Source organism: Embiotoca jacksoni, unplaced genomic scaffold (assembly GCF_022577435.1).
Source record: "Embiotoca jacksoni isolate LCO1_2020_lvr unplaced genomic scaffold, fEmbJac1.0.p SCAF_14, whole genome shotgun sequence".
NCBI lineage: Eukaryota > Metazoa > Chordata > Actinopteri > Embiotocidae > Embiotoca > Embiotoca jacksoni.
Window position 1 is genome coordinate 14,336,675 of NW_027185274.1, and position 72,089 is coordinate 14,408,763.

Below are 72,089 nucleotides of genomic sequence, written 5' to 3' on the forward strand. Positions count from 1 at the left end.
TACTGGATTACAGTATGCTAATTATCAGAGTAACAACAACAAAAAAACAACTGATGTTATGGTGGTCTGGAGAAAAGGTGTTTAAGAGCAGTGGTTTCTCAATGTAGTTTTGAGGTGATTATTATAGGAGGAATGCAAAAAACCACACATCTGCTGCACAATGTGACTTCTTTTTCCAGACTTAACCTCAATCATCACATTTTGTGGCCTCAGAAAGCATTTGAATAAATCACTCCTTGTTTGAGCAGATGACTAATGTAGACATGTTGTGCATCATGATTTTATCCCCTTGAGCCCTGAGTGAGTGTGTTTTATTAGTTTTTCAAGCCTTCCTTTAGTATGAATGCTGTGTGCCTCTCTATTTCTCCCTGAAGTTAACAGCCTTCCATGCGAGAGGAGCAGCACACCTGGACTTCATTTTGCTAAGAGCACACCTGTGGAGGATCCTCATCAGTATTTATTTAAGCTGAGCACTGCAGGCAGAACATCATAGCTCTTTCACGATATATACTGTATTCTTAGCTGCCGACCACAGGTCCTATGCCTGTACCTTCTGTCTATCAGTTGTTCTAGTTTCTGCAGCTTCTGCTTTACATTCATAGTAAGCAGTTTCTCTGTATTTGATGCAGTGAAACATTCTTGCATCTCGGTACTTCCTCTTACGTTGTGCTACAATTCATAGCAAGGTCACAAAGCTTTGTCTTGGGGTGATGAAAAACAGAAATATGGGGAGCCTTACTTGTATGGCCTGATACAGTCGGAGATCTGGGTGGGGATCAAGTATGTAGAACTGCTAAAAAAAAAGGCATACTCACGTTAAAAATTACTTAACCACGAGCTTGAAGATCATTTTACTTCTGTTTACTTCTATTTGAGTATCATAACAAATGGCTGCAAAACAAAAGAGGTTTTTCCAAATCCAAATATTCACAGGCAAAGCATCGAGAGCTGGTGGATGTGAGGAGATTTCAAAGAGAAAAGAGGGACGACAAAAATGTGCAGGAGAAGGCAAATGTGTGCAGTCACATGCAAAGTGAGACAGGCTGGCAATTAGCAAGAGATGTGGAATTGAGTCAAAACAGCAGATGTAAGATGAGGAAGAAGGAATCTTTGAAGGTTTTGGCATGGTTGGTAATGTGTGCACAACATATATTAGAACAACTATACAAACATATTTCTAATTTAATTCAGGAGTCTGCAATGCACAGTGCAATTTACATCCCCCCCCCTCGCTCAGCCACAATGACAATGGAGAGTTGTGTTTCTCAAGCAAAGGGGTGATTAGGTTACATTGCAAAGTGCACACAATAACAGATAGAGGGTGTGGTGCACCCAAGCAAACATCACACACACCTTTATTCTTACGCACAAATTAGTTTTATTTCCTGCATTTTTAAAATGATCTGACTGAGGATGAGCTGAGTTTAATTGCCTTTAACAGGGACCTTAAGAAGTTTTTAAATCGTGTGTTCAATCATGTTTTCAGTTCCAGTCTCTTATCCTTCCTGCCTCGAACACACTGTATGTGCCGCTCCTGACCCCATTTTAGAAGTTGGCAAGTTGAGGATAGAACTTGGTGAAACACCGCCACCTAGTGCTGACATTACTGTAAAATCCCTTGTTCCTCCTGTATATTATGCTTATGGTGGTAATTTTTATGGTTCGCAGTGTATTTGGTGTCCACAACTTAACTAACTTGCCTTTTACACATGGCACTAGGTTTAGGATATCAGTGCGGACTGGAGGCTCGTGGCCAACAGTGGTGGCAAATGTTTTTAATGTTAAGAACAGTAGATAAGTATAGTTTTGATGCACTCAAAACTGTGCATTAAAAATATACTTTTTTTTTTAGTCAGTTAAAATTTGTATGGAGTTGCAATAAAACTCATGTTAACATGAAAACATGTTCAAATTTTAACCAAATTTAAACCAACCAATTAGCAATACCTTGATTGACAGCGGTAAAATGCTACTTACAGTACACATTCCACTACTGGCGGCCAAGCTAATCTAAAAATCCTGAATATCGTAACACGATATTATAATACTCGATTCCAATACTTCAAATACAGGACTTTGGTATTGTTGACTGTCACTGCAGGAGCTACACCCATGAGCCTCTGCAGCCCGCCATTACACAACCACATTAGGATAATCACACCTGCCCGTGATGCTGCAGTTCTTTTAGTCCTGCCGAGTGTGCTCCGGTTTCCTAATTAATGGATCTTATCTACTTAACCGCACGATTAGCATGTGCACACATATCCAATCACATCTACCTGGTCCAGATAAAACCTCGTCCCATTGGCTCTTGATCTCGCCAGTCTGGAGGAGAGGCAGCGCTCCGTGTGTGCATGTGGAGTGTGTGAGCCAGGGGTCGTGACCCTTGCTGACCTGGATTACCACAGGCTCCTGTAGCAATCTCATGAGCCGCTAAATATAGCCTGTGCCTGGGATAGTTTCTCCAGCAAAGGGCTAGGGTGACCTGCCTTGACCCAATCTGAGGGTGTCTGGATGAGATTAGTTCTCCTTTTCTAGCACAGGGACACTGACCGGGACACTGATATAGTGCAAAATCAAAGTGGAGTGTATAAATAGGTTTCTTTTTTTAGTTTGGCTTGAAACAAATGGAAACAACAGGAAGAGTTCCCATTTTAGCGGACCCTCATTATAGATGAAACAGGTCAAGGAAATGCAGGTGAAGTAAAGCTCAGTCAATTTATTGATTTCTGGAAAATATATCACATCTTTACATATTTTTAGATGCCTTCAGAAGTTAGCAGTCCATAAACCGTTTACTTCCAATCATCGGACTCAAAGGTAACCAATTAAAACGCCTCAAACAGAGCAGTATTTTAAGTCTCACACTGACGAAATCAAAAGATACCCCTGCTAACCTGCTTCTTAAATTTAGCCAATTGTTCAAAAACCTAACACTGAAACCAATCGCACATCTAAAGCTGAATTCCCACTTCTTCCCCATCTGAAAATCCTGCTCTAATAGCCCAAATGAAACACCCCCCCCCCCCACCACCACGAGTAGTATTTGTGAATATACAGTATATGTACTGTGTTCAGTAAAACAGCAAGCAGACTGAAGTTTGAATCACCGGACTACAAATTGAAGATCAGACACCAACAAGGACGAGATATGAGTGAAACGTATGAGTTGTTATAGCAGCAGCAACAGTGACATTTGGTTTCTTTTTCTTCTTTTAGAACAAAACGTTTTTTTTTTTTTTCTTTAAACATCCATGTGGTTTATACCAAAATGCAAATATGTTCAACTGCATGTATTTTTATATGTTATTATATTAAGTAGATTTTATTATATTCTAATGAACTACGAGTTGCAAGAAGGTTGAGGCGTTTTTAAGAGTATTATGGCACATTTCAAAACCAAAGAGAAAACATGTCACAGGTCATTTACTACAACAATAGGCAATGCAAACTTTACGATACACTAATATATATGGATATATTTTGTGACCAAAGTTTGTCATCAATACATTAATATTTGAGAACACATTAATAAAGCGTTACATCAATATTGTGTCATCAGGATATCTGTTTGCAGAACAAGTGTATTAACTGCAGTCCTCCAGTGTGTTTTCACCATCATCATCCTGAAGCAACTCAACACACTACCGTCTTCAATCAGTGCTGCAGGCAATGGAAAGCCCACGACTCAAAACAAGACATAACCGCATCCCAGAGGGGAGAAAACCTCCAGCACTTCTCAGTCTCTCGCTCTTGTCCGAACTCTTCAAGGTATACGAATGCTCAACTCCAGCCGAGCACCAACGAACACCCTACATCGCATCTATTTGCTCTTGCAATATTCAATAGTGACACAAATTTTACAGATATATAGCTATATATTTATGTATATACCTCCAGTGTGTACACAATCTGCCCACTACCTCTGATGAGATCAGAGCCTCCTTGTTGTCACAAGAGACGGCCACAGAAAGGGTGCATGCAAGAAGAGTACTCAATGCAGTATTTAGAGAATCACCACTGGTGCAAGAGAGTCAATTTTCTTTGTGAAGACTATCTGGAAAGAATTAAACAGCCAACTTCTCTATACCAACTGTAGCATGATTTCCTATGCCACCTCCTGTTCACTGTTGCTCTTTCCTCTAAATTAATCAGGAACTGGGTGACTCGGCAGAATCTTGGTCTGAAGTACAGGGGCTTCGGCCCTCTTAAAGCTTGGTCCGTTAACTTCTCTAGGGATTATTCTGTCGGTGTTTGCTAAACAGATACCTCAGAAGTAGTTGGATGTATTGAAGCACTAATTGCAAAATTCTACAGATACTTGATTTTTTTTTTTGGGGGGGGGTTACCATTTGATAATTGTTCCTTTTTTTTTTTGGTTCTTATAGACAGTGATCTTAGGAGGACAAGCAATGTTGAGAGAAATGTCAGCGTTCTCTTCACTTGGCAGTCATCATCTGGACAAACTCTGTAACAACAAAAAGAAGAGAAAACAACCCTGAAACGGGTTCTGACTGGCTTCGAATGAACAATATGGACAATCAAAAGCACTCAAGCAAAGGGAAATGTACACAGTAATTCGGTAGCTGCAGTTTTTTTTTTTTTCCATCGGCAAACTAACGAGCAGCAGTGTGAGGTCGGTTGCGAGCGTACAAACAGACATCTCACCCTCGTAGTTGACCTGACCATCGCCGTCGATGTCAGCCTCGCGGATCATCTCGTCCACCTCCTCATCAGTGAGCTTCTCGCCTAAGTTGGTCATGACGTGCCGTAGCTCAGCCGCACTGATGTAGCCGTTACCATCCTGCACGTGGCAAAAGAGCAACTACTGTTATTGCATTCAGTTACCGTTTCACTGTGGAATATCACTGAAGTCAGTTTCAGCGTCTCTCCTCCGCAACAGGCGGGGATTGATGACATGAATGGGTTTGAACGGGTTTTCTCGTGCCATCACACGGATACATTCGGTATACGATGTGATCTGTGGCAAATAATAGTTTCGTTAAAAAGGTGGTAGTTCATTAAAAAAAAAAAAAAAAAAATCTCCTCAGTCCTTTTGTACCTTGTCAAAGACTCTGAAGGCTTCTCTGATCTCCTCCTCGCTGTCTGTGTCTTTCATCTTCCTGGCCATCATGGTCAAGAACTCAGGAAAGTCAATTGTACCATTACCTACACAGTCACACAAACGGAGATCATCAGGTAACTGCAGAGAATTTAAGAGCCTCAGTCCAAGATGATTGGTGGCGGGGATATAAAAAGAAATACTGCATATTTTTATTGATTACCAAAACAGGTGTGTCTACAAGTGCAGATTGTATTCAATATAAACAGATGGGTCTGCACCAATGACACAACAGGTATGGTTTATCACAGGTGTTGCTACCTGCAAATGTATCAGCCTGTACGTTTTTGACCGTCAGGAGAATTTGACATGACGATCAGTCGTGAGATTGTACTTATTTTACGTTTTTTTTTTTTTTTTTTACTGCATTTGAGCTTTTTCTCCTCACCATCAGCATCCACCTCATTGATCATGTCCTGCAGCTCAGCCTCGGTGGGGTTCTGTCCCAGAGAGCGCATCACAGTCCCCAGCTCCTTGGTAGTAATCGTACCATCGCCGTCCTTGTCGAACAGCGAGAACGCCTCCTTGAACTCTGTACATTCACAGAAATAATGCTGTTAGTATAATAAAGCATTAACTGTGCGTGATTAATCTAAAACTGGACAGACGACCTCTGATCAATACAACGGCACACCCTGCATAAACACACTGATGCAAACTGTTATATAATGTCCAAAATGAATGAGCATATGAGTTTTCATGGTTATTTCTGGGACTTCAGACTCAAAACCCTGCCGAGCTATATTTCCGATTCACTTTCTGATTACACCTAAGGAAGGACTATGAATACAATGAACTAGTTGGTAGCATAAGACCATAATCGGGACCAGAACTGAACCAACAGCGTACAATCCCAAAGACATCTTGTTCATTTCTAAAGTTAAGGCAAACCAAAAAAGGTTAAAGTAAGCACTCACCAGCAATCTGCTCCTCAGTCAGCTGATCAGCCTGTTAACAAGACAAGAATCAACAGAGAAACCACCATGAAAGGAACTTCTTTTGCAGACCTGCTGGTGATAATTAATAATTGTTTAATTGTGGAATATTGTTGATGATCGAGCAGACAAAACGGTACATTGTCCAAAGACAACAACAACAACAAAAATCCATTTATTGCGGTCGATGGTGTTCATGAAGTGAAGGCGGTGAAGTCCACGTGAACAGGGAATATTATGACGTTCAGAAATAATGAACATCATGTTACAAACAATAAAATCAGACAAAGTGTAAAGAGACACAGTAACTGTTTTTCTAACATTTGTTGAAGAGCAATGAGCAGCCGGCGACCTGCGAATGATTCATTTTGGGTGCATCGATGTGACTTCGGCCCAATAATGAAAGCCATCAGACTTCCAGCAGGCTTAATGAGGAACACCTGCAGCCGGCTGCACGGTGAGCACGACCTCAACAGTCTGCCCATGCAAATCTACTCCAGACAAACTGATGCAAAACATCAGATATTTTGACCAAGGTAGAGACTATGTTAATAGATAGCAAAGGATAAAGAAAAAAAAAAAAAAAACCACTATAATCTTATTTAACCTCGCTGCACTTCATTGGTTGGGTGTTTAATAAAGAACAAATGAAGTGCTTGACCTGATATTTTATTAAATATGGCATCTTTTTTTTTTTTTTTTTTTTCTTTTTACAAAAAATATTCTATATAATGTAAAACTTGTTGCATTATTGGAGTCGAGATCCATTCGCACTGCTTGCAGACGGGTGGACCGACATATCTATTCAGTTTACGTTGTTTCTTTTTAATGAAGAAAAGCACACCACTCTTTTACACAACCCTGCTATGCTAACATCTGTGTGCAAATGTTATCCATACCTGCTGGTCTTAGACAGGTTTTTACCACTTTTACTTGTAAGAAAAAAAAAAAGGGGGGGGGGATTTAAAAAAATTATGAATTGACGCTCATTTTTCACCTTCATCTGGGACATCAATCTGCCCTCCATGTGAGGTCTTACCAGGCCTGTCTAAGTCAGTCAACATGCCCACTTCAGGCTGAGAAAGTGTGATGAGGGACGGGTATAAATACTCCTCAGCCCGAAATACACACGCCTGCTATAATTAGTGAGACACGAACAGGGTCGCCAATGTAGCACACCGAGTATCGCCGCAACTAACCACCTCTTTGTATCTTTTTTTTTTTTTTCCTGAACAGATGTGAGGCTCAGTTCAAACTTCACAGACCAACCTGTGACAAACTGTTGCTTGGCAGCGCTCGCTGCTTCGTTTCACGTTGTCAGGATGACTGTCGGATAAGTGGGAAATAACCGCTGCGTAAAGTACACCTTAACAGTCTGCAACAATTCTGATACGAGTTGTGATGAGGTTAAGCTGGTAAAGCTATTTTGCCAGACGGCCTAAGGATTTATTCATTCAAGTTCAATCAGAGGCAGAATTTAAACTGGTGTAGCTACAGAGCCGATGCCTCAAATAAACAACAATCTGGTCCCCCATCATGTCCATGTGCTCTTGCACCACAGATAAAGGATAGGCCAGTTTCTAACAATCCTTTTGCTTTTCGAAACCAGAGAGATAAAAGAGAACATTTCTGTAGCTCGAGGTGGTGGTAATGCCATGTGTTCTTCGAGTCAATTTCAATGAGTCACCGTGTTGGTGGTGGGGGTGGAGGGGAAGAAGAAGGGAGCAAGACAGACTGCAGAGTATCCGCTCTGTCCACCGCCAACCAATTCAGTGGTGCTGAAGCAAGCAGTGTCAGGATCAGTGCAGTGTTGGAGGATTTATGCACCTGCTGTGTAAAAAAAAAAAAAAACCTCAGCAGAGCAGCATTGTTGCCTTTTGGCTCCTCCACATTAACCAATCAAATATTCTCATATTCACAATAGAAAACTACAGTGGCAGCAGGTGATTCTCTTTAATCACAAATTATGTTGCAGCAGCATGTGACTGATATTGCAGCCCCGGTCCAAGTTGCCTTACTTGGCAAACAGGCCATGTGCTTGTTCTTTTACAATACAGACAAAGAACAGCTCAGGATGAGACACGCAGAGGCTCATTTGTAGTGCAACAATAGGGTGTTGTTGTTTTTTTTTTTTTTTTTTTTTTTTTTTACTAGTTCCCATTTAGAGGATGTACTGCGGGTCCTGACAGCCTACTGCACCAAGCATGGTTTGGTTCAATGCGGGGGGGGGGGAGTTGAAGGGGGGGGGGGGGTTGCGAAAGGAGGGGTGGGAAAGAGGATCATTCAGCAGAATGCGGTTCAACGTTGTGGCGCAATACGTAACGGAGAAGATGGTGTCATGGTGGTTACTGGCGAACACAGTCCGAAATGATGCAGCTCCCTCGTTCAACTTCCCTGCAACAAGACGAAGCCATCGTCGCTCACGGCGAGCAGCAGATTATACTACCCGTGAGCTACAGCCGTGTAAATCGGCGGCGTCCACCACCACCACCTCACCACCACCTCCCCCCCCCCCCCAAAACCCCGCGCTTGTTGCGCACGCCAAACTACATCGAAACGCGTGCTGACGCGCCTGCAGGAGGTGTTGCAGCAGCTCTGCGAGATGACAAAATGGTAGTTAGCGGGAGTTCTTTCTTGTAGGATTAACGACATGGGTTTCACGTTCACGCCGGACGGTCTATTTTTACACGATATCCCCCTTCTTCTCCTCCTCCTCCTCCTCCTCCACCACCTCCTCCTGCACCTCCTCCTGCACCACCACCACGCCCACTCTCGAGTTAAAGCTATCGACATATAAAAAAAAAAATTAAAAAAATAAAAAAGCTGCAGATCTTTATCCGAGCACGGAGGTCGGTTGAAACCACGTTATTCACAAAACACCCGAGCAAATCAGCCAAATGAGCGAAATTGAGACGACAGCAGACGCCGGAGCCGTTTCCTCTCAATACGGCGCTCACGCTGCGCAGTTCACGGACACTGAACAAAAGAAAATGGGGCTCTTCGATCAGCCGCCGAGTACATAAAACATAAAACAAGACCAAAAATTGCGATCAAACTTGAGTGCGAAATGCCCGAAAAGGTTAACGCGGGCGCACGCGTCCGGCGCAGGGTTGTCTTGCAGATTTCTTACATTAGAAAAGCCACGTTAAGCTCGTACGGAGTTTTACGTCGGCCGATTAAATTTCTAGCGAAGAAAAGTGATCGATTATTGATGTTAAACGTGGCCAGCTGACGCCAGCCGGGCGCGCTACTACCCCCCACGTTAGCCAGTTTATACTTACCATTGCCCCGTTGTCTTCTCAAAGCTCCGCGAAGATGACAAGGCAGCCCGATTTAAGGTGTCGTATTCGACCTACTTAGGACACAGTTAAACCACTAAATCAATTCAATGATACCGGACTTTGCTGGCATATACGTTTCGAGGAAATCTGTGCAGACAGTATCCCGGTGTAGCAGCAGAGATGCCCGACAAAACCTCAATCCAATCCAGCGGAGCCGACGTGCGGTCGGTTTAACCACTGTATCCCTCCGCCGGCGCTGTAGTCCCACTCAAAGCGTTACCAAAATACTGAACACTACGCAGTATGAAGGCGTTTCAATCGCAACAGACATTCAGTGTTTATCGACATTTTTTTTTAATTTTTTTTTTTATTTGGCACTTAACAAAGAGCAAACGCGTAATTATCGCAGCTCTATATAAACGAAGCGCGCAAAGATACCGTCCAAGACCGCCCCTTCTCCAGAACAGCAAGTTATGGAAGATTAACAATGTACAAATGATTATAATGCTAATAATAAAATCCATTCAATTCAGAAACCTTGAAAATAATAATAATAATGATGATAAAGTGCAAAGTAAACCTCGATAACAATGTTAATAGCTCAGCACTATCTACTGGGTTATCAGGTCATGATGGTTCTAATGAGTATTAGTTTACATGGGCTTTATTAAAAAAAAAAAAAAAAAAAAAAAAATTAAAGCAAACACTACAAGGATACTTGTACCGTACACATTTATTTGTAAACAGTATTTTTTTGTGAGTTTCCAGATCAATTTTCCCTATCAGCCCACTGGGTGCAGCGGATGTGGATGTTTGCTAACACTGTGCAGACCTTTAATCTTAGTTAGGCAATAAATGCGTAATATAGATATTATATGAAGTTAATAAAAGAGTACTATGGAAGCATGAAACCACAAAATTGAATTTTCAGTGAATTAAGATACATTTTGTGTTCAGGTGCTGAATAACAGCTTAGCCTAAATTTAACGCCATTAAGGGGGCTGCATAGACTTGGAGTGCAAACATTTTACTATTAAGGCCTACAACAATGTAACATTTAAAAAAAAAAAACCATTTGTGGTCCTCTGTCCAGCAACACCTGCCACCTGCTCTTCTTCTGGGCAGATGGCAAACCTGCTTTAAAGGTGCACACTGACCCCTATTGTGTTGGAGTGTGCAAAATCATTGCATCAGATTATCTCACTGAAAGAAAACAAAATCTCACACTATTCCATATTGCTGCCTGTGTTTTTAAGTCTCTTATTTCCCTGAACTCCCGTCCTGTGCTCACTATTGACCTGACATCTGAGTCAGATGTAAATGACCCAAAGCACAAAGGTGACACCTGCTGGACCAATTGGTGTCCTACACACAACTTAACGTCTTCACTGTGAAAGTGGCTCCGACACATCGGCCCATAATTACAATGACCATATCAGACATAGCAACTAAATAAAGTACGAATAAAGGAGCCATCATGAAATGATACACTGACGATTAAATTTTTGCCAGATAGTCAACATGTTCCACATACAGGAATGACCTGCTATGAACTGCAGACCTGTTTCAGCTACATTTCAGGCTGACTGTGGAGAGCAGTTGGACACGTGGTTGCAGAGAGGAGGCCGCACAACATCCGGGTGGACATCACCAACCATAGAAAGCCATTTCAGTAAGTGAGTATTTGTCTTCGGTAAGTTTGTTTATGTTGACTTAAAAAATATTCACAGGTCCTTTTTGATTATAATTGCTGTTGTATCGTTACTGTGTCAAATGACACGTGCATGCACCCACAAACAAGGCCAGTTGTTTCATTTATCCTCCAAGATACTGCTGCCAGAGCAGTTTCGTACTGGAGCAGTTACTGCTCATGGTTTAGTTTAGTACATCTATGTATAAAATTGTGATGCTGTTTGACTTTTATTTGCAAATTAAAATAAGTAATAGAACTATTGTCAATACTGTTGAAACAAAGTATAAATATACTGACCAAAAGCTAAGAATAACAGATAGGAAATGTGACACCAGTAAAAATTGAAAGTGTTTATTGCACTCTGAAATATTACAAAATAAAAAAAAGGTAAAGAAAAACCCAGTAGTTTGCGTACCATAGCATTATTGTTGTGCCCAGAATCACAATCGCATCCCCAAACTGGAGCTCACAGATTAGCTGCTTTATGTGGCACTGTGATGGCCATCTCATCGTTTGGAGAAGTCTTTTTCAGACACAATCCAAACTGCTCCTCCTCGTCTGTGTCCTCACTTTGGGCGAGAGGGTCGTCTCCCCTCATGCAGGGGGTTGCTGGGGTGTTGCGTGGGCTCTGGTGTAGCTGGGGAGGAGACTGCGGGGTCCTTGAAGGACCAGCTATGAGCATGGGGGGCACTCATATTTATATTTGATACATATTTTATTTATATTTTGACACAAAAGTATTTACATATCAAAATGTGTTAGTGGAAGATCTTTAAAAGTACGTGAGATTTAACCTCTTTTACAATGACTTTTATTCATTAAGCTAGAATACATTTAAAGACTGAAGTACTTTTTAGAAATGTATTTATAGACTTGCCTGTTTAGTTGCAGATGTCCTGGGTAGTCCTCAGATCCAGATATTCTGCCGGTAAAAAAAAATTATACACACTTTTGTTCTATTTTAGAATATTACAGTAATGATGAGGTAATTGGAAAAATATTGTATTATTATCCTTATTCAGTATGTTTTAGAAAAAAGCAACGGCAGAGCATTGTGCAGGTCCTATTTAAAATTTCACTATACAGAAATATGCTGTACAGTATATGTGTAGTAGACGTCAGTGGCTAATTTTTTTTAATTGTTTTTTTTGTTACAAACACTCCAGCAGAGGGAAATGTTACTCCAGTTTTAGCTGTCAAAGCTGTCCCACCAGAGTGGTGCCGGTGACCCAGTATTCAGTGCTGCATTGAAATTAGAATGAAAACGTCAAGTGATAAGAACAAATGGATGAAGGCAGAAAATAATTCAGTAATGTTAGGCCTACACCACCAACACACTCAGTCAGCGTTTTCATTTTCAGTCCAGATGTGAACCACGGACGCGCTCACCCAAGATATCACAGAGCTAGAAACACTTTGTAATTGTATTTATGGACTTAATCGAGGCTTACTTCTTGAACTGCTGCCTGACTTGGTATTGTAGTGAGCCGGGATTTGGTTTAGTCCTTTATTCTGGGTCCTCCCTGAGAGGACGACCTGCATCCTTCTGGAAAAGACACCGGTGCCTTTATCTCTAAATATGTATAGATGTTAAAGTCAGGTTTGACATTTGAGAGGCTCAGCAGGTCGCAGGTGCTTAGAGAGCCAGTTGAGTTTATAGGTTGTGTAGATTTGTAGTCCTCTCGGTAATAAGTCAAATTGGGGAAATCCTCAGAGTCAATATCATTGCTTCAAGTCAACAACACAAATTTAATTTTGTTACCATTTAATGAAGCTCCCCCACCTGAGTACAAATGTTCATGTTGTTCAGGCTACTAAACAAGATGGTGGTGTTACCTTAATTAAACATTCAAATTTTAAAATTAATTTTGTACTAGACCAATGAAGGGATTTTAAGATCGGTGAAACGTGTTCACGCCTGCGTGTACCAGTTAAAAGTCTCGCAGCAGAGTTCTGCACCAACTGAAAGTGTGATAAAAGATTTTTGCCGATTCCAGCTTACAAAGAATTACAATAGTCCAACCTAGAGGAGATAAAAGCATGAATAACTTTCTCCAGGTCTTTCGGGGAGAGAAAGGATTTGACTTTAGCTGAAGTTCTTACCTGAAAGAACCCGACTTTGATAACGGACTTAACTTGGAGATCCAATGTAAAAGATGAGTCCAAAATCACACCCAGATTCTTGACATGGAAGTTACAGTGGGTTGCCATGAGGCCGAGACACAACGAGGCACTGTCCGGTATAGCAGCTGAAAGGCGAGAGGGATTGATTGGCAGGATCTCTGTTTTACCTTCGTTGAGGTATAGGAAATTTAGCGAGAGCCAGCTTTTGACATCAGCCAGGCAGTTCATTAATGAATTTATAGAGGCAGTTCCAGATTTGAGGGGAAGGTATATTTGAAAGTCTTTGGCATAGAGGTGATAAGAAATGCTTTGTTTTTGGAGAAGGGATGCAACTAATTTGAGCCTCTCGTAATGAAACCACCACCCACAGCTTTGAATTAATTTGTTCTAAGCTGCAGACTCCATCCTAGGTAGGTAGGTAGGTAGGTAGGTAGGTAGGTAGGTAGGTAGGTAGGTAGGTAGGTAGGTAGTTACTTTATTAATCCCCGAGGGGAATTTTTTTTGCTACAGCAGCATATAGAAGAAATAAGATAATAATAGAAAAGCAATAAAATAGCAGTAAAATAGCAGTACAAAATATTAAATATAAATAGAAAATATAAAATGCACAGTATATACAGTAGATACAATACAGTATATATCTATATATATATTATATACAAACAACCAAGAAACACAGTCAACAGTGTTATTGTTATGTGATGGATTTTGCCAGAGGTGAGTTATTGTACAGTCTTATTGCGGTCGGCAGGAATGATCTCCTGTATCTGTCCTTGTGACAGCGGAGCTGCAGGAATCTTTTGGAGAAAGTGCTCCGCTGTCCCTGCAGCAGGTGGTGGAGAGGGTGGTCAGGCTTATCCAAAATGGATAATAGTTTGTTCAGCGTCCTCCTCTCCACCACCTTTCCCAGACTATCCAGATTGTGGCCGATGATGGAGCCGGCCTTCTTAACCAGTTTGTTAAGTCTGTTGGTGTCACCGGCTCCAATGCTGCTCCCCCAGCAGACCCCAGCGAAGTACAATGCACTGGCCACAACAGACTGATAGAACATCTCCAACATCTTGCTGCACACATTGAAGGATCGAAGTTTCCTCAAGAAAAAGAGTCGACTCATCCCCTTCTTGTAGACAGCGTTGATGTTGGTCTTCCAGTTCAGTCTGTTGTCGATGGACACACCCAGGTACTTGTACTCCTCAACCATGTCCACATCCTCTCGCAGAACTCTCAGCGGTTGTGGAGCCGTCGTCTTCCTCCTGAAGTCGACCACCATCTCTCTGGTCTTGGCCACGTTCAGAAGCAGGTGATTTCTTCCTGCCCACTCCACAAAGTCCTCCACTACTGCCCTGTACTCATCCTCCCGTCCATCCCTTATACATCCTACCACTGCAGAGTCATCAGAGAACTTCTGCAGATGGCAGGACTCTGAGTTGTACTGGAAGTCAGTGGTGTATAAGGTGAACAGGAAGGGGGACAGAACAGTTCCCTGAGGAGCTCCAATACCACTGACCACCGTATCAGACAGCACACTGCCCAGACGGACAAACTGTGGTCTGCCTGTCAGGTAGTCAGTGATCCAGGAGACGGTGGACGTGTCCCCCCCCCCCATTACCCGCAGCTTCTCACTCAGTAGCAGTGGTTGGATGGTGTTGAATGCACTGGAGAAATCAAAGAAAGTGATTCTCACAGAGTCACCGGTTCCATCCAGGTGAGACTGAACTCATTGCAGCAGGTAGATGAGGGCATCGTCCACTCCCACATGAGGCTGGTACGCAAATTGCAGAGGGTCCAGAGAAGATTTCACCAGCGGCCTGAGGTGTGCCAAGACCAGCCTCTCCAGCACCTTCTGATTAAGAAGCACCTTCAGGTCACTGGTGATCTATGGCTTATTGTTGGGGAAGCAGCGTACAGTCCGGGATGGTACGGTGGTGTGTTCACAGAATTTAATGTATTCTGTGATACAGTCCGTCATGCTGTTGATGTCGTCCCCATGTTGTCCACACAGCACATTCCAGTCCGTGGACTCAAAGCAGTCCTGCAGGGCGTCTTTAGCCTCCTGTGTCCACCTCCTCACAGTCCTGGTGGTTACAGGCTGCCTCTGCACCAGGGGAACATACCTGGGAGTCAGCAGGACCAGGTTGTGGTCTGATCTACCAAGGGGGGGAAGGGCAGTAGCACTGTATGCATCCATGGCATTAGCATACAGTAAGTCCAGAGTTTTATTGTTCCGGGTGGGGCAGTTAACATACTGGTGCAAAGTTGGCAGTACTTTATCCAGACTGGTGTGGTTAAAGTCCCCAGTAACTGCCAAAAATGCACCGGGATGCTGAGTCTGCAGTTTAGCCACAGTGGAGTAGATGGTGTCCACTGCTGCCTCTGCATCAGCTGATGGAGGAACGTACACAGCGATAACAATGGCGGACGTGAACTCCCTCGGTAAATAATAAGGGCGCATCCCCACGGCTAGCAGTTCAATGTCCGGGCTACAGAAGCGTTCCTTCACACACACGTGGTCGGGATTGCACCACCTCTCGTTCACATAGACTGCAATCCCTCCACCCTTCTTCTTGCCGCTCCGAACAACATCTCTGTCCGCCCGAACAGTCCTGAAGCCGGGTACGGCCGCGCTGTGGTCCGGGAAATGTGAGTGCAGCCATGTCTCGGTGAAACACATGATGCTGCACTCCCGGTATTCCCGCTGGGTCTTTACAGACCTTTACACTTTACAGACCATCTGGCTTTTATTCCCATTTCTTTGAATAAATTAGAGAATTTATCTCAAACCCTGTTACTCATTCTGATGGAATTACAATTATTGCTGACTTTGATCTTTATTCATTTGTGTTTTCATAAAGTAGCAACTATTCTTTCTAGGGTCCACACAAATGAATATTATATCATAATGGAAAACATCATAACCCAACAATGTGCCCCAATCCATGGCAGAAGGAAAAGAATGAGGCTTGTCATCCCCTAAGGATGAGCTTTCTGGAACTTGAATACATTTTCAAATTCTTTCCACTCATCTTTTGCCGCTAGTGGCAGGGTGGAGAAGTCTGGCTGTTGGCATGTTTCTCTGGTTTTTCTCTGGCACTTGTTAGGTATGCGGCATATAATTTGTCTTCCAGGGAACTCCTGCGTCCTTGTACTGCTGTTCATTATAAATGTTGTTTATGGCTAAATAGTTTTTTAGGCATGTACAGCTTGTCCCATAAAACTGATACCTCTAACCTGTAAATATCACAATCTGAAATGTTATTCCTCAGACAGCTCCTCATGATTTTGAGTTTCTTCTATTAGTTCAGTTTTTTTTTCTGACTTCTCCCTGCTTCAGTGCTCAGTTTGATCAAACGTGTGCACTCTGGTGGTGCTTGCTGCTCTTGTAACACTGCGTTTATCCAGTGGAAATTTTACAAAGATTAAATGACTGCTGCAAATAGCTTTGATGGAGAGGAATTCATTAATAACAGCCTACTAAACTGACAAGTAGGTGGAGGAGGGCTTTAATCTGATAACAATCATACTGGATTCTTCATATTTTATTCAAAATTTAAGCTGTGGAAGAAAGCACAAAACAAAGTATATCACATCTTTCAGCTTTGACATCTCAAATAGACAACATTAACAACCTTTTAACCTTTTGATAACTAGAGAAGACTACAGATGCTGTTTCACATTCTCGAGAACATTGCAGAAATATTTAAATTTATCCATGTAGGCAGTGGTCTGGCATCGACTTTATTCCCATCATCAGAACATTTAGCCTGTTGTTGGTGTGTGGAAATGCCATTGTCTGCGATTCTGCGGCACACAGTTTCCACTTTGGCTTCATCACGAAGGCATTTACCGAGAGCACTGGGAGCACAGGACCACCTGCTGCTGTCTATGCAGAATTACTATATTCCCATTATCAGAACATTTAGCCTGTTGTTGGTGTGTGGAAACTCCCTTGTCTGTGATTCTGCAGCACATAGTTTCCACTTTGGCGTCATCACGAAGGCATTTATCGAGAGCACTGGGATCACATGACCACACAAGGAAGGCCGTGAGATTTACAAATGGCTTGCTGCTATCTATGCAGAATGTCATTGATAGGAACAAATAAGTTGTTGCTCAAGGATGTTTCTATTGTCTCATTTACGACATCTGTGTCTTTATCTTGTGACCTACAACCGATCTCAGTATTATCTACAAAATCAGATATACAGAGGGAATGGGGGTGACTGTTAACTGTTTTGTCACACTGTATAAAAGCTGCCCTACGGAGGAGTGACGTTCAGCAATGCTGGACATCCTTCTTTGAGTGTACATGTATTTGCTCCTTCTTGCAAGAATAAATGTCCGATATGTTTGATTTTGAATCCAGCCTCTGAATAATTTTTCTAACAGTCGTCTTCACAGTAACTTATTGGTGGTCTGAATTGCAGCTTAAAGTGCCGGATACTGTTATACGTCCAGTCAAGTGTCCTCAGGATCCAGTTCAGTCCCTGTTTGATGATCACAGAGATGGTGTTAAAAAGAGATTAAGTGCAGCACACTCCCAAGATCATCAGGAGACAGTTGGCAACCTGGTAAGCCCACGTGTCCTTATGGTGCTCCCTCTGACCACTTACAAAGTCCCCAAAGCCCACTGTGCTGAACGCTACAAAGCAGAAATAGAGGGACTCCAAGTAGGTCCACCCCTCCATGGCTGAATAGAGCGACGCAGCGGCACATGCAACCAGCAGAACAGCCATTAAAAGCATGAATGTGACTTGACAAACCGATGGTTTCCATTCTTTATTTCTGTTGTCTTCACTGGTTCTGTCCTCCAATCCACTTTGTCTGCTTCTCCTCGTGTGGCACCAGAATATCAGCAGGCTGAGTAACGTTATGACTTTCTCCAGGAAGAGATTGAAGAAGAGGATTGCTGCCGAGCAGCCCAGCAACCCATAGAAAACAAGCAGGACTTTCCCGATCGTGGTGGATGGTGCCATAACGCCGAATCCTATGAGAAACAGATTGAGACGCAACATTTGTGACTGCAGACGGGGTCACAACATTATTGTCACTGCAGAGGATTTTATTCCATCCATATGTTATCTTTAGCCGCTTTATCCTATCCAGGCTCACGGGTGGGCCAGAGCCTATCCCAGCTGAGTATGGGTCAAGGTGGGGTACACCTTGAGCAGAAAGACGGACAACCGTTCACTTTCATAATCACACGCCCAATTTAGAATCACCGGTTCACCGAACGTCGATGAACCAGGAGGCAGCCAGAGCTCCCGAAGAAACCCCACCCAGGCACAAGGAGAGCATGTTGACCTCCACATAGGAAGGCCACCAGGATTTTATTCCTATTGTTAAATTTCTTTCAATGTGAACATCTTTTTTTTTTTTTAAGCTTTTGCTTGCTCTCGACAGCACTGCGCCCCTGCTTTGTGCTGTTTCATGTCAGCGTCACGCTGTTGTTTTAATGGAGAAAACTCCTTTCTCCTCGGGGATTAATAAAGTATATACCTACCTACCTACCTAGCTTGAGCCGTTTTAACTGTGCGTGTACTCCGACAAGGAATTTTACGGGTCCTTTTGTTGTGTTCTATATTAATACTGGCTGGACTTCACTCATTTCTGAGAAATATGGACAATTGTTGACAATACCCAGTCTGTTTTAACCATGTATAACTGCTTCCTCCAAGTTTCCCTGAACTATTACTTGACCTTCTTTGTGTCGGCAGACTGGTCCGGTAGCGGAGGTACTACATTTTAAAGTCCAATCCGGTCATTAAGTTAAGAACAGTTTGACAAGCGCTCGCTTGGGAAACATAAATCTATTAATGTTGGTGGTTCACTGTACTCATCACATAAGTGTTCAGATTGTGTATTCATATTTAACAAAAGTTCTCTATTAATATCATGAATTAGTTTATATGAAGAAAACTGCAGCTCTGAGTGATAGAATGGAGCATGGAGCTCTGGAAGCCTTCATCTGCCAGTTTTTCGGGTGGTCGACCACGAGTTCAGAATAAACTATCTCAACTACAATTGAGTGGATTACAGTTGCATTTTGCAGATAGAATCTTGGTGGCCAGAGGAAGTATTCTACTGTCTTTGGACATCTTTTAACTTATTTTAGTGCCACAAAGAGGGCAACAGTTTTGGTTGTTATCCGAACAGCCGACATATCCAAACAACTCGTGGATCAATCGGTTGCCATATTATTAGGTACAGACATCCACTGTGCCTACAGTAGTAAGTAATGACGTCCAGAAATACACGTCGTGACACATGTACGAGTGTGTAGTGTAAGTAAAATGCAAGTCATTATATGGTCTGTGTTGACAGCTGGAATGATTGAAATTGATAGAATATCTGTTCACTTGTGAGATGGATAACTGAAGACTGTATTCGTCTTGTTTTGACGCAGCCTTGGTCACTTCAAAATGTTTTGTTCTCAGGGAAGTCAGACTAAGAATACAATTGAGTGAAACATCAGCCATATGTAATTAAGTATTACAGTTTTTTTATACTAGTACAAATAGCAAATTAACAATAAAAGAAGTGTTTGGTCATTTGTTGTGGTAAATCATAATCAGTTACATTTAAATGCTTATGTAACTTTTCTTTAATAATGTAAGTATATTATATTGTCATATGAAGACACTTTTCTTAAGGGTTTGCCAAAAGTGTATCTTAATGCTTAATTAAAAGTGAACATCACTAAACAAGGATATCACATGCTTTGCTTGACACACTTTAAAGAAAGGGAGGAAGGAAATGGAGCAGAGTTATGATTTAATATAAATGTGGGAGGCTTTATGAGTCATGAAATATCAATGTTCATTCTTTGGGAAACAACAAGGTGTGTCTAAGAAGTGTGATTACCTCATGAAATGATTGCCATCAGTAAATATGGATGTTGTTGCAAAAATGAAATTGTTCAGGCCTTAGAGCTGCCTGTCTTTCAGTTTCCACCGTGACGGGCTTTCTAAAGATAGTGGCGAGAATAGGAAGGCTGTAAAGTGATTCTCAGAAATGAAGCTGGTTTAATTTTTATCTTTAAAACATATTTGTCTTCTATAGGTTCAGGTAAAATATCGACTCCCCTCCGAACCTCACCAAATCAATGTGGCTTCATATATTTAAGTAGCTACATATCATTGGTTAATGGTAATGATTACTTGTCAGTGAATCCTCTCTAGCTGTACTTGCTGAACATATGTCTTCTTATTTCATCTGTTTGTATCAGTCTTTTTGTGTGGCAAAAACATCAGCTGTAGCAGTCGGAAAGATACAGCATGGGTACTCGGTATGTACATAGTTTGTGAAACCCGCTGGACTTCTAAAGTTCGTGTCGACCTCTAAAATCTTCCACATCATGTTTAATTGTAAAGTAAGGACAAACTTATGAGTCAAGTTTAATCTGAAGAAAATGGCAGTCAAAGGATTGAAAGTTTTTACATTTTAGGTTTCTCAGCTGCATATTTGTGGTTTGTAGAATTATTAAAATAAATCATAGTATACCTTTACTCTTGACTTACCAATGGTAGAGACTACAGTTCCCACGAAGTAGAAGGCACCCGGGATGTCCCACAGGGCTCTGGCTCTTTCTGTCCGGATGCCTGCATTCCTGGCCTCCTCGTAATGGCGCAGCAGAGATTTCAGGTCTTTACAATTGATGTTATGCTCTTGGCTAAAGTTCTTGAGCCTTCTTTCCCAGAGCTGGTGGGCCTGCAGCTCTCCAAGGAAGAAAATACACCAGCACCAGCCAGCATCTAAAGAGCAATGAGCACACAGAGCAGGTAGAAACAAGCCGTTTCCCTGCTGGGAATCGGAGACGGGCGGTAGCACCAGAAATCTTTCTTCATAGTCATTCGTAAATGATGGAGACAGATTTTCTTCTTTGAGTGCTGTCAATCAATTTAAGGCAGAAGAAGTCAGAGAAATGCTATTTGCACAGTTGTTTGATATACCATCAGTACACAAAAGATGCAGGAGAGACCGTTGTTAGTCCATGTAGCGCTTCTCGCCGTCGTTATCTAGTTCATCATGCAAGTCTATCTTTTTAAATGCAAGTCTTGACTTAACACAACTGTTTCCTCGGCTGAAAGTGTCTTAGAAACCTTTGCTTCTGAGTCTGCAGGTGGCTTTAATGATCTGTGCATGGTCGCTGCTTATCACCGGATCAATAATCTATCTTTACTCACTTTTATGAGCCACAAAACATATGCACCCTTGTTCTCTGGCAATCTTTTGGTCAACATAAGCACACCAACATAAAACAGACATTATGCATGTGTCTACTTTCCATCCTTCCACATACACCTTTTTTTTTTTTTTTTAAATCCTGTTTCTCTGTTTGCAAGTGTGGACAAGCAAAAATATTCCAACTGAAACAATAACACAGCAATAACCTATGCTACATGTAAATGTGTGTCCAATGAGGATGCCCATGGGGAATGTGTGACTGTCCCTATCTTTTGATCATTGTGAACTATCACTGCTTTACAGTTCCACATTAATAGAATACTCTTGACACATTTTCACAATACAACGACAGTGTGTCACTGCAAGAAGATAAGACAGACATTTTTTTATTATTACCTTTTGTTTTTACTAAAAACAATCTTTGTCTTTTGACTTCTGATCTGCATGGTTATAAATATGGAGTTCTTATTGTTATTAATATTTAGTATATTGTTACAGATTTTTTGATGGGGAATCAAAACAGTAGGCCAACTCTGGGAAGAAGGGGGTGCATTTACTATAACAGAAATGCAATTTCTGAAAAAGCTTTTGCAAAAAATACACGTAAACAACTTTGTAAAGCTACACAGAATATTAGTTACACACGTGTTACCCCCTCATAAGGGATACAGGAAAGAAGAACTGCTGCTGAGCCCCTTCCTCTCATATTATATATATATATATATATTTGGGCAGCACGGTGGTGCAGTGGTTAGCACTGTCACCTCACAGCAAAAAGGTTCTGGGTTTGAATCCGGTCCTGGGCCTTTCTGTGTGGAGTTTGCATGTTCTCCCTGTGCTTGCGTGGGTTCTCTCCGGGTTCTCCGGCTTCCTCCCATCATCCAAAAACATGCACCTCAGGTCAGGTTACCTGGCGCCGCGCTAGTGGCAGCCTGCTGCAGCATCTCCCCCCTGAGAGCCCCCCTGCTGTAGTGAAGAAATTTCCCCTCGGGGATTAATAAAGTGTATAAAATCAAAAAAATTTAAAAAATATTCCTTCCATTGATTGCCCTACAAAACATTCAAGTTAATTCCCTTGACGGTCCTTACCGAATAAGTGTTCCTGGAATGTAGTTGTATGATGTGCCAAATGAGTTTCCATTTCAGGAGTGCTGTCCATGTCCGATTCCTTCAGCATGGACAGTAAATCCAACCACAAAGCCACAGCTAAATAAGATGAAACACTGCAGGTTTGATTATAAATGCTTTTTATTAATTCAAAACTATTGTTAAAAAAAAAAACAAAGGCACCCACAGTAGGTCTTCTTATATATGAAAGTAAACATGTTATTCCACCAATGTCATCACACATTGCCAACATGCAGTGTCATGAGTTTCTGCTTCTTAGATTTAGGTCATTTACATATAGTGACGAAATGCACCGTATAATAAATGCAAAGCTGATCCCATTTTCTGTATTCCTACAGAAATTATATGCACATAAAATTCAACTGCAGAAAAATATTGTTAGATATGTAAAAACATAAATTCAAGACATTAAAATGGAACCTTTGAGTGATTGGGGTTTTGGGTCCTCATAGCATATTTGTATTTCTGATGTTGACTCGAGACTCATCATGTGCTAGCTTTATCAATCAAGAAATGACAAATCAAAGCATTTACTTGTAAACATTCAATCACATGAATAAAGGACATGTGCAAACAGTTGCAATTTATTATGCGGTTCAGTGCAGGAATCAAAGTAGCACGAAAATAATTAAAGACAAAATTAGTATTCAAAATAACAAACTGTATTAGCTGGTAGCAGTGTAGCTTATGTGAACATCAAGCTACGTACTAATATTCTTCATGGTTCCTGTTTCCTGCTACCATGATAGGTACAGAGTCAGCTAATTTTTAATCCTGACTAATGCTAGTTTGGAAAGACTGTTTTGCAGAGAGCACAGCTTTTATATCTGTAGCTTTGGTTGGACTTTGGGAAGTTGGGTTTCTGCATGGTGTATGTTTGGATTGGAAAAAAAGTATAGAGATGAAAAGTCACCATAGACCTTGTGGGCTATGTTACAGTAGTGACTGATGTCTTAAATAACTAGTTCATACCAAAAATATGGGAGTTTTTTGTTTTGGCTATGGCACAGGGTTTCAGCTCTGTATATCTCTATGCTCACATATACTGTATTTTATTACAACCAAATTCCCCAAAAAGTTGTTTTCAGTTACATATTTTTCTGTTTCTGTTGTCAGACAGCAGGACGACTGTGACTAAAACATTAAGAGTATGTTGACCAGCAGTCACTTTGCAGCCATTTGCACACAGCGTTTGAATCGGTTTGTGGGTTGCAATTACATTTAGGTTAAAATTATATGTATATGTTATATGCATATTGTGTTTAATAGGCAATCTAGAAACTTGGGCATAGTCAGACAAACATTATGGATCCGTATATGATGTTGATAATTCAGTTTGAGGGCCATAGGGTGACCTAAAGAAAACACTTGGAGATAATGAAGTGGATTGACTGGAGAACAAGGTCATGGTTGAAATCAGTGTAGACCTTTACTTGGTCAAAGAAGTAGGCCTTCCCACGGATCAGTTTAGGGAAGTTGCAGCGCTCAGGTGTTTGCAGGATGTAGTGCAAAGGCAGAGGTTTGACTGTTCCATTTTGTCCGTGGATTATCAGCACGTTGCTGAAAACAATGCTGTACAGAGACACGCTCTCCACAGTCCCAATGTGCACTAAATAAAGACATAAACAAACACATTAAAATTATTACAAATCCACATATCTTCACAAACATCATGCATGTCCAAGTGCTTAAAACAAATCTAATTACAAACAGATTTCTTACTTTTTTTGCAAAGGTCGGTTTCTTTCAGATTGTTCACTGACACAAGTCTGGATTCTGCAAAAGAAAATGTTATACATATTATTCCTAATATGCAGGAACTAGACTGCACAATTGGGTTAAAATGATAAAAACTGTAGTGCTATTTCTTGAGGTGACATCCAATCGGACACAGCTGACCTTCATCCCTCGTGCTCGGATGCTGTCCTAGTTGGTGCACTGGACTCAGCCTCCATGCACAGCACGACCACAGAGAGCTGTTGTAGTAGAGGTGGCCACAGCATCTGAATCCTGTCTTGGCAGGGTAAACCACCTCCTGGTCCTCACTCGAGCAGCAAACAGCCTGGTTCTGAAGTATGTTGTCTACCTGTTATGGAGAGATGATTTACCTCCACAAACAGGAAGCCTCGCCAGTTAAATGGCACATATGGAAATCATGGCACTATTTCTAGCAAAAATGTCTTAATCACTATTCTCATGGTGAGGTTGCTGACATGTATATAAATAAAACTTTGGAGTTGAATATTTTTTGTTCTTTTGGCAGTTAGTCTAACTGTGTCGCCCACCTTTTGGACTTTGCTTACATGAGCGGCAGTAAATGCATTCTCGATTCTTGCACTTGTGTAGTGAGAGGAGCTGCTGGTTCGAGAAATTGTTTCCCCCGTTCTTTCTAAAAAAAAAATGTGTTAAAAACCAAAAAAACAAATCTCCCTCATGTGACTACACGCAGAAAGATCGGACTCTCCCAGATAACGTAACGATCCTATAAACATTTATTTGTTAATGATATTGCAAGCAGTTTTAACTGTTTCAACTGCACCTCTGAGAAATCAGGTTTTGTCCATCATTTTGCCTAATGGACTAATCTTACTATCACGATACCAATGACATGAGCCAGAAGAAGCCAGAGACAAGAGTCCTTTACTTCTGGAACGCACACAATCGCTCATACCACTTTACCACTTTGCAATTATGTCCCAACCTCTGTCTCTGTGTGTGAAATGAATGCTCAAAGGATAGTTATCTTTATTAATAAAAAAAAAAAAAAAAAACCCGACCTGTGTTGTCAATAGAATGGATCCACAGCACTGCTGATGTCCTCCACGCTTGCCCAATAGCGTCACGTTGTAGAGTGTTCCTGCGCAGCACTTCTTCTGTGGGTCTTTAATGTTGTAGGCGTGAACCCCGCAGCAGTGACTGTTTTCTTCTTTGGGATGTCTGGGTGGAAATACAGAGTCGGCAACTGATATCAAATAAAGCGAGTGACATTAATGTCCAATGTACAGTATCTGTTGCAGCCGAAAAGCCTCCTGGGAATCCTAGGAAGTGATTTTCGGCTACAAGACGACTCCCAAACAAGCCAATACAAAGCAACCCTCAAATACTATCAGGTTGATATTGCGAGCAGGTTACCAAACACTTGGCAACTTACACATTTAACAGAACCAGAACAAGCCCACTAAAAGCAGAAGCACGCTAAAGAACTTCTTATGACATATGCAGCAGCTCCCCCCTGAGAGCCCCCCTGCTGTAGTGAAGAAATTTCCCCTCGGGGATTAATAAAGTGTATAAAATCAAATAAAAAAAAAATAAAAAAAAATACATCCTGTCATCATCACCAACTGAACATTGGCTGCCACCCTATAAACTTGACATCGATTGGTTTGTAGACGTCTGACGTCAGCCTGCTGTCAATTCAGCCAATTGTCTTTTCCGTTTGAATGGAGAAATTAACAGATTAATTTTGTTGCCACTATACTATGATAATTATGGCATTATTATCAGCTCTTATTTTCCCCTCAGTATAAGTTTTCATCATTTTTAGAGTTGACTTTTGACTTATCCAATTTGGACGAAGTCCAAATTAAAAATTACTTGAAGTACTTTGTCTCTTCCTCTCCTCAGCTCATTTTCACTTACTCTCCCGTTCCTTTTTCTTCTTCTTCTTCCATAGTTAATAAAGTATGATAGGCTGCCACAACTTCCTGTGATTGGTCAAAAAGTCACAACCATCCAAAAAGTGTTTTCAGACCGTAAACAAACCAAACCGTGGTACAGTTTGATCTGAACCTAGACCACCTCTTTTGGTCCGGCAAAAATGTGGTCCTTTGGTCTGGACTGTGGTCCGAGGCTAATGAGCAGCCAAAATTCAACCATCACAGGGCAAACAATAAAGCCAAAACTGTCATTAAGATAAAAAGCAGAAAAAGTTGTTGGGTGATAATTTTCTATGGATTAATCACCAATCATCACAGCTTTAATATTGCACCGCCATTTGACTCTTTTCAAAATATTGATTAATGCATAAATTGTAATTCCTAAATATTTTAGCCCCATTAAAATATAATTAAATCAGTTGGATACAAATAGGGATAATTATAAATGCAAGCATGTGATAAAACACATTCACAGAAGCGTCTGCAAGCATCAGGGCAACAGCAAACCCAAACAAAGAAACAGGCGGACAGACATTCCTTAGGTGTATCGTGTTTGTTGGTATTGGAGGTTCAGATTCAAAACATTGCAGTGGCTGGAAACTGTTTCACAGACCAGACTGTGGAATAAGTTACATAAATTCTTTCTCACACCACTCCCTCCTGTGTCTCTCACTCCCAACACTCGACCAGACAGACATCAACCAGTGCCTGTAAGACATTTCCACCCACCCACCCACACACACACACACACACACACACACACACCCATACCCATCCATCCAGAAACAAAAAAAACCATTGTAACACCCTACTCTGGAACATCTTGTTTCATTGGATTTTATCAGCGTAGAACACACACACACACACACACACACACACACACACACACACACACACACACACACACACACACACACACACACACACACACACACACACACTCACCTGTGTCCATTACAGCAGATCTCAAGCTGAGGACAGTAGACATCTGTCCCACAGCAGTGCTGACCAGGGGAGCCATGAAACTTATAGAGACACATAGTCCCTTCAGCTGGGTTGTAAGGAACGCTGATGTCTGAACATTCCTCTCCATCTTCTCTGTCTCTGTACAAGGTGGTATTACAACAGAGAACTCCATGTTCTGCCGGGTTGTACGGTGTCTCTCCGCAGCACTTGAAGAATCAGAGAAAATACAGTAAACTGTGCAGCAGTACAGACACAAGCAGGCACTGTCACGTACACATATACACCGTCAAGCACCTATTTTAAAATGTGGACTTGTCAAATTAACACTTAAATGTCCAACCTGATGTCATTAAACGTGTTTTTATTTTGTGAACGTGAACATAAAAATGCATGAAAGTAATATGAGGAAAAAAGAAAATCAGGAAAATGATAAACATGCAAAAGTGTGTCTAAATTGTTGAAGTCTTACCACAAAGTAAATGTATAGTAGTCCTGTTGCGTATGCGGTTACCGCTAACTAACAACGCCAATGACTTTTATACTTCAGAAAAAAAACACCCTGAGTTGTTGTGTAAAAGGAGGTGGGTGGAGCTTGGAGCTCTCACAATGAAGGAACAATACAGGGGTTTTTTAACTGGGAGAATTGGGTTGCATGGCTGTCAGTTCTCACTCTTGTACAGTTACAGCATAGATTATATTAAAGAAATATGCTGTTATTTTTTAGTTTTTATTTCAACACTGCCATTTATAGTCATTAAAAATGTTGCCAGAAAGCACATAAGCCATTCTCAGACATTCTTTCTTTTTTTATGAAAAGAGGGAGATAGTTATTTACAAGCCTTCAACCTTTTTTGTTTTTACCACAGAAACACAAAAAGACTGTTGACCTTTAAATACACATGCCTCATAATGAAAAAAAAAAAAAGGCTTAAGTACATTACTTATCCGGGGTTTCCGCTCGGAGACACAGCCGTCACAGCAGATATGCGTGTGTGGGTTGTACACAGTTGGCCCAGCATCACACCGCCCTAAACAGAGGGGTATGTGGTTGTGTGGGAGAGGTGCAGAGCAGTTAAGACTTTTCTTAGGACGAGGGAAGATGTGGAGACAAATGACATCTAGAAAAGACTGGTCACAGGATCTAAGACAGACAAAATATTTATGTGTGCTATAATTTTTCATATTAGACACTATAAAAGAAAGGAATTCAGCAGACCAACAGGAATGTGTGAGTCAGTGGGACCAATGTCAAGCCATCTCTCGTATTATATTCCATCCCATTTCCCTACTCCTATGCTGCTTTCCAACTGTGTGGTTAAATATAACACAAGCATTTTTTAACTTGGGCATCCACCAAACTATCATGTGATCCATCTCTCTAAGTGAGTTATTGCTTAATGAGAAGCAGACTGTTTGCTCATGGAGTTATTGTAGTTTCCATTGGCTTGTTTTCAAGTGAACCACCCTTACCAGAAATCATTTTTGTATACGTCTTTTGTGACGTAATCTTGTAAACTAGTCAGGAATTTATCTCTAAAGTAACAAAGAGGCATATTTCAGAATCTGGAAACTTTTTGTTTAGAAGCAGTCAGCTTGAAAAGCAGTCAGGAAAGAGATCAGACAGTTTAGTATGAAAAAAAAATCCTTCCCTTTCCTTCCATTATTCACGAATTTAAATCCAGCAAGCACGAATATTATTGCAAACCCGAGATGAGATTTTTGACACTTCTCCAATGTTTCGGCAAATGTTTCAGCATGTAACAATCATTTAGCTTCAGGCCTAAAACTGTCCTCTTGTAGACCTCTTGGCTGTGCACCGTACCGCAACACCTTGGCTTTATATTAATTTCATTGAAGAGAGATGAGATGGTATTTTCAACCGCATTTGTTATTGTTCAAAAATACAGACGACAATCTGTTTTTATTTTTACCTGACCTCCACTGACTGCATGAAAGATAATTCTTTCCTCACGGGGAAAAAAAAAGCAGAGCTACTTCCCCTGAGATTAAATGTTGTTGACGGAGAAGAGACTTCAATAAACAAGCTGGTTAACAGAGTGTGACTTAGAAAAATAAGTTTCTGCTCTGTATACGATTTAGAACAACTTTTACCCATAACCATGATCATTCTTTAACCAAGTATTTTTGTAATAATCACAATAACATTAATACAAATATATAATATCTCCTGCGTTTGACAAGCTGACATACCTCAAAATTTTGCAAACGACAACAAACTTAAAACTGTTTAAGGTCTTCAACCTTTTTTCCTCTGATAAATACTCGTATTTAGTTATTTAATTAACATAACTGAGCTCCACACACACCAGCTTGCTAGCTTATTTTATGTGAACAATAACTAATTTAAACTCAACACACACATTTTGTCTCGCAGCTTAATTTCAACAACATATATGGTTTTTTTCTCTGTGCTTTTCATTTGAAAAGTCCCAGCAATAAGATGGCCAGCGGTCAGAGACAAACAATTGCTTTACAGCTCTGGCCCCGCTGTTGCAGTCCAGACAAAAATATTGTATTTATGTTATTTACCTCATTTTTGAGCACCGTTTCTTTCGAGCTCAGTGTGAGAGTGTCTGCATGTCACATTACAGTCCTCTGATCTCTGGTTTTTATTTATCATTCAGAAGTTAAACCAACAGTTTTGCCATACAACATCTCCAATACCCTGCAGCACCTTAAGTCATACTTTTACAGTTGTCCCTCAAGGTATATCTGACTCTCCAACGAGCTGACACCAGGTACAAAACTATTCCCGCACGCATGAATCAATGATTCAATTATGTGCCATGTGAAAGTAATTTGTGGTTTACGTAGGTGTTCACAAGATTGTGCAAACAAAAGAAAAAACAATATTAGACTGCTGACGTAGTTCTAACTGCCTTCTTGGAGGACAGGCTGACGGCTGACATAATCAAAACAATCTCACTTGAACAGAAGCTACATTGTAGTAGCTGTCTGCAGACATAATGTCTGATCAGATTTTACCTCACAGATCCAATATTTCTACACCCACCAATAAACACTAAAACGCTGACGGTTTTACCTGGAGGACAGCACCAGTAAGGCATTGTCTGGTTCCTCTCACAGCAGCGGCGTTCATTCAGATTATAACGCATTGACCCGCACAGACCTGTGTTTGGTTCAGTGCTGTTGATATGTAAAGATAAACACAAACAGTCCACATCACATAAACATTTTCATAAAACACAAAGCACAGACACACAATTATTTGTATACCATACTGCATGACCTGGAAAATACCATAGAAGTGCATTCTGATTTGATACTTTAAACATATTAAATGGATGGAAAAGATGTGATTTTGATGATTTAGAGTGTTGCTTCAAGTGTTGTTTTGTGTCACTACTGGGTTATTTACTCAAACTAAAATGACTGACTCTTTTCTGAGTGCTACACGTCCAGACCAACTACAGGTTTTGTCCGGTCTTGTAGCTTGCCAGCTCAGCACTGGAATGACTGAGGTGTTTTCTTGAAAATCAAAACTTGGACAGTGGGTCATGCTCAGGGTAGACATATGACAGGAGTTTGTGATGTCACAAACATGGAAGTCTAAATAGCACAGTTACTGAATACTGGCTATGTGCATTTCTTTGTGGAGTGTTTTGTAACTTACATTGCATTTATATAGCACCTAGACTTGCTTTATAATAAAAGAAGACAAGGAAATCTAAATTTATGGGACTTCTAAAAAAACAACAAAAAAAAAACTACAGTATATTTATGTCCATTGGGACCTCTTGTGGCTATTCTGCCAACACATGTCTCACATATTTCAGGGCTATGTCCCAGTGCCCAACTATACTATTAACAACCATTATACATGGATCCACAGGTTTTGTATGTTTTGCAGTTGACCTATTGTGTCATTTTCCGTGAACTGTTGTGTTGATTACTTTGGGTGGAAACCTTTAAGATCAAATTACACTGGATCAAAACAACACCTTGCCACTGGGTAAGATAACCAAGTATGGCCCGACGGGGTCAACATTTTCCGTGAGAGAGGAATTGATAATTGTCAGTGTCGGCAAAAGTAACATGTTAAAAACCTTTAGCTAACTTACCAGGTGGGTTGAGTTGTAGGTTTCTAGAAGAAAATAAGATAAAAATGAAAAGACACACAATCATATAAACTTCTCATGTGACAGCCCTCACCAATCACATGACCTGACCAATGTAAGGCAGTCCAATACAACACCAACACACATTGTCAATAGAAAACGGAGAGTACGGGCCTTCCAGAGCTCCGCTTTATTACAGGGAATACTGTAATGAATTGTATTATGCTGAATATCCCCCAAATGGATTGGGAATTGTAGCTATAGGCACAAGGTTATTGTTTTTGTGCACGCAAGTTTGGACAGCTTTGACACAGTGGTTAATTGTCTTGCACAACAGAGAAGTATATGGTATGAACTGGAGAGAGGAGTTTTTTTTCCTTACCTGTTGCACACCTGTGGACAAAAAGCACAGAGTTTGAGTGAAAATTGAAAACAAAGTCAAAAACCAAAACACAACACAACGTCATGCATTTTATTATCTTATTTTAGACTACACCCTGGAGCAGGTGCGCGTGACTCATCCTGCATGTTCAGACATAAGCCTCTATTCCTCTATTCTTCTCTCTTCTTCCTCTGCCAGAAGAATCTTAAAACCAGACTGGACTTGGGATAAACTTGAGACGAACCTGACTTGCCCGCACAGCAGTTTGGATAGTTCAATACTATCTCAACTGTATCATTCTTCCAGCAGCAGCACTGAGTCTTGATGTTGAACTGATTGTAACCACAACAACGATGGTCACTGGTCTTCCTGGTCAGTTTCCTCTTGTCATTAGTTGGACCACAACAAAGCTCCTTTTCAACATCAAACACCTCTGTAGGAAAGATGAGGATATTTTAAGCCAACACACTTCTACCTCAACTGTAGCTCAGGTACAACTTGCTGTGTTTATATCTCACACATGCAGTACATCTTAGAAAAACTGCTTTGTTTCAGTGACATGTTGCCAATGTCTCATAATTGGCTCTACTCACGTTTGCCACAATACTGGGGCTCTGGTGAAGGTTTGGCAACAACAGGTGACTGATAGCTGACATTGAGAATCTTCTTCAGTCCATTGGGGGGGGTCTGAACTGTAAAGGCCAACATCAAAGTCAACATGAAGGCATCCCACAACTGAATTAGTATGAATTTCTTTAAGATATGATGACCATTGGATTTCAAAGATTTCAATGCAAATGAAATGTGTACAAAAGTCCCCGTTCACTGTGTTATTTTATAAAACTGACCGGATCAACTTTTAGCAGTTGGTCAAAAAACAGAAAATCACAACTTTGTTGTGTTCACAATTTAGTGATTATAAACTAACTGATCAGAAAACAGCATGAAGTGACCGATGTAAAGTCAGCTTGCAAGTGCCACAATGACGTGTATTGTACAACACCGTTTTTAGTTGAGTCCGAAAAAAGGCAGATGGATGAGGCTAGTTTATTAAATATTTTGTTTCCGTTTAGACCATAGAGCTGCCATTCCAAAAGCACTCTTTGCTCAGTCCAAGATGCCTCAAGTAAGATGTCCACAGTATGATGCAAGTTGCAACAGAGAATTCATTAGATCTGTATTGCAGTGTGACATGCAGTAAACTTGTCAGGTGGCTGTTATCATAGGCTGTAAAGGGGCTTTAAAAGTTCACCTGCAGCTGATCCTGAGTCAGTAGCGCAGCATTTTAAATGATTAGTGGGTCGTATCTCAGCAATTGCTCCGTCCTTCCAGCAGCAGCAATGAGTCTTGATGTTGAACTGCTCGTGACCGCAGCACTGGTGGTCACTGGAGTTCCTCAGCAGAATTGTCTTGTTGGCCTCCTGACCGCAACACAACTGCTTGTCCTGATCAATAGCCTCTGTGAAAAAGATCAGGATGATTCTTTAAGGTGTAATAAAAGTAATCTTTTAGCTCAGACACAACTCAGATGACAAGCTGCTGCATATCCTGCAGACCAAGGGTTTGGATGGAGTAGAATAAAACACTTGATAATTGGCTTCTTATGCAACTGTGCAAAACTGGTAAAAAAAATTTTTTAAAAAAGAAGAACTTTTGTGGTTAGTTTTAGAAATGTTGTTAATTTTTGTTAATATGATATATATATATACATATATATATATATATATAAATGTATATTTAAACAATTAAATTGTTGTAAAATTTGTGACAACTGGTAGACTCTTGGCTTGAACTAACGACTATTGGTTGACAAGGAAAATCGTTAGTCCGGGACAGCCTTATAGATGGATGTAATCTGTAATAATGGGCTGTTATGTCTGTTTACTTTCTTGCCATAATGTGGATTACTATAGTAATTCAATTGGGCTATTTTATGTATACTTAACCTACTACACAACACAACTAATGGTCTCAGATTAGGGTGACCAGATCCCAACAAACCAAAAGTGGGGCAAAGAGTATATTTGTGTGGGACGTTACCAATGCTGAGGGTTAATTTAAAATTTTGATGTCTATCCAATTTATAGAATACTCAATATGTTATGCATGTTACAGGTTAGACCTTTAGTGTATGAAGGACTAAACAAATATATTTTATTTGTATGCAACTTTCCCAACTCCTACGTGAAGTAAATACAGTAAGTATACAAAGAAGCTCAAGTTTTTCAGCAAATGGTCGTATGTGTCGTATCTTACTACCACAATCTGTTGACCTGCGTGTTTGAAAGTGCTCCACAGTGTGGTTGTTGCGAGTTATATATTATTGGCATTAAACAACCCCCATGATAACGGCCTTCCCTGCTTTCTTTCCAACTTTAGACAAAACCATCTAACCTGCATGTTAACACTTAACTAAATTTTGAAAAGTGCCAATCAAAATGTGGGACATTGTCTCAATATGTTGGACATAAGGCAAGGGATAAAATTTGCATTTAGGTCCTACATAAAGTAGGGTACATGTTCATCCTATCTCAAGAAGGCATGAAATTTTACCAATTGACGTTTGACAAGGCTTACCTGTTTATTGAAAACCACGCTGGTTAGAATATTGCCAATACTGTGCAAAACTGTCATCAAAGCAAACGGTGGCTGATTTAAAAATGTTGAATTTGAAACGTATTTTAACTTATTTTAACACTATTTTTACTACAAGTATGTAGTTTCATACGTGTTATCCTGTACGTCTAATGTCTTCAGTAGTGTTCTACAATGTGGAAAATAGTAAAAATAAAGAAAATATCCTTAAATGAGTAGGTGTGTCTAAACTTTTGACTGGTAGTATATACAATAAGGAATACCTGAGAAATTGCACATGCATGTATTTTGTTGTGACCCAAATAACACATGCTCTAAGCTCCTCAGCTAAGACTTTGATACTGAAACAAATATGCAGCTTACCGTCTGATCACCAAAATTTAAAGGACACTCGCCGATCTGATACGAAACTTTATGATGGTTACAGAGTGTAATTGTATTTTGCACATGTGTTACGTATGTTTATATTGCGTTCTATATTTATCAATCGTGTCCAGGTCTACTCACTTTTACCACAACACTGAGCCATGGGGACAGGTTTGACTGCGACGGTTGACTGACAGCACATTTCATTGGTTGCGTTGTAGGCTTCCAGTCCACAGCAAGTTGACACGCTTTCACTTAGACCGTGTGTAACCTTAGCTGGGAAAACAATGATAACTTCAGCATACAAATAGATCAACAGATGTTGTAAAAGCTGAAAGTGCTATGTGGGTGGATTGAGTCGAGGCTTGAAAGTTCCAAAGATGGAGATCGGTGATTGTGTGGGCATTATGGTATTCAGGGAATTTAAAGTGAAATAAATGATCTTATCTGTATGTAAAGTCTGGGAAGAAGTATGTGTCTGATTGTCTCACTGAGTCCTTCTTCTGCACCACATACTGTGTATTCTTTCCAGTCTTTTTTCCCTGAGTCCAGTATATTTTTAAAAATAGTTTTGATGAATGGCAGCAGCTTGACGAGGTGTTGAGCATTTATTCTGCACTGCACACTGAACATTCTGCGGTTTTTTTCCCCCGGCCAACAAGTTGAAAAATGTTAAAGCTACGTTCATTACTGTGAAGGAGGGGTGGGGCAAACACTTGTCGCTGATTAGTTCTCCTTTCAGAGTGGCTGAGCAAACACAAGTTCCCATACTGTCTTCACAGCTGTGACAGGTGACTATTGGCTGACTATTTACAATCGAACCACCCAAAACTGATATTCATGCCAAGTGTTTTCAAGGCCTACATCACAGACATCACTTTACTTCCTGGTATTTCTTCATACTACATCGTGGACTTGTTAATTAGATTAGATTTTATTTAATACAGGGTGAGGAGGAGCTGCACAGTTGAAACATGTTGTAATCTAAGGAGGTTGCTGCTTTATACCTCTTTGAACCTTTACGTTTCTCTTCATATATTGTATAATTTGATTAAATGTTATACAATTTATATTGTATCATCATAAACTGAACATTTCAATTTTGTGCTGGTTTTACACAAACTCATTACCTGTTAAGGTGCTTCCATGTCCGACTGTACAACAAGTGGCTGTTCCAGGATTAAAAGGCTGCTTCCCACAACAGGCGAGTGCTGCCCCAGGGTGTGTCACTTTGCTGTAAGACAGGAAGAACATAACCCTGACTGTTATCACTGATATCAATTAACGTTTCAGACATCCCAGAAAATATGTAGAAAATAGTTATTTTACAGTTAAACATAGCTTCATCTGTACATTTCACCTTTATCGTTTGTAATACTGCCCTCTGTTGGACTTTCCCCAGAACAGAAACATCCAGTGAATACACAATATTTTCTAACGCACATGCGCATCTCCATCCTTGCTGTGCGGGTTAACACACTACAAACCTAATATGTAACCTAACAGATCACATTTCCCCTCACTGCCCCACTCCTCTCAAAATTGGGTTGTAGTCCGTTACTTGGATGTTTTATTGTCACTGTACAAGTGAGTTTAAAACGTGTCGCTTCCAGCAGGATTTGTGACCACACTGCTTGTTGAGAAGCCAATCCTGGTTCAATTGACAACTCACACAGGTGTGACTTGGAAACACTGCACATAGATGAGGAATGGTCTTCCAATAATAGGAGAAATCCTGTATCCAGAAGTTAAACTTTTTGCATGAAAAATATTTGTACATTCACAGATTCTGGAGTTTTATTGGGAGAGAGGACGTAGATGTAATTTAGATGTGATGTGTAGTGTTATCAGTGTTAGCAGTGTTGTCCGACACTTATAACGTCAGACTTTAGTGTCAGTGCATTAGGCTGAACCTACTTAGGCTATATCTCCCTCCGTCCTCTCCGACATCATAGATTCCCAATAGCCTCTGAGCCACTAATGATCGGCCAAAATTCCACTTGGCAGAAGTGCACATTATGCACAGAGAAAAAGAGCGCAGAAGGGGAACACTCACTGGTAATAGTCCTTTTTCGCGGCTGCATCAACTCTCTCAGCCGGCTCTGTCAACATACAAGTTATATTTAAAATGTGTTACTGTGGCAACCCTTTTTGTAGATGTACATTAAGTTTCCTGTGCCTTTAACGCGATGACACCTGAATTACCTTCCTAATTAACAACCTTTAACAACCACACATCGTGTATAAATGGGGAGTCCAGATATATATTGAGACATTATGTAAATGTATGGAAGGAAGGAAGGAAGGGAGGGAAGACTCTACCTTCTTTACATTTTACTTAAACTTAAGCTGACCAACGCAAAATGCCGACATTACTCTACCTGCATCATCTCATCTATCACTAGTGATCCTGATCAGAACTCGAACCTGGACCTGGACATGCCGCAGGCCGGAGTTTTATCATCCACTTGCTCACCCAGGTGCATAGTAAAGGGGCTTTAAAAGTTCACCTGCAGCTGATCCTGAGTCAGTCGCGCAGCATTTTAAATGATTAGTGGGTCGTATCTCAGCAATTGCTCCGTCCTTCCAGCAGCAGCAATGAGTCTTGATGTTGAACTGCTCGTGACCGCAGCACTGGTGGTCACTGGAGTTCCTCGGCAGAATTGTCTTGTTGGCCTCCTGACCGCAACACAACTGCTTGTCCTGATCAATAGCCTCTGTGAAAAAGATCAGGATGATTCTTTAAGGTGTAATAAAAGTAATCTTTTAGCTCAGACACAACTCAGATGACAAGCTGCTGCATATCCTGCAGACCAAGGGTTTGGATGGAGTAGAATAAAACACTTGATAATTGGCTATTTATGCAACTGTGCAAAACTGGTAAAAAAAATTAAAAAAAAGAAGAACTTTTGTGGTTAGTTTTAAAAATGTTGTTAGTTTTTGTTAATATGATATATATATATATATGTATATTTAAACAATTAAATTGTTATAAAATTTGCGACAACTGGTAGACTCTTGGCTTGAACTAACGACTATTGGTTGACTAGGAAAATCGTTAGTCCGGGACAGCCTTATAGATGGATGTAATCTGTAATAATGGGCTGTTATGTCTGTTTACTTTCTTGCCATAATGTGGATTACTATAGTAATTCAATTGGGCTATTTTCTGTATACTTAACCTACTACACAACACAACTAATGGTCTCAGATTAGGGTGACCAGATCCCAACAAACCAAAAGTGGGGCAAAGAGTATATTTGTGTGGGACGTTACCAATGCTGAGGGTTAATTTAAAATTTTGATGTCTATCCAATTTATAGAATAAATACACTCAATATGTTATGCATGTTACAGGTTAGACCTTTAGTGTATGAAGGACTAAACAAATATATTTTATTTGTATGCAACTTTCCCAACTCCTACGTGAAGTAAATACAGTAAGTATACAAAGAAGCTCAAGTTTTTCAGCAAATGGTTGTATGTGTCGTATCTTACTACCACAATCTGTTGACCTGCGTGTTTGAAAGTGCTCCACAGTGTGGTTGTTGCGAGTTATATATTATTGGCATTAAACAACCCCCATGATAACGGCCTTCCCTGCTTTCTTTCCAACTTTAGACAAAACCATCTAACCTGCATGTTAACACTTAACTAAATTTTGAAAAGTGCCAATCAAAATGTGGGACATTGTCTCAATATGTTGGACATAAGGCAAGGGATAAAATTTGCATTGCAGTCCCACATAAAGTAGGGTACATGTTCATCCTATCTTAAGAAGGCATGAAATTTTACCAATTGACGTTTGACAAGGCTTACCTGTTTATTGAAAACCACGCTGGTTAGAATATTGCCAATACTGTGCAAAACTGTCATCAAAGCAAACGGTGGCTGATTTAAAAATGTTGAATTTGAAACGTATTTTAACTTATTTTAACACTATTTTTACTACAAGTATGTAGTTTCATACGTGTTATTCTGTACGTCTAATGTCTTCAGTAGTGTTCTACAATGTGGAAAATAGTAAAAATAAAGAAAATATCCTTAAATGAGTAGGTGTGTCTAAACTTTTGACTGATAGTATATACAATAAGGAATACCTGAGAAATTGCACATGCATGTATTCTGTTGTGACCCAAATAACACATGCTCTAAGCTCCTCAGCTAAGACTTTGATACTGAAACAAATATGCAGCTTACCGTCTGATCACCAAAATTTAAAGGACACTCGCCGATCTGATACGAAACTTTATGATGGTTACAGAGTGTAATTGTATTTTGCACATGTGTTACGTATGTTTATATTGCGTTCTATATTTATCAATCGTGTCCAGGTCTACTCACTTTTACCACAACACTGAGCCATGGGGACAGGTTTGACTGCGACGGTTGACTGACAGCACATTTCATTGGTTGCGTTGTAGGCTTCCAGTCCACAGCAAGTTGACACGCTTTCACTTAGACCGTGTGTAACCTTAGCTGGGAAAACAATGATAACTTCAGCATACAAATAGATCAACAGATGTTGTAAAAGCTGAAAGTGCTATGTGGGTGGATTGAGTCGAGGCTTGAAAGTTCCAAAGATGGAGATCGGTGATTGTGTGGGCATTATGGTATTCAGGGAATTTAAAGTGAAATAAATGATCTTATCTGTATGTAAAGTCTGGGAAGAAGCATGTGTCTGATTGTCTCACTGAGTCCTTCTTCTGCACCACATACTGTGTATTCTTTCCAGTCTTTTTTCCCTGAGTCCAGTATATTTTTAAAAATAGTTTTGATGAATGGCAGCAGCTTGACGAGGTGTTGAGCATTTATTCTGCACTGCACACTGAACATTCTGCGTTTTTTTCCCCCGGCCAACAAGTTGAAAAATGTTAAAGCTACGTTCATTACTGTGAAGGAGGGGTGGGGCAAACACTTGTCGCTGATTAGTTCTCCTTTCAGAGTGGCTGAGCAAACACAAGTTCCCATACTGTCTTCACAGCTGTGACAGGTGACTATTGGCTGACTATTTACAATCGAACCACCCAAAACTGATATTCATGCCAAGTGTTTTCAAGGCCTACATCACAGACATCACTTTACTTCCTGGTATTTCTTCATACTACATCGTGGACTTGTTAATTAGATTAGATTTTATTTAATACAGGGTGAGGAGGAGCTGCACAGTTGAAACATGTTGTAATCTAAGGAGGTTGCTGCTTTATACCTCTTTGAACCTTTATGTTTCTCTTCATATATTGTATAATTTGATTAAATGTTATACAATTTATATTGTATCATCATAAACTGAACATTTCAATTTTGTGCTGGTTTTACACAAACTCATTACCTGTTAAGGTGCTTCCATGTCCGACTGTACAACAAGTGGCTGTTCCAGGATTAAAAGGCTGCTTCCCACAACAGGCGAGTGCTGCCCCAGGGTGTGTCACTTTGCTGTAAGACAGGAAGAACATAACCCTGACTGTTATCACTGATATCAATTAACGTTTCAGACATCCCAGAAAATATGTAGAAAATAGTTATTTTACAGTTAAACATAGCTTCATCTGTACATTCCACCTTTATCGTTTGTAATACTGCCCTCTGTTGGACTTTCCCCAGAACAGAAACATCCAGTGAATACACAATATTTTCTAACGCACATGCGCATCTCCATCCTTGCTGTGCGGGTTAACACACTACAAACCTAATATGTAACCTAACAGATCACATTTCCCCTCACTGCCCCACTCCTCTCAAAATTGGGTTGTAGTCCGTTACTTGGATGTTTTATTGTCACTGTACAAGTGAGTTTAAAACGTGTCGCTTCCAGCAGGATTTGTGACCACACTGCTTGTTGAGAAGCCAATCCTGGTTCAATTGACAACTCACACAGGTGTGACTTGGAAACACTGCACATAGATGAGGAATGGTCTTCCAATAATAGGAGAAATCCTGTATCCAGAAGTTAAACTTTTTGCATGAAAAATATTTGTACATTCACAGATTCTGGAGTTTTATTGGGAGAGAGGGCGTAGATGTAATTTAGATGTGATGTGTAGTGTTATCAGTGTTAGCAGTGTTGTCCGACACTTATAACGTCAGACTTTAGTGTCAGTGCATTAGGCTGAACCTACTTAGGCTATATCTCCCTCCGTCCTCTCCGACATCATAGATTCCCAATAGCCTCTGAGCCACTAATGATCGGCCAAAATTCCACTTGGCAGAAGTGCACATTATGCACAGAGAAAAAGAGCGCAGAAGGGGAACACTCACCGGTAATAGTCCTTTTTCGCGGCTGCATCAACTCTCTCAGCCGGCTCTGTCAACATACAAGTTATATTTAAAATGTGTTACTGTGGCAACCCTTTTTGTAGATGTACATTAAGTTTCCTGTGCCTTTAACGCGATGACACCCGAATTACCTTCCTAATTAACAACCTTTAACAACCACACATCGTGTATAAATGGGGAGTCCAGATATATATTGAGACATTATGTAAATGTATGGAAGGAAGGAAGGAAGGGAGGGAAGACTCGACCTTCTTTACATTTTACTTAAACTTAAGCTGACCAATGCAAAATGCCGACATTACCTGCATCATCTCATCTATCACTAGTGAGCCTGATCAGAACTCGAACCTGGACCTGGTTATGCCGCAGGCCGGAGTTTTATCATCCACTTGCTCACCCAGGTGCTTAACAATGGATCTCTTGTACCATTAATCGTATTGTAGTGGGTTTTAAATACATTTCTAACATGAATAACAGCCACACAAACACAATTCTCCGCCTTTTGTGCGCGCACAGACACGTAAACATTTAGCAGTCTAAAACATTAAGGAGCAAGAAGAAATTAGCAGATTCACCTACAGATTACAAACGCAGTCAACGTGACTCAAAAACGCAGTCAACGTGAATCAAAAAACAACAACAAAAAAAAAAAAAAAACAGCGACTCAGTCATTCAAGGGAAATAAACCAACCCTACTCACCACAAACACAAATGAAGCCACAAATTAGCCAGGCTGAAAGAGTGCAAGCAAAGGCATTATTATTACACCGTTTAAAAACTCTTAAAATAATCCAAATTTCCCCTCGGGGATTAATAAAGTAACTACCTAACCTAAATCAAAGTGTCCGCAAATTTGCACCTACCAACTCCGAGAGCAAAAGGTGGGAACATCTTGGAGCCTCTCTTGGAGCATCTAACACCATCTGATGGGAAAGAGGTGAGTATAAATAGCTTACAATTAACCACGCCTCTTACTTTAAATCATGTACAATTTTTGACTTTATAAACATGAAGTCAAGTTTGTGTCCCCATCCAACCAGTGGCTCCTTGCGTAAAAATGCAAACTCTCCACAGCATTCATAAGATTTTTTGACATGCCATATGTTTATGGGATGATACAACGTACATTTGGTAGGTAGGTAGGTAGGTAGGTAGGTAGGTAGGTAGGTAGGTATTTACTTTATTAACCCCGAGGGGAAATTTGGATTATTTGAACAGTTTGGACATTTTTTTTTTTGGTACAGGATTGTGCAATATAGATGCACTGATGTTTTACACCCACTCATTTAAAACTTTGGGATGTCTGTGATCTGTGTCTGTTGATTCCACCTGACTGCTCCCAGACAGATTTCACACATTGATCTTGATGAGATGAAGATTTTGAAAGACAGCCTGGCCTGTTATTAACATTGTTCAGGCCAGATTTAGTGCAGGTTTTATAGCTCATTCTGGTGTTTCTGATTTTATGTGCTACTTGTGGCTCCGTTTTTCTAAATTTTATTTAGATTTGTCACTCTTAAATTTTCCTTCAGTCAGACTTAGTCTGTTTATTATTATTATTATTATCTTTGCTTTTGATCTGTGCAGCCATTATTGTGTCTTCTCTTGAAAAACCTGTCTCGTTCTGTTTGATGCATATTTTTTTTTTCAGTGCGTGACATTTCTTATATTCTAACTAGCGGGAAGTTCTTCGAAACCATGGCACACGTGTCCTCTGCGGTTATACTTCACGTCTTCAGGACGGGATGCTGCTGACAGATCCGCTTTGGAACGCCTTTTCCAGTCGTTCATAACAATGACTCATTTTCGTTTAGACAGTGAAGGAAATCATTATTTGATCCTTTTCCAACTTTATAAATTTGTCCACTGATAAAGAAATGAACGGTCTGTAATTGTAATGGTATGTTTATTTTAAGTGAGAAACAGAATTTCCCCCCCAAAAAAATCCCGAAAATCACGTCATATAAAAGTTATAAATTGATTTGCATTTGATTGTGTGAAATAAGTATTTGATCCTTAAGCAAAACATGACTCAGTACCAGGTGGAGAAACCGTTGTTGGCAAGCACAGAGGTGAACGTTTTTGGCGTTTTGTCACCAGGTTTGCGCACATCTCAGGAGCGCACATCTCTTCCTCCAAACACGCCGGGTCGAGTTGATGCCAAAGAGGTCGATTTTGGTCTCATCTGACCACATCACCTTCTCCCAAGCCTTCTCTGAATCATTCAGGTGTTCATTGGCAAACTTCAGACGGGGCCGTACACGTGCCTTCTTGAGCAGTGGGACCTTGCAGCGCTGCAGGATTTTAATCCATTACCACGCAGTGTGTTACCGATGGTTTTCTTGGTGACTGCGGTCCCAGCTGTTTTGAGATTATGTCACAGCTGTTTTGAGATTTATTTCACACAATCAAATGCAAATCAATTTATAACTTTTATATAATGTGATTTTCGGGATTTATATATATATATATATATATATATATATATATATATATATATATATATATACACGACCGTTCATTTCTTTATTAGTGGACAAATTTACAAAATCGGAAAAAAATATTCCCTTCATTGTCTAAGCAAAAATGAGTCATTGCTATGAACGACTGGAAACGGCGTTCCAAGGCGGATCCCGTCTTGAGGACCTGAAGTATAACCGCAGAGGACACGTGTGCCATGGTTTCGAAGAGCTTCCCGCTAGTTAGAATATAAGAAATGTCACGTACTGAAAAAAAAGGTTAGGTTAGGTTAGGTTAGGTTAGGTTACGTTAGGTAGTTACTTTATTAATCCCCGAGGGGATTTTTTTTTTTTCGCGACAGCAGCATACAGGAAGCAATAAGATAATAATAGAATAATAGAAAGCAATACAATAGCAGTAAAATAGCAGTATAAAATATAAAATGCACAGTATATACAGTACAGTATATATCTATATATATATACTCTGGCAAAATCCATCACATAACAATAACACTGTTGACTGTGTCTCTTGGTTGTTTGTGTCAGGAGTCCAGTTTTTTCCTCCGTTTTGCCCCCCCCATCACCTCTCCTCCTGTGTCCCCTGTCTTTGTCTGTGGCCACGCCCCTCACCTCCCGTGGCCACGCCCCTCACTGGTCCCAGCAGATGCAGCCACTCACCCCTGATCACCACCTGCAGGTGTGCTGCATCTCCCTGATCACCTCCTCAGACTATATGTACCCTGCCCCTGCAAAACTCTGGTTGTCGGTTCATTTTTGTTTAGTCACCCGTCCGTCCTCCGTCTGCTCTCCGTCAGTCCTGTTCCCGTTCCCGTTCCTCCGGCCTCTGTGCCTCCTGCGGATATTCCCTGTCAAGGTCACCAGTCGGTGGAGTTGCCCTCCCGGCTCGGAGGATTGTTGACGCCGTCCCTTCCGCTGGTCTGCCGGCTGCCCTGTCAGCCGTGTCCCCCTGGAGCTGTCGGTCAAGTTGCCCTCCCGACTGGACGCAAGTGGACACGATCGGTGCCACCTTTTGGTTTGTTTTTTTTTTTTGTTTTTTACAATAAAGATGGTACTTTGGAACTTATACCTCGAGTCTGTGAGCTCGCATTTGGGTCCTGGAAAAACACCCACCACATAACAGAATGAACCGACCAAGGAGGGACCCAGCAGCCATAGACTCGAATCCAAGATACATGACTTTATTTCAGTATTTTTCCAGTCAGGCCCGCCGGAATGACACTGTTTCTGCTGAACCCCGGACTGGATTCGAGGGAACCCGCCTGGCCTTCTGGGACCCCCCAGAAGGAGGCGGCGACGCCGGGGTCACCGGCCATCCGGTCCTGCTGCGCCCTTGGTCACTGGACGTGTAGCCGTCAGTCACCACGCGCGAGCCTACAGTCCAGTCTGTCGCCACGAGCGAGCCTACAGCCCCGTCGGTCGCCACGAGCGAGCCGACAGCCCAGTCGGTCGCCACTACGGACTCTCTACCCCTGCAGCGCCGGCGAGCGATCCAGACGCCGCCCGGGCACTGGCCCACAAGTGCCTGCAGCGTGGCCTACGCGGCAGTAACGCAGCTCCTTCGTTCCCTGTCGCTGGGCGGGCCATCGACGTCCTGCCCCCAGCTCCTGCTGCCTTCGGATGGGTCGACGCCCCGCCTCCGGCTCCATCCTCCGGCGCGGTTGTCACCCCGGCTCTGTCCTCCAGGGCGGTCGACGCCCCTCCTCCAGCTCCTGTTGCCTCCGGCGCGGTTGACGCCCCGCCTCCGGCTCCGGCCTCCGGCGCGGTCGTCTCCCCGCCAAGCATCCTTTGACCTTTAACATCAACTTCCTGCGTCACTGCGAGGGAGCCGTTTGACAACGCCCACTCGCAAAACACATATCAGGAATCTTTGGGATGTTTTTAGGGTGAATCACAAAAACTGGAACTTCCTCCAGTTGCAGAGTTGTCTTTTTTTTATATGTAGTATATAATATTAGTAAGAGTCAGTAAGTAGTATATCAGGGCCGTAAAATTTGATCTGTTAAAAGAGGGCCAGGTGTCTCCAGGAGACCAAAACAGGCCACAATTTCCCAAAAAGTGACCGAAAGCAGACACAAACGCTGGCAAAATAGACAAAATTCCCTCACTGTGGAATCTAATCTAAGGAAAATAAAACCATGCAGGGCTTGTGGGTTTGGCATGTGAAAACAGGGGGCTCGCTTCCTGAGAAAAGCAGGCATGAAATGATCCAAGAGCACAAGCAAATAAAAATAAAGATTATTCTCATTCTTATTGTAATCACTTTGGATAAAAGCATCAGCTAAATGTAATGTAACGACTCGGGGAAAACATGCCAGACATTTTTACTTGTTTAAGCGGAGAAACAACAGGTGTTTTAATGGCAGCATGCGTGTTCCACTTTGAGGAGGTGCTGCTTTTTTGTGCATGTTGGTTCAATGTCATGGCTTAAAGGGAGACTCAATACAACTGAGCTATCATTATCACACCTGTTTGCTTTCCTGACAAAGTCAAACGAAAGTTTCAATATATCATCAACTACATGTTTTGGTTATTGTGACCCGACTTTAGGTTCATGTGATCAACCAGCTCGACGTAGAACGTGAAAGTATGAAAAGTGTCATTTCCAGTTTCCACCAGGGGGCGCTATGTGTGCATGTCTGTCACACTTAAATGTTTCAGATCATCAAATCAATTTTAATATTAGTCAAAGATAACACAAGTAAACACAAAATGCAGTTTTTAAATGAAGGTTTTTATTATTAAGGGAGAAAAAAAATCCAAACCCACATGGCCGTGTGAAAAAGTGTTTGCCCCCTCCTGTTAAAACATAACTTAACTGTGGTTTATCACACCTGAGTTCAATTTCTCTAGCCACACCCAGGCCTGATTACTGTCACACCTGTTCTCAATCAAGAAATCATTTAAATAGGACCTGCCTGATAAAGTGAAGTCGACCAAAAGATCCTCAAAAGATAGACATCATGCCAAGATCCAAAGAAATTCAGGAACAAATGAGAAAGAAAGTAATTGAGATCTATCAGTCTTGAAAAGGTTATAAAGCCATTTCTAAAGCTTTGGGACTCCAGCGAACCACAGTGAGAGCCATTATCCACAAATGGAGAAAACATGGAACAGCGGTGAACCTTCCCAGGAGCGGCCAGCCGACCAAAATTACCCCAAGAGAGCAGCGACGACTCATCTGAGAGGTCACAAAAGACCCCACAACAACATCCAAAGAACTGCAGGCCTCACTTGCCTCAGTAAAAGTCAGTGTTCATGACTCCACCATAAGAAAGAGACTGGGCAAAAATGGCCTGCATGGCAGAGTTCCAAGACTGCTGAGCAAAAAGAACATTAAGGCTCGTCTCAGTTTTGCCAGAGAACATTTTGATGATCCCCAAGACTTTTGGAAAAATACTCTGTGGACTGACGAGACAAAAGTTGAACTTTTTGGAAGGTGTGTGTGTCCCATTACATCTGGCGTAAAAGTAACACCGCATTTCAGAAAAAGAACATCGTAGCAACAGTAAAATACGGTGGTGGTAGTGTGATGGTCTGGGGCTGTTTTGCTGCTTCAGGACCTGGAAGACTTGCTGTGATAAATGGAACCATGAATTCTACTGTCTACTAAAACATCCTGAAGGAGAATGTCCGGCCATCTGTTGGTGACCTCAAGCTGAAGCCAACTTGGGTTCTGCAGCGGGACAATGACCCAAAACACACCAGCAAGTCCACCTCTGAATGGATGAAGAAAAACAAAATGAAGACTTTGGAGTGGCCTAGTCAAAGTCCTGACCTGAATCCTATTGAGATGCTGTGGCATGACCTTAAAAAGGAGGTTGGTGCTGGAAAATCCTCCAATGTGGCTGAATTACAACAACTCTGTAAAGATGAATGGGCCAAAATTCCTCCACAGCTGTAAAAGACTCATTACAAGTTATCGCAAACGCTTGATTGCAGTTGTTGCTGCTAAGGGTGGCCCACCCAGTTATTAGGTTTAGGGGGCAAACACTTTTTCACACAGGGCCATGTGGGTTTGGATTGTTTTTCTCCCTTAATAATAAAAAACCTTCATTTAAAAACTGCATTTTGTGTTTACTTGTGTTATCTTTGACTAATATTTAAATTTGTTTGATGATCTGAAACATTTAAGTGTGACAAACATGCAAAAAAATAAGAAATCAGGAAGGGGGCAAACACTTTTTCACACCACTGTATGTGTATCCACTTTCATGAGTTTTTGAATATGATAAAGCCTCCAAAAAGGCAAATCACTTTACGTAAGAATAATAAGGAATGAGAAAAAAAATGATTCCTTGAAAAACAATAGGGCTTTCACACCATCGGTGCTCGGCCCGAATGAGAAGCCTTAGAAAGAGACGTGCCATTCCCACGCATGCACAGAGAAAAAACAAAAGAAGCTGAAACGGTAGAAAGACAAGGAAAATAAATAGTCCAAAATGCTGGGGAAACCCACATTACTCACACAATTGACTTGCAGAACATAACCACTGCAATTAACACAAGGTATCTTACATTTCGGCCTATTTTTGCTCATGCAGATAAAACTCCAAATAACCTCGCATGTTTTAGCTTTTTCAGCTTTGAATGATAATTTACGTCTGATATTTTTACCACAAACAAATTAACTGGAATCGATGAATATCCTGTGTAAATGTTTTTGGTTTCAAAAGTGCTTGACAGTCTGTTCTAGGTCAGTGTGGTGTGTGTGTGTGTGTGTGCGCATTCTCATGCTGAAATAATATCGCTGATATTTTCAACTTGTGTCAACAATGATGTTCTTGTGAATCAGCTTCTTATTTAAGAGTGGCCGGACAAGTCCCATCACCAGTAGCAGTGGTGAGAACTGGTCTTCATCTCTTTTGCTGACTTATTTTCTGGCTTGTCCGTCAACCACGAGTCGGCGTGTGTGTTGTTGGACTCGGGCTCCTGCTCCTGCTTTGCTACAAAGCCAATATGTGTAAGCCCCCAGTCCTGCCTGTTCTTTAACGAGACAATAGGAGAAGATGTCAGGCTTCAAGGTGTTTATTTAACAGCAGAATAATCAGTGTTACAGAGCTCTGGGTCTAGACTATGTTTCCCTGACCGCAACATAGTGTGTCAGTTCAGGAAGTCTGACTGACTGTCTCTCCCTGACCCAGTTTTTTTGTAGTACAAAAAACACAGTGCCAGGCGCAGTTGAGCTGTCCTCTTTTGATTGGTTGAGGTGGGTCGTCTTTCGCAGCTTGTTCCTGTTTTATGACTCAGAAGAGATAAGAAAAATAGGAGGTGAAACTAAAGGTTGTAAATCAACCGTTCCATAACGTACCCAGTGGCCTTGTTGTTTTGCACAGCAGTATGATGACCACATCAGTGTCGCTGACCTCTACAGAAACAGCCTGTTGCATACGCCTGAGGAGTAATAATTGATTAATACGAGATTGCATATAAGAAATATAATATGGCATACATATATTGTATTATTGTAAGCAAAGACTAGCATATAATACCACAGTGTGCAACTCACGGAGAGAGAAGGTTTTGAACAGTCTTGATTCAGCACTTAAGATTCGTTTTGTTTCAAGTTTTGTGTATTTTTTTTTTATTTTTTTACGGCATTTACAATGAACCTTCGCCTCCGAGGCCACAGTTAAAATTGGAAAAGCATTTTAGACGTCAGACGTTTAGTAGAAATCAGATCTGCAGATGCAGGTGTAGCACAGGTACAGGTGCAGTAGCACGATTTACAGACGTTCCCTAAACGTCTCACCAAGCGAGCCGGTGGTCTGAAAGTCCTCGTGGTTGCGCGTAGCAGAGCCCTTCGCCACCCCTCCCACTCTGAAAGACGGGTGCAGGAGGTAGACAAGATTCGTCTTGTGTAAATCTAATGTGATGGAAGTGAAAAAGAGGAAACTCGGACTATGTAATGATGTTCTGCACACTTGCGTGCAGGCTGTTTTTTTTTTTTTTTTTAGGGATTCATGAAGTGAGGACGAGCTGCTTGGTCTGCTGTCCCGTCTGGATCTTCACCGCTGCTCGGGGATGCTGGACCGTGTCAAGAGGCGCGAGGAACAAAATCTGAGAAAATTAAAAGATCCAATTTTATTTGCACTTTGTTTTTTGTTTTTTTTAGATCTCCAGAATTTTTTGGGATTCAAACAAACAAACAAACCGAAAATCCGTTGGAAGAGACTAATGGTGACCTGTTGAACGTTAAAGAAATAAATACCAGACCTACTTTGACTGACAACTGTAAAGGACTAAAACAGACTATTATGATCTAACAACTGAATTATTTTGGGTTTAACAGAGTTCAGAGGTTTATACCTGATTTGAGAGTGACATATGCATTTCCATGGTTGGACATGCAATGTTGCTACATTGTAATTTGAGTTAAATGGAGTTGTTGTTTTTTTAAGAGTTGAATTTGAGTTAATGTGAAATTTAAAGGTATTGTTCAAGTGAGATGGTTTAAATAATTCTGTAAATGTCTTCCCTCATTAATACTTGAATCATTGGTTGTGTGTGCTTTGTGGGCTGGAGGTGTCATTACTCTTGTATAGAGTTGCTGCCACTAATCTGGGCGGTGCAGTGGTTAGCATTGTCGCCTCAGCAAAAAGGTTCCGGGTTCAAATCCGGTCCAGGGCCTCTCTCTGCGGAGTTTGCATGTTCTCCATGTGCTTGCGTGGGTTCTCTCCGGGTGCTCCGGCTTCCTCCCAACATCCAAAAACATGCACCTCAGGTTAATTGGTGGTCCCAGAAATTGCCCTTCGGTGTGAAAGAGAGTATGAATGGTCTTTGTTTCCATCAGTCTCTCTATGGCCCTGGGAGGGAGGCTGTAGCTCAGTCAGTAGACTGGGTTGCGCACTAATCAGAAGGTTGGTGGCTCGGTCCCCCACCCCTCCCGCCCACGCGCCCCCAAGCGTCCCCGAGCAAGACACTGAACCCTAAAATTGCTCCCGATGGTGTACCGTCGGTATGTTGTAAGTCGCTTTGGATAAAAGCGTCAGCTAAATGAAATGTAATGTGATGTAATATAATCTCCTTACCAAACCTAGTAATTGAAATTAAGTGAACTGTAACCAAGATAACCTGCAAAATCGTGGCCTGAACAGAACCTCAGATACTGATATTACATAGATAGTAGGGCCAGGGTTAGCATCATAGATTACCCTTTAGTAAAAGATTACGTGCTACAACAGCAAGGGTTATACAGGTCAGGACAGGATTGCAACAAAAACGGTTCCAATAAACACAAATACTGATGTGTCCAAAACAAAGACTTTCACTTTTATGAGGGCGGTCGTTACATCATGTGGGTTATATACTGCATTCAGATGCACATAAGTAAATAAATACAGATAAAACAAATAGCATCTCATCTTCAGTCAGGACAAAACAAAACTGTTTAGACTCCTAAAGTCACACGAATGTATGAACAGAACACTTTTTTAGTATTACTCGAGACAGTCCAAACAAGACGAGCTCATTTCAGCCATTTATCAAACAGCTGTATTTTCATGCATTGCGTCATCACTCAGTCTTATGTCAATAAACGCCACTTGATGTTTTATCAAGTTGGCCCGATGAGGCCTCATTATTACTGACAAACTTTTAATCACCTCGCTCCAATTAAAACCGCTTCAGTCATGATAATATAGTATATAAACTGTTAGAAAAATTACTCAGAGGCAAATACGTCGTCATAAGGGGGCGGTTCAGTCATAGGTAGAGTCGGTGTCGTATTATCGGTCTCGTATGTTTGGTCAGTCGTAGGAATTCGGATATAAAGTTTGTCCTGTTTAGTCAATGTAACATTGATTAGTCTTTGGATCAGTCCTTAGATACAGGGGATACAACAACAACCACAAATTATAAGTATTACTGCTACAATTGCAATACTAGTGAAACAGGCGAGGAACAGGTCTGTCCATTTACCAAACCAAGATTCCATCATCCTGGAAAAATGATCATCAAAGCCAGCATTTTTAGCAAGTTCCTCACTTTCGGTGGTCAGTCCCCGGATCCTTGGTGACGGATCCATCTGGTGCTTTTTTGTATGTGGTAACCCAGTTAGGAGGCGGTAGGCCTCTTAATCAGACAGCTGTTTTAGGGCAGAACAGATGTTACCATGCACAGATATTTATCTGACCAAACTAAGCTGCGGTCTTTCCCCTTACAGGGAAGAACCGCTCATGTGTCAAATGTTAGATTGGCCTGTTGCCCTTCTGTGAATGTGAGAGTTAATGATCCCTGTACCCGGTACAGATTTTTTGTTCCTTGCAAATTTTCCACCAGACCTGACAAATGCTCTTTTAGTGCAGCGAACTTTGTCAGTAGTAGCCTGAGGTCCTATTGTGGTCTTATCGTCTGACATCTGATTGTCAGATGTTATATTGGCTTCGTACCAAAATATGGGAAGTACTATGAGCAGAGCTGTGACTATCAGAAAACAAAGGGTCCCACTGAGGCCAGGGTGTTGTTAGTTTCTTCACTGGTCTGAGACAAGTACCCCTATTGGTATCACCTCCCTTTGTCGCCAGACTTCACCACAGGGGAATGCCGGCTTACTTAACCTGGTATAGGTAGGTAGGTAGGTAGGTATATACTTTATTAATCCCCGAGGGGAAATTTTTTCACCACAGCAGCATACATACAGAAGCAATAATAGAAACAATAGAATAAAATAATAGAATAGAATAATATAATAGAAAAGCAATCAAATAAAATAGCAGTAAAAAATATAAAATATAAAATGCACAGTATATACAGTATATATACAGTACATTATACATCTATATATATTATATACAACAAACCAATAAACACAGTCAACATATGTATATATATATACATACAGTACAGTGTATATCTATATATATATTATACAAGCAACCAAGAAACACAGTCAACAGTGTTATTGTACTGTGATGGATTTTGTCAGAGGTGAGTTATTGTAAAGTCTTATGGCAGTGGGCAGGAATGATCTCCTGTATCTGTCCTTGGTATGTCTGTTATGTGGTTCAGGCAAAGGTCTCATCCTTTTGCAATGGCTGAGGTGTATCCAGGAGGTCCGTTCAGCAATCCGAACTGCTGTTGGGGTAGCCAGGAGTATCTCGAAGGCTCCTTCCCATCTGAGGAAGCTCCAATATTTCTTTTTTATCACCTTAATGAAAAACCCAGCCCCCTGGTTTTAGGTCTATCGATTGGTTTTCCATCCACCTGCGTAGGAGGGACAACAGAACACATAATATATTTTCTTTTTAACATTTTGGCCATGTAGTGACAGGAATGTCCGTGTATCATTTCGATCATCCTCTTACACTGGGTAGAATATGCATATTTAATGTTACCAGTGGAATGCATCTCATCCAATTCCACCCTGTTTCTGCCATCATCTTTCTCAATTTTACTTTGATTGTTTCATTAGTTCTTTCCACTACGCCTGCTGACTGTGGATGGTATGAGCGGTGATATCTTAACTGTATCCCGAAAGCTGTGGCTAGGTGTTTTATAATGTTGTTCACGAAATGTGTCTCTTTGTCGCAAAATATATTTTCTGTTATTCCAAATCGTGGTATAATGTCCCTTGTAAGCGCTTCTCGTGTTTCCTTGGGGGTTGTGTTTTGCACATACAATACATGCCAAACAATTTTTTTTTTATTTTTTTTTTTTTAGAGTAGTTTGTAAAGCCATATGTCGTGAATGCTTATGTAACCCACGTTAGTTTTACCAGCAACGAAAGGGTTAACTCAAATATGCAATACCGACGTTTACCATAGGGGCGCTCTCGTGCACGTCGGGAGATTAAAGCCTTCTCCCGGGAGACCCATTATGCCTCAGCAGGTCATGGTCTACACCATGAAGAATCTCATTTGGTTGATTTCTGCTCACCGCTTTTGAGGATGTTTATTTATTTGATCGTTAATCAGACCGACTCCGAAGGAAAAAGTTTATTTTAAGTCTGAGAAGAATTTCCGGTGAGTGACGAATGCGTTGCTCACAGTTAGCCGTTGCTGTAGAGCTACAAAGGAGGGCAGTCGTTTAGTTGGGCTAAAGATACCGATCAGGAGAGAAGAGAAAAAAGCAAAACCAGTCGGAGATAAATATTAATTTGTTGATGAATATTATTTTACGTGGTTGATATCTGTGATTGTGGAGCTACATGTGACCGACGGGGCTAGCTAAGCGCTGAGGGGTTAATGCGTCGGGACCTGTTGAACCGAGCGGGAACGATGACGTCATTTTCTTGTTTTAGCGCCAGAAGTAAACGGTCAGATTGAGAACAGCTGTTGACTGTGTTGCTTAGTAACTAGACGTTTAAATAATGTCTGTTAGTAGTGATGGAGAGATGAAGCCTCATGAGGCATCGAACCACTTCCGCCAATTGGTTCGAGAAAGGGTTCATTGCTCGAAGCTTCATGTTCACACGAAACCACCTACTGGCCAAGTGTGTAATGACAGGCAGCTGTATCTGAACCACATGTGATGCATTGAATTTTTGTGTCTGTTATGGCTGTTGGGAATGACTATGAATTACAAAAATGTATGATCAAATAATTTCTGTACATAAATTATCACATATGTGCATAATAAAATATTTTTTGAATGTATTCTGTGTGTGTGTAAATTTTCCCAAAATGGTAGTATCATATGATATGGCAGGTTGTGTAATAATGTTTTTCTGTCACTTTAGGAAAATGGCCTGGGCTTAAGCAGGCAGAGGACAGTGGAAGTGCTTGTGGAACTAGGAAGAGGGGACTGAATATGCTTGTGTAACTTGGACAATGATGTACAGGACAGGGGACATTTTATTCATTTTTATTCAGAAATAACAGTTTCTCAACCGTTTTTGGTTTTGTGGATGTCCACATGTCAGAAGTACGGCTAACAGCAGCCACCTTTTCCACTTTAGCCTTAGCCTTCTCCTTAGCTGACTCATACTTGGCCTCCACCATGGCCTTCAGAGCCTAAAGGAAAAAATATATAGTGCTGAACTGTGAGACACAATAAAGTACTCATTTGTTTCATGCATGCACCCATACATACCTGCCTTGCAGGGAGAACATAATTAGGATCCAGTTTGGACACAAATGCCCTGAATCCAACATCATCCACAATACTGAAGGGCTGTGTGTCCTTCACTATCATGGAGACGAGGGCTTCATCCAGCTCTTGTTTTCTGGTGGCTGGTTAAAAGAGAATAAATACAGTGTCTGTTACCTGTCTTTATTTGCACAATAAACAAAAGTGAACAGGGAAAAATTGTGATGGTGCATTTGTAATATTGTAATGACTTACCTTGGCTGGGTGAAGCTCCAGTTTCCTCCTTATTCTCATGCAAGGCACGGTAATGCCTTAGCATGGATGAGGTGTTGTTATTGTACCCCAACTCCTTGGAGCACAATAAATACCTCACCTTTGAATAAAATAAGAAACTGAAAAATACAGTTCTTGATAAGCAAACCTAATGTGTCTGAAATAGAGTTAGATTTAGCTTACCTTGTTAGGAGTTATTAAATCAAAGTGTTCCCACACAGGGGAAATCCTCCTCTTCCTATCTGGCTCCATCTTATCACCTATCCTTCTCTCCTCACTCTCCTGAATCTCCAAACTATCTCTCTCTCTCTAAACTCTCCAAACTATCCAAACTCTCAACTGACCTCAACTCTCCACCAACAACCCACATTTTGAACGGAGCCTGAGGGGTCTATATTGCTGTCAAACCTCCCGGCAAAATCTGAACCACTTCCCGAAGCAGTCGCGTGGTACAGCCGGGCAGCGAGGCTTCGGACGTCATCATTTTGGCTCCTCCCCTAAATGAAGCAAGCCTCGACACACGCTTCGAGGAAACGCCCCCTCCATTACTCGACACACGCTTCGAAGCGTCGGCACACCTCGTAACATCACTATCTGTTAGGTATAAGTGACAGATGTCACTGAGACATGAGTACACGTGTGTGTGAAATATGTTGGTATGTTAATATTGACCATAGTGAATATTATATATATATATGTGTGTGTGTGTGTGTGTGTGTAATACTATTTTACTGGTCATTTACTGTTACACCAACAATAGAGTTTAGAAATTATAGTACTGACATCGTATTCAATTCTGCTGCATGCAGATTGGTTTTTTTGTATGGATCTGTGATGGAGACAGCGATCCCCAGAAACCTCCACAGAGCGCTGGAGCTGAGTGACCCTGTGACCCCTGATCGTCTTTGCTGTGAGTGAAGCTGCATTTGGTCTTCTTGGATTCTCCTGCCGGAGCACCGACGAGCAAAAAGATTCAGATAAGAGTTAGTCTGAGAGCCTCCAGACGTACACTACCCGGGTAGTAGACTGAAAGACAAGAGACTGAAACTGACTGACTGTGAGAGAAATACCGGTATTGGGGTTATTATTTGAATTTGTTATTTTTCTTTTATGTTGTTCCCTTGATTTTCTGTGTGTTAATAACTATAATAAATTGCAGTTCAGTTCCTTGTTTTAAACTGCAAACATTTGCCGTGTTTCATTCACTCCCAGAGCGACCTGAAGACAGTCCTAAACTTAACACAGGAAATCTAGTGTGTTACATAGATACTACACAGCCATTTGCTAAAATCAAAAAAGTTCATTTTATTTCTCATTAATGTACACTCAGCACCCCATCTTGACAGAAAAAAACAGAAATGTAGAAATTTGTGCAAATTTATTAAAAAAGAAAAACTGAAATATCACATGGTCATAAGTATTCAGACCCTTTGCTGTGACACTCATATTTAACTCACATGCTGTCCATTTCTTCTGATCCTCCTTGAGATGGTTCTACTCCTTCATTGGAGTCCAGCTGTGTTTAATTAAACTGATTGGACTTGATTAGGAAAGGCACACACCTGTCTATATAAGACCTTACAGCTCACAGTGCATGTCAGAGCAAATGAGAATCATGAGGTCGAAGGAACTGTCCAAGGAGCTCAGAGACAGAATTGTGGCAAGGCACAGATCTGGCCAAGGTTACAAAATAATTTCTTCAGCACTCAAGGTTCCTAAGAGCACAGTGGCCTCCATAATCCTTAAATGGAAGAAGTTCGGGATGACCAGAACTCTTCCGAGACCTGGCCGTCCAGCCAAACTGAGCAATCGTGGGAGAAGAGCCTTGGTGAGAGAGGTTAAGAAAAACCCAAAGATCACTGTGGCTGAGCTCCAGAGATGCAGTAGGGAGATGGGAGAAAGTTCCACAAAGTCAACTATCACTGCAGCCCTCCACCAGTCGGGGCTTTATGGCAGAGTGGAGAAGCCTCTCCTCAGTGCAAGACATATGAAAGCCCGCATAGAGTTTGCCAAAAAACACATGAAGGACTCCCAGACTATGAGAAATAAGATTCTCTGGTCTGATGAGACCAAGATTGAACTATCACTCCTGTTGAGACATGGTTTATCCCATGGCTCAAAAGGACCGCATATCTATATAAACTTTTTGGGGAGTACCAGCTTGCCTTCTTGTCATCTCCATAAATCATCATCCTTTTGTTGTACTTTATTTGTCTTCCACTGTTGTTTTTCTTGTTCTGGAACATTTTTCTGCATGTTTTTTTTTTTTTTTTTTTTTTTTTAGTATCTCATTGTCTAGGGCAAAGGTCTTCAACAGGGGGTCCGTTAATTTTTTTTGTTGATCAGACAATTTTTCATATTTTTCCAAAATAGTTTTCTGTTTCTGGTGTCCATTGTATTTTATCGTGGGCAGCCATAGGGTCATCATAAATGAGTTTAGACAGTGGGTTCCACAAAGTCAACTATCACTGCAGCCCTCCACCAGTCGGGGCTTTATGGCAGAGTGGCCCGACGGAAGCCTCTCCTCAGTGCAAGACATATGAAAGCCCGCATAGAGTTTGCCAAAAAACACATGAAGGACTCCCAGACTATGAGAAATAAGATTCTCTGGTCTGATGAGACCAAGATTGAACTTTTTGGCGTTAATTCTAAGCGGTATGTGTGGAGAAAACCAGGCACTGCTCATCACCTGCCCAATACAATCCCAACAGTGAAACATGGTGGTGGCAGCATCATGCTATGGGGGTGTTTTTCAGCTGCAGGGACAGGACGACTGGTTGCAATTGAAGGAAAGATGAATGCGGCCAAGTACAGAGATATCCTGGAAGAAAACCTCTTCCAGAGTGCTCTGGACCTCAGACTGGGCCGAAGGTTCACCTTCCAACAAGACAATGACCCTAAGCACACAGCTAAAATAACAAAGGAGTGGCTTCGGAACAACTCTGTGACCATTCTTGACTGGCCCAGCCAGAGTCCTGACCTAAACCCAATTGAGCATCTCTGGAGAGACCTGAAAATGGCTGTCCACCAACGTTCACCATCCAACCTGATGGAACTGGAGAGGATCTGCAAGGAAGAATGGCAGAGGATCCCCAAATCCAGGTGTGAAAAGCTTGTTGCATCATTCCCAAGAAGACTCATGGCTGTACTAGCTCAAAAGGGTGCTTCTACTCAATACTGAGCAAAGGGTCTGAATACTTATGACCATGTGATATTTCAGGTTTTCTTTTTTAATAAATTTGCACAAATTTCTACATTTCTGTTTTTTTCTGTCAAGATGGGGTGCTGAGTGTACATTAATGAGAAATAAAATGAACTTTTTTGATTTTAGCAAATGGCTGCAATGAAACAAAGAGTGAAAAATTTAAAGGGGTCTGAATACTTTCCGTACCCACTGTATGTACTGCCTTTGTGCCAAATGCCATTTATCCAGAACTCAAATTGTAAACTTGTTTTTATGCAGCCCAGCATGTTTTACTTCTCGTAAAACTGCCTCCACTTCCTTTTCAAATTCCAGTAATATTGGCATAATTGTTACGTCACAATTATGAACCCACCAAGAAACTCACATGTGAGAAAGATCACGTTACAGGAAGCAAGTCAGCAAGACTTGTTTCAACATACAAATTCAAATCGGAGATGCTGAGGAAACAACAACACATTTTGTATTTCTCACTCGTATGTTGAGTCAGCAAGTCTGAACACTAAGTAAGGAAGTTTTGCATGCTCTGTTGTGGGAAGTGACCATATGTTCGAAAAATATATGTGCAAGGGCAATGCTCGTACACCTTTGCACAATTGTTGTATTTTTGTGGATTCATTTTATTATTACACAACTATAGTGCTCTCGGTCAATCCAAAATGTTAATAAACCTCAAACCTGAATATTTAAGAAAGTAAAAGTGTGGTTTTGGCTTTCTTAGGAGAATATCCATGTGTGCACAATTATTGGGAAACTATTAGTGTGCACAATTATTGTTGATGGTCTTCTTGAAAGATGCAGACTTTTTCCTGAACCACTGCTTGAAGAAAGTGTCTTCTAAAAACTGGCAGTAGGTTTGGGAGTTGATTTTGAGTCCATCTTCAACCCGAAAAGGTCCAACTAGCTCATCTTTAATAATACCAGCCCATACCAGTACCCCGCCTCCACCTTGCTGGCGTCTGAGTCGAAGTGGAGCTCTGTGCCCGTTACTGATCCGGCCACGGGCCCGTCCATCTGGTCCGTCAAGAGTCGCGCTCATCTCATCAGTCCAACAATTTTTTTTTTTTTTTTTTTTTTTAGAGTAGTTTGTAAAGCCATATGTCGTGAATGCTTATGTAACCCACGTTAGTTTTACCAGCAACGAAAGGGTTAACTCAAACATGCAATACCGACGTTTACCAGAGGGGCGCTCTCGTGCACATCGGGAGATTAAAGCCTTCTCCCGGGAAACCCATTATGCCTCAGCAGGTCATGATCTACACCATGAAGAATCTCATTTGGTTGATTTCTGCTCACCGCTTTTGAGGATGTTTATTTATTTGATCGTTAACCAGACCGACTCCGAAGGAAAAAGTTTCTTTTAAGTCTGAGAAGAATTTCCGGTGAGTGACGAATGCGTTGCTCACAGTTAGCCGTTGCTGTGGAGCTACAAAGGAGGGCAGTCGTTTAGTTGGGTTAAAGATACCGATCAGGAGAGAAGAGAAAAAAACAAAACCAGTCGGAGATAAATATTAATTTGTTGATGAATATTATTTTACGTGGTTGATATCTGTGATTGTGGAGCTACATGTGACCGACGGGGCTAGCTAAGCGCTGAGGGGTTAATGCGTCGGGACCTGTTGAACCGAGCGGGAACGATGACGTCATGTTCTTGTTTTAGCGCCAGAAGTAAACGGTCAGATTGAGAACAGCTGTTGACTGTGTTGCTTAGTAACTGTAGACGTTTAAATAATGTCTGTTAGGTATAAGTGACAGATGTCACTGAGACATGAGTACATGTGTGTGTGTGAAATATGTTGGTATGTTAATATTGACCATAGTGAATATTATATATATATATATGTGTGTGTGTAATACTCATTTACTGTTACACCAACAATAGAGTTTAGAAATTATAGTACTGACATCGTATTCAATTCTGCTGCATGCAGATTGGTTTTTTTGTATGGATCTGTGATGGAGACAGCGATCCCCAGAAACCTCCACAGAGCGCTGGAGCTGAGTGACCCTGTGACCCCTGATCGTCTTTGCTGTGAGTGAAGCTGCATTTGGTCTTCTTGGATTCTCCCGCCTCCACCTTGCTGGCGTCTGAGTCGAAGTGGAGCTCTGTGCCCGTTACTGATCCGGCCACGGGCCCGTCCATCTGGTCCGTCAAGAGTCACGCTCATCTCATCAGTCCAGAAAACCTTTGAGAAATCTGTCTCCAGATATTTCTTGGCTGAGTCTTGACGTTTCAACTTGTGTGTCTTGTTCAGTGGTGATCGGGTTTCAGCCTTCCTTACCTTGGCCATGTCTCTGATCACTGAACACCTTGTACTTCTGGGGGTTGCAGTTCTGGAATATGACAGCTGGAGGATAACGGCTTCCTGGTAGCTTCACGTTTGATTCTTCTCAAATCTTTGAGTCTTTTGCATCATTTTTTCTCGACATGTTTCTTGCGACACCGTTGACTATTTGCAACAAAACATTTGATGGTTCTGTGATCACGCCCCAGTATTTTAGCAATTTCAAGAGTGCTGCATCCCTCTGAAAGACTTTTTTTTTTTACAATATTGGACTTTTCAGAATCAGTTAAATCTCTTTTTTGGCCCATTTTGCCTGAGGAAAAGAAGCTGCCTAATAATTATGCACACCTTGATATAGGGTGTTGATCTCCTTAGGCCACACTCTCCCTCATTACACAAATACACATCACCTGATATGTTTAAATCCAAATATATCCGAATTCCTACGACTGACCAAACATACGAGACCGATAATACGACACCGACTCTACCTATGACTGAACCACCCCCTTATGACGACGTATTTGTTCTCTTCCCTAGAGATCAGGACATGTTCTTAGACACTGACGTGTGACAAAGTAATGGATCCCATGCCAAAACTTGAGAGAAATGGCAATGGAGATGATGAAGTGTAAATGACTGATGTCTGGTTGAACAATACTCAACAACAATTGTGTGAGTACTATGATTTTCCTCATGATGATTCATTTATTTTTTAAGTACATGTTATACCTTGTATAAACAGGAGGGATATGATGGGAAAAAATAAGATCTACTTATCTACCTGTTGCTCAAGGATATTTCTATCGTCTCATTTACGACGTCTGTGTCTTTATCTTGTGACCTACAACCGAACTCAGTATTATCTACAAAATCAGATGCACAGAGGGAATGGGGGTGACTGTCAACTGTTTGTCACACTGTATAAAAGCTGCCCTACGGAGGAGTGACGTTGAGCAATGCTGGACATCCTTCTTTGAGTGTACATGTATTTGCTCCTTCTTGCAAGAATAAATGTCCGATATGTTTGATTTTGAATCCAGCCTCTGAGTAGTTTTTCTAACAGTTTATATACTATATTATCATGACTGAAGCGGTTTTAATTGGAGCGAGGTGATTAAAAGTTTGTCAGTAATAATGAGGCCTCATCGGGCCAACTTGATAAAACATCAAGTGGCGTTTATTGACATAAGGCTGAGTGATGACGCAATGCATGAAAATACAGCTGTTTGATAAATGGCTGAAATGAGCTCGTCTTGTTTGGACTGTCGAGTAATACTAAAAAAGTGTTCTGTTCATACATTCGTGTGATTTTAGGAGTCTAAACAGTTTTGTTTTGTCCTGACTGAAGATGAGATGCTATTTGTTGTATCTGTATTTATTTACTTATGTGCATCTGAATGCAGTATATAGCCCACATGATGTAACGACCGCCCTCATAAAAGTGGAAGTCCTGTTTTGGACACATCAGTATTTGTGTTTATTGGAACATATTTTGGTCCTTCGAGCCAGATCCCAACATCTCTTCCTCTCTCCGGACACAGCCTGAAACCGTGCACCGGTGAGTCTGGGACTCCCGATGAAAGACCTCTGCCCTGTTTCCTTATCGAAATAGTTTGGACAATAGTTAGGCCAGGACTAACGGGAGAGAGGAGGGGTGACGGGATCCTAGAGAAAGGCTGATTTACCATCAAACGTCGGACACCTGGGTAAGACATTTCTTTTCTAAAGAGTGAGGTCAGGGACCTGTACTAAAGAGCCTGAGTAGACTATATAAACTAAAGAGTCTGAATAGACTAGGTAAACTAAAAGTCGCGTGCGCAAAAAATAGGTCAGGGACTTACAGGTAACTAAGTCGGGGACTTAGGAGATAGGTCAGGGACCTACAGATAACTACTTAAGAAAACTTCCAGAAGATATAAAAAATAAAAGTAATAAATAATAACTAAAAGTATACAAATAAATAGATACTGTGAGTGTCCAGTTGCTCGGGTGAACTCCATACAAACTGGTTGGCTCATGAATAGAAATAAATAATCAATAAATAGATACTGTGAGTGTCCTACAGTGTAAAGGAGAACCGAAACCTTGCGGTATTAACCTAAACTCTCCTCTGCGGAAACCTAACGGTGCCAAAAGCAGACATCACTGTATAAAGACCAGTTGCTCGGGTGAACTCCATACAAACTGGAGAAGGGCTGGTGGCCGTGGGGGAAGGACCACGAGAGCCAGCTGCCATAATTGCAGGGGAGGAATGGACACTGGGAAGAGACTGCAGGAAGCACAGCGACAGGATGGGTGGAAGAAGCAGAGGAGGAGAAGATTGGAGGTCACAGACGGGTTCAGCATGACTAACCACAACCACTCCAGGATCAGGTCAATACAGAAACACACACATTCACATGATACACAGACCCAACTAGAAACTAAAGATGCGGAGACCAGTGATGTGTTAGAGATAAGTACAGTTGAAATACTACTCACAGAAATAGATAAACCTTTTGTGACTACTGATAGAAGAGACTGAAGTAACCTTATTGTGCGATTCAGGAGCATGTAGGTCACTTATTAGGAGTGATGAGGACCCAAAATTACAGAAATTGGCACGAGAACAGATCTGGGTAAGAGCAGCAAACGGAGAAGTATATGCAGAAATTACTTCCCCACTGTCTAAACTCATTTATGATGACCCTATGGCTGCCCACGATAAAATACAATGGACACCAGAAACAGAAAACGATTTTGGAAAAATATGAAAAATTGTCTAATCAACAAAAAATTTTAACGGAACCCCTGTTGAAGACCTTTGCCCTAGACAATGAGATAATAAAAAAAATTAAAAAAAATAAAAAATATGCAGAAAAATGTTCCAGAACAAGAAAAACAACAGTGGAAGACAAATAAAGCACAACAAAAGGATGATGATTTATGGAGATGACAAGAAGGCAAGCTGGTATTCCCCAAAAAGCTTATATAGATATACGGCCCTTTTGAGCCATGGGATAAACCATGTCTCAACAGGAGTGATGGTATCTATAATAAACTAAGTGTAGTATCTATGTAACACACTAGATTTCCTGTGTTAAGTTTAGGACTGTCTTTAGGTCGCTCTGGGAGTGAATGAAACACGGCAAATGTTTGCAGTTTAAAACAAGGAACTAAACTGCAATTTATTATAGTTATTAACGCACAGAAAATCAAGGGAACAACATAAAAGAAAAATAACAAATTCAAATAATAACCCCAATACCGGTATTTCTCTCACAGTCAGTCAGTTTCAGTCTCTTGTCTTTCAGTCTACTACCCGGGTAGTGTACGTCTGGAGGCTCTCAGACTAACTCTTATCTGAATCTTTTTGCTCGTCGGTGCTCCAGCAGGAGAATCCAAGAAGACCAAATGCAGCTTCACTCACAGCAAAGACGATCAGGGGTCACAGGGTCACTCAGCTCCAGCGCTCTGTGGAGGTTTCTGGGGATCGCTGTCTCCATCACAGATCCATACAAAAAAACCAATCTGCATGCAGCAGAATTGAATACGATGTCAGTACTATAATTTCTAAACTCTATTGTTGGTGTAACAGTAAATGACCAGTAAAATAGTATTACACACACACACACACACATATATATATATATATATATATATATAATATTCACTATGGTCAATATTAACATACCAACATATTTCACACACACATGTACTCATGTCTCTGACATCTATCACTTATACCTAACAGGCATTATTTAAAGGTCTACAGTTACTGAGCAACACACTGTGAGCAACGCAGGAGATTCTTCTCAGACTTAAAAGAAACTTTTTCCTTCCGAGTCGGTCTGGTTAACGATCAAAAGCGGTGAGCAGAAGTCAACCAAATGAGATTCTTCATGGTGTAGATCATGACCTGCTGAGGCATAATGGGTTTCCCGGGAGAAGGCTTTAATCTCCCGACGTGCACGAGAGCGCCCCTCTGGTAAACGTCGGTATTGCATGTTTGAGTTAACCCTTTCGTTGCTGGTAAAACTAACGTGGGTTACATAAGCATTCACGACATATGGCTTTACAAACTACTCTAAAAAAAAAAAATTAAATTAAAAAAAAAAAAAAAATTGTTTGGCATGTATTGTATGTGCAAAACACAACCCCCAAGGAAACACGAGAAGCGCTTACAAGGGACATTATACCACGATTTGGAATAACAGAAAATATATTTTGCGACAAAGAGACACATTTCATGAACAACATTATAAAACACTTAGCCACAGCTTTCGGGATACAGTTAAGATATCACCGCTCATACCATCCACAGTCAGCAGGCGTAGTGGAAAGAACTAATGGAACAATCAAAGTAAAATTGAGAAAGATGATGGCAGAAACAGGGTGGAATTGGATGAGATGCATTCCACTGGTAACATTAAATATGCATATTCTACCCAGTGTAAGAGGATGATCGAAATGATACACGGACATTCCTGTCACTACATGGCCAAAATGTTAAAAAGAAAATATATTATGTGTTCTGTTGTCCCTCCTACGCAGGTGGATGGAAAACCAATCGATAGACCTAAAACCAGGGGGCTGGGTTTTTCATTAAGGTGATAAAAAAGAAATATTGGAGCTTCCTCAGATGGGAAGGAGCCTTCGAGATACTCCTGGCTACCCCAACAGCAGTTCGGATTGCTGAACGGACCTCCTGGATACACCTCAGCCATTGCAAAAGGATGAGACCTTTGCCTGAACCACATAACAGACATACCAAGGACAGATACAGGAGATCATTCCTGCCCACTGCCATAAGACTTTACAATAACTCACCTCTGACAAAATCCATCACAGTACAATAACACTGTTGACTGTGTTTCCTGGTTGCTTGTATAATATATATATAGATATACACTGTACTGTATGTATATATATATACATATGTTGACTGTGTTTATTGGTTTGTTGTATATAGTATATATAGATGTATAATGTACTGTATATATACTGTATATACTGTGCATTTTATATTTTATATTTTTTACTGCTATTTTATTTGATTGCTTTTCTATTATATTATTCTATTCTATTATTTTATTCTATTGTTTCTATTATTGCTTCTGTATGTATGCTGCTGTGGCGAAAAAATTTCCCCTCGGGGATTAATAAAGTATATACCTACCTACCTACCTACCTATACCAGGTTAAGTAAGCCAGCATTCCCCTGTGGTGAAGTCTGGCGACAAAGGGAGGTGATACCAATAGGGGTACTTGTCTCAGACCAGTGAAGAAACTAACAACACCCTGGGCTCAGTGGGACCCTTTGTTTTCTGATAGTCACAGCTCTGCTCATAGTACTTCCCATATTTTGCTACGAAGCCAATATAACATCTGACAATCAGATGTCAGACGATAAGACCACAATAGGACCTCAGGCTACTACTGACAAAGTTCGCTGCACTAAAAGAGCATTTGTCAGGTCTGGTGGAAAATTTGCAAGGAACAAAAAATCTGTACCGGGTACAGGGATCATTAACTCTCACATTCACAGAAGGGCAACAGGCCAATCTAACATTTGACGCATGAGCGGTTCTTCCCTGTAAGGGGAAAGACCTCAGCTTAGTTTGGTCAGATAAATATCTGTGCATGTTAACATCTGTTCTGCCCTGCTCTGGTAAACATCGGTATTGCATGTTTGAGTTAACCCTTTAGTTGCTGGTAAAACTAACGTGGGTTACAGCTGCAATGAAACAAAGAGTAAAAAATTTAAAGGAGTCTGAATACTTTCCGCACCCACTGTACAGCCACAGCCTGCTGCTGCCCATAAAAGGAAAGAAAAATGTGAGGCAACTCAAACAAAACGGTAAACTTCCAAGTTGTAAAAACCAAGACAATGAGCTTCAGGGTGCTAAAATGTTTAGTGTATTTGAGGGGTTCAGTCGATAACTCTCTGTGGGATCATCACTACAAACAATTTTTTTTTAACACATACTTTGATTAACTGGTAATCATTTATCATTTCTGGTTTTTTTAAATTTAAATAAAATAACAATAATAATAATACAGCTTTGATTCCCAGATCTCTGCACAGTGGTCCAGTGCCTCAGTGCCATACTAGGATTTATGAATTGGCCTGAAGACCTACGTACTTTGAATAAGATATGACTTTGTGATGGCGGGGCGTGGTTAGCTCAGCTGCAGGGTGGTGAGAGTGATGGAGTGATTCATGGAACGGTCCTGGGAGGAGGATGATTGGCGCAGCTGAACTGAATCGGGGGAATTGGTTTCTCTCCTGTCATCAGTGAGGAGGAGGAGGAGGAGGAGGAGGAGAAGAAGCAGCCTGGGAACGGACGCTCGGAGGCGGGGCAGGAAAGCGCCTGCAAAGCGATAAACTGAACTTTGTGGCTCCGAGGAACCCCCACGGTAGCGCACACATTCTGTGTTTTTTTGGCAGAGTCTTGTGTTTTGTTTTATTTTGTCACAGTGGGTGGCCATCTTTCTGCTGTGGTCTGCTGCTTCTCTCCCTTGTTTTAGATTTTTAGTTTGGGTTTTAATACTGTAAAGGGCCAGTAATGACAGAACTCACAGAGACGGTTGTGGCCTCGTTTGTTTGTGTTACATGAAGTAGGGAAGGCAGCACATTTGTCAAGTCAGTTTTACTTTCATATGAAGTAACCTTAGAAACAGTAAGTGTTGTCTTTAAATCCTTTGCCTACAACAACAACAGAAACCACAAAGAAACCACCATGGTAGTTGTACTTATTGCCAACAAACACCACCAACTTCAAACCAACATGTGTGGTGTTTAAATGACCATCAAAGTTACTCACATGTATCTGCTGTTTAAAAGTCACACTCTTTATTTTCATACTCCAGCCTACAACATACAAACATGTAACCCATCCAAAATGTGTGGAAAACTAGAGGGAAACAAGATGAATGTCCGTAAACATCCAATCAATACGTGACACAAACCGTCGTTTGAATTAATCCTCTGTGTTTGCATCTGGAGAACGGAAAAGATTAGGAAATAACATGTAATCATGAGTCAACAATGAGTAATTATCTGGGTGGGACATTTTCCCTCCAGTTATGGCGCCTCGATCAGGGGTGTCAAACATGCGGGCCGGATCAGGCCCGCCAGGGGGTCCAGCTCGGCCCGCCGGATGACTTTGCCAAGTGTGAAAATTACAGAAAGACATAAATTGCATTTCTATGAGAATATGGAGGTTTATGAGTACAAACGTTTTATTATTATTATTTTTTTTTTTAATCGATCCAGTAATTGCTTCAAAAACAGCGTAAATGCGACGTCTGCTCCGGAGGGAGAAGCGCTCGGTGCCACAGGCAGCCGCGCTCGCTGCTCGCTTTGTGAGGGAATCTGCAGAGGAGAGCCGGGGCAGATAAACAGTGGGCTGATGTCTGAGTTTTTGGTCTTTATGTTTCTAGTTTATTGTAGAAAGACCTTAAAACAGGGTTTATCATCCAAAAACCTTCACCAATGATTTAAACAAAGAGAAATATTGTCGTTATGTGTGCGTTATTATGCTATGATTTTACTGGTCTGGCCCACTTGAGATCAAAGTGGGCAGTATGTGGCCCCTTAACTAAAATGAGTTTTACACCCCTGGTCTAGATCTTCTAGAAGTTCGCAGCAACATCAGGAATAACCACAACAAAGGATGTGAGGTCCACACAGTAAACTGGATTTAGTCAATGGTTTCATGCACAAAACTTCAAAAGCTTTGCAAAAACAGAAGAAGATGGGAATCAACCAAAATCGAAGGCTGCCCGGCTTTATTCTCTTTCTCTCAGGTGCAACTTGTTGGCTGGCTGGCGGACACGCTGGATAGATTACATGAATGACTTTGTAAAAGTTTGCGGTTTAATGTGATTTACTTTTCACAGGCTTGGAGAAGGTTGTGCATTTGTTGAACACATTCCTGTTGTGAGACAACAAACGTCTGCGCTGGACTGCAGACAAACCGCGGGCGCCTGTCGGGACAGAATAAAGCAAAACATAGCCTCATTAAATCTGGAGGGAATCGTGGAAAAAAAAAATAAAAAAAAAATCTAGCGACGTCTTTACCTGCGAATCAATTACATTTACACTTCCGTACGGTAGGCGGCGGTAATGCGCGCGTGATCTGGTTTATCTCCCGCCAATAAATCCAACGAAGAAGAACGCGTGACCACAGCGTCGCCTCCGGGCTGTTGCTAAAGCTGCTAACAGGAGGCAAGCAGAAAGTGTGTAAGTAAACGACAGGGGGTTTAAGGACATGTTGCTTTATCTTTGACTGAATTATCGCACCGCCACTGATGGGAGGCAGAAAAAAACAAAAAAAAAACACGTATTTTGATGTCTTCTACGTGTCCAAATTATGAGAGATTGTATCTTGAGTTTGCTGTAGCAATAGCAAAAACAAGTTGCGGATTTAAAAGAAAGTGAACAGCTGACTCGTACACGTGATTTGTAGGACGACCGAACCTGGAGGATTTCAGGTAGGCTGGATAGGTCTGTGTCGGTTCGCTGCAGCTCGTGAACTATCGTGTTAAACCGCGGTGAAGTTAGTTTGATGTTGGACACTCGCTTCCTCCCGATCCAGCGGTGTCTTCTTACCCAGTTTACCCGGAGTTGGGAGCTCCGAGGGCGGCCAGCTCTCCTCCGACCTCACGGGTGGAGCTCATCGCTTGTGTCAACATGTACACTGAGGATGATCCACAAAGCTAAAGATGACGGGTACACATGTTGAAGTGGTAACCTCCCTGAAAGAAAGCTGCTCTAAACGTGTGCAGCTGGCAAATGTAAATATTATATATATATATATATATTAAAAAAAAAGTTACATCTTACTGAGGAAGGCTCATCTAACTAATGTTGAAATGTTGTAGATGTTCAATACGGAATCTTCTGGGAGCATCTCTTCAGTGTAATTAATTTTGACCAATCATACAATGATCTTTTGAAATGTTATTCAATTTTGAAATTTGGGGTTTCTTTTTTTTTTGCATGTAGTCCTTTTTAAACGAACTAAACTCAGTCCTTGTGAAGTTGTTTTTGCGTTCACATTGTGAGTTTAATGTTTTCAGCAGGAAGATCTTTGGATTGTAAAAAAAAATAAAAAAATTCTTGGAGATTAAAATTCTCTGTTTTCTGAACATTATAGCCGAATTCTTTAATTCTTAGCAAAAATGTTTAATGTCCCCAGAATGTTATTATATTAGAGGGAGATAACGTGCTTTAAAAACATGCAAACATTTTGCGGAAACACCTTTTTCAATATGTTTGGAATGTTTTTAGAGAATGTTATCCCACCTTTTTTTTTTTTTTTTAAAGAACAAACAAACACAAAACACTTCCCGCTGAGAACATTGTACTGTTTCTACCTCGGAAAACATTAAATCTCCAGCCAGGTGAAGCATAAAGTATAACAGAATACATCCTCCCACAGAAGGATTATATTCAGTTTTTGTTCAGTCGGGGTGAGAGAGGTGTTGATTACTTTCAGGGGTCATTTTGGCGACTTTAATCTGCGGTGCTGTTGAACCATGCTGGTTTATACAGAGCGGAGCAAATAATATTTTGTCAATGGCGTTCAGGACAAAGTAGTAGGAGCAGTTCTCAGAATAGCCTGCAGGGTTCTGAAGGAAAACACCGTTCGATTTCTTAGTTCTTTGTGTGAATATACCCCCAAACATTTAGTTTTAAAAAGGTGCTTTTTATTTACACCACCGATATTGCCTGACAAGTGTGAATAAGTTGTTGCTTTTTTTTTCTTTTTGCTGGCAGTGGCAGAAAGACTCACCATGACGACGCCGGTGTCAGTAGTCCGTCTGCCCAGAGGACCCGAACCCAACAGCCGGGGATTTGACCCCAAGTCTCCCCGCTTCATCGCGCTGTGCCGCACCTCCATTTCCACGTCCCAGGCAGACGCTGAGCAGTCGGAGGAAGAGCAGCGCGCACGATCTGAGCTGAGAGAGACTTTCCTGCGGTGTCTGCTCTCCATGAGCAACAAGAAGGTTCAGTTTCACCTGTACGAGAAGGTGAAGATGGAGGCCACGTTTGGGGCGTCGGACATCGACGTGCTGAACTTTCAGGTGTCGAACCTGCACACTCCCATCGGGGTGCAGAAAGAGGCGATGATCAGGTGTCAGGACATTATTTCATTTGCTTTTGATGTATGAAAACTTCAGGCTGCTCAAACAGAAAACGACTTTTGGGATAAGAGGGCACTTGAGGGTTTGGGAATTTCTGTTTTCACACAGAGTTTATAAAAGTGGTTGTCTTTTTGCCGGATGGTGTGGTTGCAGATTGCTCAGACCTGTGTCATTAAATCATACCGACCTGTGTGACTGCATTTGAAGATCCAGCACTGATGAGCAGTTCCACTTTCTCAGCACCAGAGGGAGGCAAATGCCTTTTGATTCAAGGGAGACCTCAAACCTGATGTTTGTGCTTGTTGCAGTTTCTACCGGGAATGCTCTTGAGAATTAGAAGATTTCTGACGCAATGTCGACCAAATTATTGATAATATCTTGATCTTTTCCTGATGAGCACCTGTGCTCTCAGATTATGTTTACCTACAACTTGGGGAAATAACTGAGAGGCATTCCCTGTTTCTTTTTCTTAGCTGTAACAGTCTGCTAAGTTCAAGAAGTTGAGGAACTTTATGATAATGCCAACCTGTTAATCAATCAGTAAAACCAAATTTCTCCTTGATATCTAAACCTGACATCATATTTCTCAAAATGCCTCCCATTTGTGCTCAACACCACGAGTCTCTAGACCCTCAACACTGCTACCTTCCTTTGTCACATGCAAAAAGAGGTTATTTCTGTACTGATGCTCAAGTTGTGAAGTCTTGCCTCATTTAACAATGTTGAACTTTGTATGTCCTGTTGAGGTAACTGAACTTGAATATCCATTTTGCATTGTTAATGATGAAGGCTTTGTTACAAATAAAGTTGCTTTTGAAAAATACAACATTTGAAGAAAAGGTTAAGGTCTGTAATGTTTTTTTTAATAACAAGAACTCAACTCAATTCAACACTATATCATATTTTATAGTGTTGTGAGAAAAGCATTTTAATTCCACAGTAAATGAAGTTTTCCTCTCTGCCCTGTCATCCTGGTCAACATCCTGACCAGTGAGGTGTCTTCTGTTTCATCAAACATCGACAGTTAGTGGAGAGAATTGTCGACAGCTGTTTTGATAATTGATTCATTGTTTGAATTTACTTTTCAAGCAAAGATGCCAAACTTTGATGGTTCCAGATTATGATTGGTTGGACAAATTAATAAAGACGATAAAATCTTTTGACTCCCGGTAATTATGACAGTTTTATCGCCGATTGTAGGACGAATCATCAAGAAAACAATTGCAGATGAATCAAAATTGTAAATAATGATTAGTTGCTACACTATTCATAATAATGACATTACATTTTTATGAAGCTCTTTCAGTACAATCAGCTAACTGAGTAATACTTTAAGTCCTAATATTAACATGTATAGCAGCAGTTATTATAGGGTGTTATGAACCATATATTTCATCTTTATATACAACTTGTAAATCCCCAAAAGAGGGTCTTAAAAGCTAAGCTTATATGAAATAATAAAAAACACACAGCAGGTGGAGGCTTGTTTTAATCAGATACTTGGATCATGAAGACTGTCAGAGAAAGGCAGCAGGGTGGTGCATTGATTAGAAGTGGAGGGAGACCCTGTGTTCAGGTTTGCTGTAGTTACCCGGGACCTCTGATCTGCCTGAGTGGAGGGGAACTAAACTCAAAGTTTCCTGATGTGATCTGACTGTTAACATCAATCTTAACTCAATTTATACAATGAATCCTAAATCCCTGAATATTTAGTTGTCTGAGTGCCACACGTGAATACTTCTTATTTATTTTTTGAGCATTCAATTTCCCTTTAAAAATATCAGCTGGCTTGTTGCAGTGTCATACGGAACCAGAACAATAACTACAAATTAATCTGCAGCTATTTTTCCAAAATGAGAAACATTTGATGGTTTTT

The 72,089-nt window shown here is 41.0% G+C and overlaps 4 protein-coding genes across 5 annotated transcripts; 1 reads left to right on the forward strand and 3 right to left on the reverse strand.

The window, feature by feature from the left end:
• Positions 1–2,704: 2,704 nt before the first annotated feature.
• Positions 2,705–9,582, reverse strand: calm3a (calmodulin 3a (phosphorylase kinase, delta)). Its single transcript, XM_069148135.1, has 6 exons — positions 9,339–9,582; positions 6,040–6,070; positions 5,511–5,654; positions 5,063–5,169; positions 4,669–4,804; positions 2,705–4,468 (listed from the first exon to the last, which is right to left on the reverse strand). Exons 1-6 carry the CDS (start codon positions 9,339–9,341, stop codon positions 4,440–4,442), a joined length of 450 nt encoding a protein of 149 aa, XP_069004236.1. The 5' UTR covers positions 9,342–9,582; the 3' UTR covers positions 2,705–4,439.
• A 7,952-nt stretch (positions 9,583–17,534) lies between these two features.
• Positions 17,535–21,005, reverse strand: LOC138197514 (potassium channel subfamily K member 13). Its single transcript, XM_069148391.1, is given in 3 exon segments — positions 17,535–18,139; positions 20,673–20,867; positions 20,870–21,005. Coding segments are annotated over 3 exon segments (936 nt in total).
• A 1,579-nt stretch (positions 21,006–22,584) lies between these two features.
• LOC138196935 (uncharacterized) lies at positions 22,585–27,576 on the reverse strand. Its single transcript, XM_069147324.1, has 6 exons — positions 27,559–27,576; positions 27,069–27,295; positions 25,245–25,404; positions 24,367–24,553; positions 24,190–24,243; positions 22,585–24,076 (listed from the first exon to the last, which is right to left on the reverse strand). The coding sequence occupies exons 2-6, from the start codon at positions 27,161–27,163 to the stop codon at positions 23,823–23,825; spliced, it is 750 nt and encodes a 249-aa protein (XP_069003425.1). The 5' UTR covers positions 27,164–27,295; positions 27,559–27,576; the 3' UTR covers positions 22,585–23,822.
• Positions 27,577–68,216: 40,640 nt separating this feature from the next.
• gemin7 (gem (nuclear organelle) associated protein 7) lies at positions 68,217–71,376 on the forward strand. Of its 2 annotated transcripts, none has more exons than XM_069148136.1 (2): positions 68,217–68,306; positions 69,846–71,376. In XM_069148136.1, the coding sequence occupies exon 2, from the start codon at positions 69,863–69,865 to the stop codon at positions 70,238–70,240; it is 378 nt and encodes a 125-aa protein (XP_069004237.1). In that variant the 5' UTR covers positions 68,217–68,306; positions 69,846–69,862; the 3' UTR covers positions 70,241–71,376. The 2 variants fall into 2 exon arrangements, with proteins under 2 accessions (XP_069004237.1, XP_069004238.1); XM_069148137.1 differs by lacking the exon at positions 68,217–68,306 and adding an exon at positions 68,390–68,557.
• The last annotated feature ends 713 nt before the right edge of the window (positions 71,377–72,089 follow it).

Bases quoted from the DNA above. Each gene is read 5' to 3' on its own strand.
- calm3a (XM_069148135.1), bottom strand. The intron at 5,655-6,039 runs GTGAGTGCTTAC...GTGAATGTACAG, and splicing joins GACTGAGGAGCAGATTGCTG to AGTTCAAGGAGGCGTTCTCG. The intron at 4,469-4,668 runs GTGAGATGTCTG...TTGTTGTTACAG, and splicing joins TGGTCAGGTCAACTACGAGG to AGTTTGTCCAGATGATGACT.
- LOC138196935 (XM_069147324.1), bottom strand. From the start codon at position 27,163: ATGTGTCTCTATAAGTTTCATGGCTCCCCTGGTCAGCACTGCTGTGGG. The intron at 25,405-27,068 runs GTGAGTGTGTGT...ATTTCCACCCAG, and splicing joins ATCTGCTGTAATGGACACAG to ACATCCCAAAGAAGAAAACA. The intron at 24,244-24,366 runs GTCAGCTGTGTC...TTTCTTTTGCAG, and splicing joins TCCGAGCACGAGGGATGAAG to AATCCAGACTTGTGTCAGTG.
- gemin7 (XM_069148136.1), top strand. From the start codon at position 69,863: ATGACGACGCCGGTGTCAGTAGTCCGTCTGCCCAGAGGACCCGAACCC.